This window comes from Schistocerca serialis, chromosome 6 (genome assembly GCF_023864345.2).
Source record: "Schistocerca serialis cubense isolate TAMUIC-IGC-003099 chromosome 6, iqSchSeri2.2, whole genome shotgun sequence".
NCBI classification, from domain to species: domain Eukaryota; kingdom Metazoa; phylum Arthropoda; class Insecta; order Orthoptera; family Acrididae; genus Schistocerca; species Schistocerca serialis.
The window spans coordinates 499,757,403-499,829,491 of record NC_064643.1 but is presented as its reverse complement, the minus strand read 5'-3'; positions in this window follow the sequence as shown (position 1 = coordinate 499,829,491).

Sequence of the window (72,089 nt, the reverse complement as noted above, 5' to 3'; positions counted from 1 at the left end):
GTCCGCTGTGCCGTGCGTGTGATCATTGCTTGTACAGCCCTCTCGCAGTGTCCGGAGCAAGTATGGTGGGTCTGACACACCGGTGTCAATGTGTTCTTTTTTCCATTTCCAGGAGTGTATAAGAACATACAGCACGTCCCAGGAGAAATGGTTAATACGCAGGAAATGTGGCAGGAACGATCGTTCAAAGCAAAAAAGTCCAGCACAAACATGGGCTCTTAAATGCATACCTTAGGAGCTGTGAGCATATTCAGCTGGGACCGGAAATGAATCAATTATTTTGAAACAAATGTACTTTTACTGTCGAGTTTCAAACTAATCACGTCACGTGTCATCAACTAGTGAAGTCATTTAAATACGTTTCTTTATCGTTGTTTTCTAAAATACTGCGCTCTGCTGTCACCTTTCCAGTTTTCTATTGCGTTATTTTCCTATGTACAAGCTTGTTAATGACCCTCTCTTAAGAAGTTTAACGTCCTTACCTCCAACAAAGGGAAACTAGAAAATCTGAAAAGGGAAATGCAAAGCCTCAATCTAGATATAGTAGTGGTCAGTGAAGTGAAGTGGAAGGAAGACAAGGATTTCTGGTCAGATGAGTATCGGGTAATATCAACAGCAGCAGAAAATGGTATAACAGGTTTAGGATTCGTTATGAATAGAAAGGTAGGGCAGAGGGTCTGTTACTGCGAACAGTTCAGTTACCGGGTTGTTTTAATCAGAATCGACAGCAGACCAACACCGACAACTATAGTTCAGGTATACATGCCGACGTCGCAAGCTGAAGATGAACAAATAGAGAAAGTGTATGAGGATATTGAAAGGGTAATGCAGTATGTAAAGGGGGACGAAAATCTAATAGTCATGGGCGACTGGAAAGCAGTTGTAGGGGAAGGAGTAGAAGAAAAGGTTACAGGAGAATATGGGCTTGGGACAAGGAATGAAAGAGGAGAAAGACTAATTGAGTTCTGTAACAAGTTTCAGCTAGTAATAGCGAATACCCTGTTCAAGAATCACAAGAGGAGGAGGTATACTTGGAAAAGGCCGGGAGATACGGGAAGATTTCAATTAGATTACATCATGGTCAGACAGAGATTCCGAAATCAGATACTGGATTGTATGGCGTACCCAGGAGCAGATATAGACTCAGATCACAATATAGTAGTGATGAAGAGTAGGCTGAAGTTCAAGACATTAGTCAGGAAGAATCAATACGCAAAGAAGTGGGATACGGAAGTACTAAGGAATGACGAGGTAAGTTTGAAGTTCTCTAACGCTATAGATACAGCAATAAGGAATAGCGCAGTAGGCAGTACAGTTGAAGAGGAATGGACGGACATCTCTAAGAAGGGCCATCACAAAAGTAGGGAAGGAAAACATAGGTACAAAGAAGGTAGCTGCGAAGAAACCATGGGTAACAGAAGAAATACTTCAGTTGATTGATGAAAGGAGGAAGTACAAACATGTTCCGGGAAAATCAGGAATACAGAAATACAAGTCGCTGAGGAATGAAATAAATAGGAAGTGCAGGGAAGCTAAGACGAAATGGCTGCAGGAAAAATGTGAAGATATCGAAAAAGATACGGTTGTTGGAAGGACAGACACAGCATACAGGAAAGTCAAAACAACCTTTGGTGACATTAAAAGCAACGGTGGTAACATTAGGAGTGCAACGGGAATTCCACTCTTAAATGCAGAGGAGAGGGCAGATAGGTGGAAAGAATACATTGAAAGCCTCTGTGAGGGTGAAGATTTGTCTGATGTGATAGAAGAAGAAACAGGGGTCAATTTAGAAGAGATAGGGGATCCAGTATTAGAATCGGAATTGAAAAGAGCTTTGGAGGACTTACGGTCAAATAAGGCAGAAGGGCTCGATAACATTCCATCAGAATTTCTAAAATCATTGGGGGAAGTGGCAACAAAACGACCATTCACGTTGGTGTGTAGAATATATGAGTCTGGCGATATACCATCTGACTTTCGGAAAAGCATCATCCACACAATTCCGAAGACGGCAAGAGCTGACAAGTGCGAGAATTATCGCACAATCAGCTTAACAGCTCATGCTTCGAAGCTGCTTACAAGAATAATATACAGAAGAATGGAAAAGAAAATTGAGAATGCGCTAGGTGACGATCAGTTTGGCTTTAGGAAAAGTAAAGGGACGAGAGAGGCAATTCTGACTTTACGGCTAATAATAAAAGCAAGGTGTAAGTAGGCTGTTTATGTTTTCTTATTAGCAACGTTACGTAGCGCTCTGTATGAAAATCACTGACTGTGCTGTGTGCAGTCTGTGGCTAGTTTGCATTGTTGTCTGCCATTGTAGTGTTGGGCAGCTGGAGGTGAACAGCGCGTAGCGTTGCGCAGTTGGAGGTGAGCCGCCAGCAATGGTGGATGTGGGGAGAGAGATGGCGGAGTTTTGAAATTTGTAATACTGGATATCATGAACTGCTATATGCATTATGACTTTTGAACACTATTGAGGTAAATACATTGTTTGTTCTCTATCAAAATCTTTCATTTGCTAACTATGCCTGTCAGTAGTTAGTGCCTTCAGTTGTTTGAATCTTTTATTTAGCTGGCAGTAGTGGCGCTCGCTGTATTGCAGTAGTTCGAGTAACGAAGATTTTTGTGAGGTAAGTGATTTGTGAAAGGTATAGGTTAATGTTAGTCAGGGCCATTCTTTTGTAGGGATTTTTGAAAGTCAGATTGCGTTGTGCTAAAAAAAAATATTGTGTGTCAGTTTAAGCACAGTCATGTATAATTTTTCTAAGGGGACGTTTCATATGGCGACCCTGCCAGGATGAGTGACAATTTACAATGTTGCTTTTGCGGTGTATCTGTTTTATATCTGCACAGTTTTTCTGAATTATTCTGGAAAGTAAAACATGTTTTAGTAGTAACTTTTGTGGTATAGCTGCAATGAGACTGCCTTTTCCGTAGCACAACAATACGTTACAGTACAGTACTTTCTTCATCACGGCAATAAGCGTAATAACTAAGATATCTATATGCAAAGCATTTCACTTTTGTTTATCATGAGGTAAGTACATTGACTTCTGCAGAACTTAGCTTTCGGAGGACGATAACTACGACACTTGCACAGAGATTATCTTACAACAAGACGCACAGTTTAGCGCTACAGTACACGTATTTGAGTGATTAATTTTGTACTTAAAACATTTATTTTTAAAGATGTTTGAAGTACAATGATATAAAGGTTTTCCGTGATACATTTCATTCCATTGCTGTAATCTGTAACACCTGAGGGTATAATTACATTAATCCTCAGGGGGGTACCCGCTTACTTTGTGTATCATGTGTTTGGCAAGCACAAGGAGCCCTAGCTAATATGGTATTTGCTTACACAACTTTACACATCAGTACCATATTTCTCTAACACATAATTACACAGCTATCTGATCATTTAACTAAGAGAGACAAACTTGTTTACTACATCAGTGACACATGTTAAAGCAATTACAGAGTTGGATTACTTCACACTTACGAAATTGTATTTTATCTGTACTTTGAGAACTGTTCATATTTTTTCGGACCCATTGTGATATTATGAGAGCTTTGAATGATATATTTGGTATGGGATCACGATTTTTAAAGTATGTTTGAGGCAGATGACACTTTTGACATGAGCAGATAATTTTTTTTTAGGTTTTGATGTTATTTGCAGAAAGCTACGACGTTTTTGAGATTTGAATGAGGTGTTATGATGTTATTTTTACAACGACAGTGTGTATTATGCTGTTGAGGTATGTTTATGATCAATAAGATGATGCTACTGTATATGAGGAATTTGATTATGCTACGTATTTGTTATGATGAAATATTGAAGAAGTGTCGACGAATACATATATGAATAATGAGTATTGGTTAGGGATTCTGATTTGTGGAAAAGGATGTTGGAAACCAAGAATCGTACTTTAAGAGTTATGAAATGTGTGTAAATGCGAGAATGTATAACAATGCTGACGAAAACTTTTTGAACACTGTTATATTCATAGGATTTTGTTTCTACACATTTGCAACGCAAATTATCGACCTATTAATTTTTTTATATGAGACTGGCACTGTAATGCAAACTGGTGTCGTAAATATTTCAGTAAGAAAGTTAAGTGACCACCTTCACGTAATGAGTCGTGGGCACCCAGCTGCGCAACAGTCACCTGGAAAAAAGCCATTAGTGTGTGCCTTTCAGAGGCACAGGTGGAAAAAAAGGGGCGATTATCCTCGCTATTGACATTCCTTTGTAGAAAGCATCGCAAATACCACATGCTCAAACTTGATAACATATGATAACACTGTGGAGCTCTTAATTTATGATATTTACTGAAATGCCTAATTAAATGACGAGAAATATTTTTATGTTCATACACCTGATTATGACTACTGTCTTTCTAGTTGAGAGATTTTTTTTTACTACCTTATGAAATGCCATATTGCTAATGAATGATGTTTCATGCTTGCCTTTGTACATATTTGCTCATTTTCTTTAATATCTAGTTTCTAGCTGCACTGCAGCATTGGTTATCATAAAATTTAATAGATGTACTAATATCACTATTTTTTGTCTACAGACCCAGTAAAGAATACGTTTATGATATACTTTCTTAGAAAAGAGAGCATAAATAGACATTTCCCATCACAGGAATTGCATAAATAATTTTTTTAATGACTTGGTAACTTTCTTGCAGAGAAAATTTTTGTGATGCATCACTCTAGTGTTAAGATGTGACATAGGTATTAAACATGGCCATTTTTACTGTAATATTTTTTCTGCTTGAGCTTTGTCATCTTTAGGCATAAGTTATTGCATTTGCTGCTGCTGTTTGCCAGGCATAGTGCTACTAAATTTCATTTTACATTACTCTGTTAAGTCAGTTTTACTACTGATTTATTTTTCTTGTTTGCTGCTCATTGCCTTGTATTAGTTGTAATACTGCTGCAAGCTTTGCCAATTTGCATTTTTTTATTGCTGTTTGTGTTAATTGTTTTGTGCTGCTGCATTGCCTCATCCCTTAGTTTACCATCTGAGCTCAGTAGATTTAAGTTAGCTTAAGGTGGGGTAGGCCATATAAGAGAACAAGTTGTGATGAATTGGAAGAAATGCATTAAGAAGCTATAAGAAAATAGTTTGGCCGAAAAAGAATTTTGAAAGAGGATATGAACCAAAACAGTAAGGTTTAGGGACAACAGGTTTAGGTAGGATTTTCTTGGAAATAAATGATGAAGAGATAATGAAAAATAAATAATGAGGTAAGAGATGTGTGAACATATAAATACAGAAAGCATGCTTGGATAGAATTTTTTTGGTGGAAACAAATGTTGAAATAAGAGGAAAGATGTATGGAATGAAGTTTTGGGGTGGACTGCAGTACCGAATGTCACACTGAAAACAAACCCTGTCCTGTATTTTTGTGTTATTACACTATGTGAATTTGTGTATTTTCTGTGTTAATGTGTTTAGCTAATAAGAGTTATGTTGTAGAATTTTTCTGATAATATGTTATTTTCTTTGTAAAGATGTTTATACATTATTTATTCTGTTCTGTTTCAATGCTCATGCGTGAAGTTGATGTTTTGAAAGTTATTCTGATCTTTTATGTATGTACTCATGTCATAATTCCTGTAACACTGATGTTTATGTTATTTCGATTCTTTTGTACAGCCTGTACTACAAATGTTATCTGTATTGTTATGTTCTTTAATGATGTATTTTGTACCTTTGTAATTGTATTCTTATGTTATAAAATTGTAATTGACACCAGTTCATCATATTATTAACTTGTAAGTTCCATTTCACTGCACACGTTTCTGTTCGTCATAGTATATGGACAATATGTGAGAAGTAGGGACTGTTAGTGTTTGCATGTGTGTTAATAATTCAGCAAGGGACTGGATAACAGCATTGCTGGTCCTAAGGACAATTCCAAAAACGTTGTGAGTGCACAAGTGGTGGTTATGGACTTGCTATATTGTCCGCAAGACACTTCGATGGTGATTGTGCACCTACACAGTCGCAGCAGATGGCTGCTGGGCATCTCTACAAGGACTACAGTGGGTCTACACCTTTGATGATCCATCAATATCATTATTTCTACAAGTACTGCAGTGGATCTGCACCTTTGGTGGCCCACCAATACCATACTCTCTACCAAGACTATAGTGGGTCTGCTCTGTGATGACCTACCTACCAATATTCTTCAAAACTTCGAATGACTCTGCTGTGGGTTTGCTCTGTTGTGGCCCATTACCTGTCTGCATGTCGAGAGTCAGCACTGTCTTTCCTTTGGAAGGACAACACTACTTCTTCAAGACTGCATGGAAATCCACTACTTCTGTGTGCATTTTCTTTTATTGCTCAGACTTTGAGAAAAACACTGCAATTTTACTGTGATGAATGATCAGGGCTGTCTTTATGGACTGTGAGAAAATTTAAGCTTTTGACCAACATTGTATCAATAAGTGTGTGCATTTGATATCTTTGTTATTGTAATTATGAAAAACTTTATCAAATCATTATTGGCCACTTCCCAAAACAATTTGTAAAATTTTTTGTGGGGAGCATGGGGGCTATGTAAGTAGGCTGTTTATGTTTTCTTATTGGCAACGTTACGTAGCGCTCTGTATGAAAATCACTGGCTGTGCTGTGTGCAGTCTGTGGCTAGTTTGCATTGTTGTTTACCATTGTAGTGTTGGGCAGCTGGAGGTGAACAGCGCATAGCGTTGCGCAGTTGGAGGTGAGCCGCCAGCAGTGGTGGATGTGGGGAGAGAGATGGCGGAGTTTTGAAATTTGTAATACTGGATATCATGAACTGCTATATACATTATGACTTTTGAACACTATTGAGGTAAATACATTGTTTGTTCTCTATCAAAATCTTTCATTTGCTAACTATGCCTATCAGTAGTTAGTGCCTTCAGTTGTTTGAATCTTTTATTTAGCTGGCAGTAGTGGTGCTCGCTGTATTGCAGTAGTTCGAGTAACGAAGATTTTTGTGAGGTAAGTGATTTGTGAAAGGTATAGGTTAATGTTAGTCAGGGCCATTCTTTTGTAGGGATTTTTGAAAGTCAGATTTCGTTGCGCTAAAAAAAAAAATATTGTGTGGCAGTTTAAGCACAGTCATGTATAATTTTTCTAAGGGGACGTTTCAAAGGCTAAAGAAAAATCAAGACACTGTCATAGGATTTGTCGACCTGGAAAAAGCGTTCGACAATATAAAATGGTGCAAGCTGTTCGAGATTCTGAAAAAAGTAGGGGTAAGCTATAGGGAGAGACGGGTCATATACAATATGTACACCAACCAAGAGGGAATAATAAGAGTGGACGATCAATAACGAAGTGCTCGTATTAAGAAGGGTGTAAGACAAGGCTGTAGCCTTTCGCCCCTACTCTTCAATCTGTACATCGAGGAAGCAATGATTGAAATAAAAGAAAGGTTCAGGAGTGGAATTAAAATACAAGGTGAAAGGATATCAATGATACGATTCGCTGATGACATTGTTATCCTGAGTGAAAGTGAAGAAGAATTAAATGATCTGCTGAACGGAATGAACAGTATAATGAGTACACAGTATGGTCTGAGAGTAAATCAGGGAAAGACGAAGGTAATGAGACGTAGTAGAAATGAGAACAACGAGAAACTTAACATCAGGATTGATGGTCACGAAGTCAATGAAGTTAAGGAATTCTGCTACCTAGGTAGTAAAATAACCAATGACGGTCGGAGCAAGGAGGACATCAAAAGCAGACTCGCTATGGCAAAAAAGGCATTTCTGGCCAAGAGAAGTCTACTAATATCAAATACCGGCCTTAATTTGAGGAAGAAATTTATGAGGATGTACTTCTGGAGTACAGCATTGTATGGTAGTGAAACATGGACTGTGGGAAAACAGGAACAGAAGAGAATCGAAGCATTTGAGATGTGGTGCAATAGACGAATGTTGAAAATTAGGTGGACTGATAAGGTAAGGAATGAGGAGGTTCTACGCAGAATCGGAGAGGAAAGGAATATGTGGAAAACACTGATAAGGAGAAGGGACAGGATGATAGGACATCTGCTAAGACATGAGGGAATGACTTCCATGGTACTAGAGGGAGCTGTAGAGGGCAAAAACTGTAGAGGAAGACAGAGATTTGGAATACGTCAAGTAAATAATTAAGGACGTAGGTTGCAAGTGCTACTCTGAGATGAAGAGGTTAGCACAGGAAAGGAATTCGTAGCGGGCCGCATCAAACCAATCAGTAGACTGATGAAAAAAAAAGAACTCCGACAAAAAAAAGGAAAAAAATTGAAATTCGTTTTTGATTTAGATCTCTGTAACATCAATAACCTGTAACTGATTTTGTTTACCGTCGGAGCTACGTTCTTTTTCTTTAAATGGCGACATTTTGGCTTGAGGAATCGTTTCGTACTTCATTATCGGTAGGCACAATGCTGTTCCCAGCGGAAGTGGCTACAGAGGGGCAGCTGACAATGCCAGAACAGACGTCTCACATTGATGTACTATCGGCGGGATGAGTCCAGCCCGCTCGCTGTCAGATGTCAACGAACATGAATCCAACTTAAAGTGTGCATACACGTAAGTTCAGAAGTTCAGAAACCGAGCACACAGAGGTTCAAAACACAAGAAAACCGTGAAAGGCAAAAAAGAGTTTGAGATCGAAAATAGAGACTGTTAGGAAGCTATTCTATGGCTTAACTTTATTTACGACTAGTTGTCAGGTAGTATCAGCATCTGGTCAGCGTAATTAAGTCACACTGGTTACATGTGGCGTGCCATTTATTATTACGCCAACGGCCTTGTCCGATCACCGAAGTTAAACGCCGACGGGCTGGGCTAGCACTTGAATGGGTGACCATCAGGTATGCCGAGCGCTGTTGGCAAGCGGGGTGCACTCAGCTCTTGTGTGGGAAACTGAGGAGCTACTTGATTGAGAAGTAGCGGCTCCGGTCTCGGAAACTGGCATACGACCCGGACAGCAGTGGGCTAATCACATGCCCCTCCATATCCGCATCCGGTTAAGCCTATGGTACGAGGATGATATGGCGGCCGGTCGGTTCCGTTGAGCTTTCATGGCCTGTTCCGGCGGAGTTTAGTTTTCTGATTTGTTATTACGTGCGACGTAATATTAAACATTATTAATTTACACTACGCGATTACAAACGACGCCATATTCAGCGCATAGGACTCAGCTAAGTAGGCCAGATGACAATAACGCTGTCGAAACGAGACCGTTAAAGAAAGGAAATTGTAGTGCAACATCCCTGCGGCCCTATCATCGTTTCTGAGAATCAGCAAACTTAAGATAGAAAGATCATAGAGATCAGGCCGCATCCCGATTACGAAACGTGCCATAAAACTGTAGTAGAGAAAGATTTAACAAAAAAGAGACAGTGGAAGATCACGATCATAAAATATGCAGTAGATAATTAAGAAAAGGGTGGTATCTTGTCAGAATTCAGATTTTTTTTAAAACTTCATTTCCTAGGTATGAGAGCTGGTTGAGCCGTTTTAGAAGCTTCTTCTTATCGTCCCAGTGCGCTGGGAAAAAGGAACAGGGAATCGTAGTTAGGAATGTGACAGCCTTTCCTGACCTACACAGGGTGCACGTACGGTAATTGCCCTGAATGTCTGAATCCTAAATACAGCGAAGAATAACAAGATGATGTAGAACCTCAGATCTTTTCTTTCATAATGGTCTTAATGGCACTAACAACCTCCATGCCTGCAGTGATACACAGCTAAAGCACGTTAACGCCGGAGAGAAATGGAGTAAGGTCTGGAACACATCAAAATCTAGGGACACTAATCTTGTGCTAAACCCAAACAGAAACATGAACGACTTGAACCTCATTAGAAAAATAAAGTTGCGTTGAACGTAGCGAGACACAAGTGGGTCGACGACAGAAGACCATCCCGAACAGTGGGGGTTCTACAAATGACATCTTATGAATCAACGATTGTGCTACCCACATAATACCTCTTGCTGTACGTCTTCTATAGACTGAAAAGGGACGTAAAAGACTGGATCTTTCTTTTTGATCTATTTAAATTGTTTCTGTTACCTATAAGATAAGTATCTGATTTTCTGATTCCAGACGAGTAAACAAATAAGTTTAAAACAACAGCTACAAGTTTCCTTGTGATATTTTATTAAGATTACACCATCGCTGAAAAGGCCACTAGAATAAGTGGTCTCTTTCTGTTCAAAAATTCTTATTTTCTGACGCGTTTTGGGCACACCGCACCACCAGAAAATCAAAAAGAAAAATTTTCAAACCAATTATAAAGTCACATGTGTCATCCATCACGTCAGTACTCTGCTGTAGTTAATAGTATTCAGGCGGACCCGAAACGCGTCAATAAATATTTTCGAAAAACAAGAGACCATTTAATCTAGCAACCTATTCAGCAGTGGCGTAAATTTCCTCAAGTTTACGTCATGGCCGCAGCCCTCCCGTGTGACTTCGTGTCACACCTTTAGTTCCTTGTGATACGTCGCATTAGTTAAATGCTCACAGATGCTGCAAATAATGACATCATAGGCGCTCGTATGCCTCCTAGGAAGTCATTATGGACACAGGACCGTTATGTGAAACTGTGGAAGACGACCAAGCGATCTTCAATTAGAAAGAAAGACAACTGCAGATCCTAATGGCTGGAAAAATACATTGTTTACACCGAAGCACAAATGTGACTTTTACAGCTGCTGGCATTTACACAAATTATAAAAATGGATGTACGTATGACTTGTATCTGTGCATGTACGTTCCACATCTCTTCCTAAGCCAATTGACCGATTTCAACCAAACTTGGCACATATATCACTTTCTGTTTGGAAAGAGTCACTGTAAGGGTAAGAACGAACTACCTATCAGGGGGGTGGAGGTGGGGGTGAAAACGCAGTGTGACTCGCGGCGCGAGAATGCTCATACTTACATTAACCAGTATTTGAGAATGAGAGCATTTGGAAACTTGCAACAAACTTTACACATAGTGTCGAATCCTTACGAAAATTCCTTTCTTTTATGACCACCACAAATTTGTGAAAGGAAGAAGGTTTGCCATTTGCTATATTTTCGCTGTTCATGCGCTAAAACTGCCACGTGAAGATGACGGTTTAACTTATTCCACTTTCCTAATAACAGTATTCGTGACACGTTGTGCAGACAGTATTTCAATATACCACTGATTGTACCAGAAAAATTACGTCTTTGTAAGACTCTAAGTTCAGGAGATGCGACATAAACATTGAACTACTGAAAAACTATCGTGTCATGCAAGACGTTTAAATTTATAACTTCCTTGCTATTAACTCTATTCGCAACACATTTCACAGACATCATCCACATGTGCTGCCAAAAGTACCTAGAAAAATATACCAAGGTACGACACATAGTTAAGGAGGTACGATGTCATACATGGGATGCATGAGAAACTGCCATATGATGCATGACTTTCTAATTTATTATTTTTTCAGTAATAATTATATTTATAACACATTTAGCAGACAGTAGGTAAATGTACCACTGCATGTAGCTGCAAAATTATATCAATGTACAGCGCATAGTTCAGGAGATATGGCCTCATAAACATTAAGCTGCGTAGAAATGAAGCTGCAGGGCGAAATTCGATAGGCATACAGGTGAAATGTGTGTACAAATACGCGTGAAATATGTTAAATATGTGTGAAATATATTTGAATTATGTGAATGTGAACGAAGCCATGGGTAAAGAGCTAAACCTAAACATCTGAGACGATTTCAATCAAATTTTGTGCACATTTTAGTTAGTCAGGGGTAAGAACGACCAGCCTCCTATTTGTGGGAATGTTATAACGTGGAGAGAGAAGAGTGTACGATGAGATGGACAGAAAGCGAGGGGAAAGGAGGAGATAGGCGCAGCAGGAGGAGGAGGAAATGGCCAAAGGTAGGGGAGGGGGGAATGGATAGGGAGAGGGGTGAGAAAGAGATGTACAGAGACAGGGGAGGAGATGGACAGAAACAGGGAGAGGAACAAATAGGCACAGATATTTTGGAGGAGGAGATGAGCAGAGAAGGGGAAGAGGAAAAAGTCAAAGAAAAGGAAGAGAAGGAGATGGACAGAGTGATAGGAGAGGGGGAGATAGATGGGAAAAGGGTTGGAAACGAAGAGAGGTTGGGGAGGAAAAGATGGGCGGAGTGAGGTGAAAAGGAAATGGATAGAGAGGGGGGCAGGAGAAGACGAACAGACAGCAGGAATGGAGGAGGTGGACAAGGGGGGGGGGGGACGTGGACTGAGAGAGGGAAGGGTTGAGGTGATGGACAGAGCAGTGGGATGAACAGAGGGGAGGGAAGACAGATGGATAAAGGGGATGGGCTGAGAGAGGTGGGGGCATGATGAGATGGATAAAAAGAGGATGAAGAAGGATATGGACAGAGAGACAGAGCCATAGGAGATGGGTGGGGAGAGGGGAAAGGAGAGAAGATGGAGCGTTTAACGTCTCGTCGACAACTAGATCATTAGAGACGGAGTACAAGCTCGGATATTAAGGAAGCAAGGCAAAGGAAAGTGGCTGTGTCCTTTCAAAGGAACCAAACCGCGTTTTCCTGAAATGATTTACGGCAATGAAGAAAAATCTAAATCAGGATGGTCGGACGCAAGTCTGGAAAGGAGATGGGCAGATATAGGAAGATGGAGAACATGGACAACGCCGGATTTCTCAGTTACTGTTTTATAAAAATCACCTTTAAAACGAAGGGAAACGGATACATCTGCTTGCCACGTAAATCCGATTCGCAGCCAACACTGTCTCGAAAAACACAGTCATCGCATTATAAAGGAGAACACAAATAAAAAGAAGTATGGCTTGCCTTACACACACACACACACACACACACATACACACAAATGCACGCACGTTTGAAAGATAAGTAAGCGCCAAGGCAGAGCCCGGAGCTGATGAGCAAACATGGTATAGCTCTCCTACTGAGCTCGTTTTCAGCTGACAAACAAGAAAAACGAGCCCCACAGAGAGCTTTCATGGCTTCTGTCTGTCAGCGCGCTGATACGAAGAGCAAAAAATGACCACGTGAAGCGATGACCTCTTTCGACTACTGCACCGAATGACAGGGGGTAGGGACGTGAGAATAACGAGATAAATCCTCTTCTGAAACAGGACACAGCATTAAAACAGATGGCAACAAGGCAGCAGACGAAACAGAAAGACAAGATTCGCAGTGTGTGAACTTTACTACTGAATTATTTGGCGCCATTAGTGCTAACATTGCCATAATAAATATCGTGGCTTCTGTTGCAGGCGCCTTGCGGCTTCTAAGGCTGCGGGCGGAGACAGGTACCTATTTGCACTGGCAGGTGGCAGCAGCGCAGTCTGCCAGCTGGCCGCAAGCCTTCTTCAATTACCGCCGGAAGACGGGAAGACTGCGGTAGGCGCAGAAGAGACAAGATGGGCGGAGAGGTTCAAGGCCAGTGACTTTCTGAAGACAGGGCGCAGGAGGATACCCGTTGCAGATGATGACCCTCTGAAATATCGGCAAGTTTTAGAAGCTTCCTTATCCTCGATTTGTAGTATTTAGATCCACAGATAGGGATTATGAAAGCACTGTGATACATCATACACTTTCTTTTTGCAAAACAATTTCCATTAATCTCTGTTCGTCTCTACCTTCTTCAAAATCTTCAATCGGAACTTTTCCCGACACATTGCACGTAGAAGTGAGGAGATCCTGACCTTTGTAAAAAATCTGTCACTTCAGGTAAGTTTACGTAAATAAATCTGTATAATACGATCCAAGGTCTGAGCTGGAGGCAATATACTCAAAATCTCTCAAGTTTTCGAGAAATATATTATCAGTAATAATAGCTGACAAAACACGAAAACAGCAACAAAAATGGTTCAAATGGCTCTGAGCACTATGGGACTTAACATCTGTGGTCATCAGTCCCCTAGAACTTAGAACTACTTAAACCTAACTAACCTAAGGACATCACACACATCCATGCCCGAGGCAGGATTCGAACCTGCGACCGTAGCAGTCCCGCGGTTCCGGGCTGAGCGCCTAGAACCACGAGACCACCGTGGCCGGAACGAAAACAACAGATCTCTCTTCTTCACCCCCGTAACGCACAAATTATTAATAGAAATAGTTACTACAAGCATTAACAAAAATTGACGCAAATACCTAGATGAATGTGGCTATATAAAAAACATGCAGACGGGAAAATACTGTGTGACAATAAACTGCAGTGTGTATATATAGACTGTCCCAGAAGCAACAGTCAATATTTAATGATACGACAAGGAAAGGTCACTCGAAGCAAAAAAAAATCCATTAAACAAGCGTTCTAAAATGTGTGCCTTAAGAGTTGTGAGCACTTCATCCTCGATAATGTGAAACAGATTTCTTCTAGAGCACGCTTTTTTTGCATTCCAAATTGTGCGAGAAGTTAGTATGGAACAAAACAAGAAAAAGTTGCCCAGGAAACATCTCTTCTAAAATGCATACCTTAGGAGCTATGAGCATTTGTTCAGTAGAAGGGATGTGTTTGACAGTAGCGACGATGAACAAGTGCTCATAGCTCTTAAAGTGTGCACTTTACATCTCATGTTTACTGGACATTTTTCCTTGTTTTGGTCCATACTAGCGCCTCTCAAAATATGTTAAGCAAACAGATTGCAGTAGAATAGATTTGTTTCACAGTATTGAAGATGATCAAATTTGGTGCACATATAAGTTACAATCTGGAAAGACATACTTTACGGTTAAGAAGGACCAGTCTCCTATTGGGGCGAGCTCATAGCTATTAAGATACTGGTGCGCTTTTTAGAGCCCATGTTTACTAGATATTTTGGTTTTGAATGATTTTCCCGCTTATTTCCGTGAAAGCGACCATTTGACCATTTCCCCTGAGATACCACGTTGAACGGCGCTTGCAAATAATGTAGAAGCCAAAAAACGTAAGTAATAAAAAAGTAATTTTAAACGTTCGAACCGTTGATGGTCTCATTAAACAGTACATAATCAAAAGCATAATTGTTATAATGACAACTGAACGTGCACTCAATGAAGCCCCCTCTTTTCGTCTTGTCTACGCCTTCAACAGTTGTACAAATGTACATAGCGATAGTGTGTCACAAATAATACTCTTTCTTTTTTTTTCTTCTCCGTCAGCAGAATTTCGACTGGAGTCATGGAATTCCATATCTCAGACTATTATTCCCATCTCAACATACACAGAACATCCTTCATTATTTTCAGGAATGAAAATGTGACTGACAACTTCAGCTGTTGAATTAAATAACTTTATTATTTATTAAATTCGATTTCACATCTGCTTAATTTCGTCAGTGTTCGTTTCTTAATAAGTAATAATGGAAATACGGTTCTGCCTTGAGCAACCACAAAATCTTTTTTGTTTAACATTTAAACATGTTTCGGTAAGTTTCATCATCGTCATTAGTTTCATTTATTTTCTTTGCATCATATACTGAAGTTTGTGTGGCTATCTGATATTCGCAGTACAGCTGATACTTTATTCCAGTATTTAACGTTTTCTTCATTTTAATCCATATTTTTCAGCTGCTAATGTGACTGTAAGGATGATGCTGGAAGTATGAACCTATAAACACTTTCAGTCACAAATTTTCGTTATTGAATACACGATGCATTTCGCACCCTGTGGGTCCATCATCAGGTGTAAATCGTCTTAATACATGATTTATCTTTACACTTGTTGGTTGTTCAATAATTCGATCTCTGGCACTACGAATAAATTAGCATTTTATCACACTGTGCTGAACAACACCTGTGAGGTGTTTACAAAAATGTCTACAAATGTGCCTCTTGAGTAAAGTGATATGCACGAACAGAATAGAGAAACCAATGTATGATGGTGTTAACAAGTTAAAAACGCTACTTTTAAATCCTGTGTTAAGTTCACACTTTCTTATTTTCCGTGTTTCGCACATTTGTCTCACGAAATTCATAACCTAACATCCAACTTTTTCATGACAGGAACACGCATTTCACCTAATTCAAGAGCAAAAATAAATCATTGGTTAAGACGATTTACATCTGATGACGAGCCCACAGTCTCCGAAATGAACCTTGTATTCAATAAACACGAAAATTCGTGAATGAAGGCTTTTTTTAATTCGTGCTCGTAGAACACGTCATTTTTTGTTTATTCCTTTTCTTCATGCCTCTAGAGTATATGTAAACTGTGCTTTCTAATACGCACTGTTATTGTCTGTCAGATATTCAATGATAACTGAATACTTGATTATCTGATAAATAGTGCCAGTGTTTGTTTGTAAGCACAGTTTACATACTCTTCAGCAGCCTAAAAAAGAGGAATTAAAAAAATGCCGTACTGGAACTGAAAATCAGCTACACTGCAAAATGTCAGACAGCGACACAAGAATCAGTACACGATACTAAAAAAATAAATGAACCCCTGACGATGGTGAAACTTCACTGAAACATGTTTGGCTGTTAAATAAGAAGAATTTGTGTTTGCCCTAGGCGGAATCCTATTTCCATAACCATATATTATTCCAACTCTTGCACCTGAAGATTATTATGTAGAATAAACCTTGTATTGAATGAATTTCTTTAATTCAGTGGTTGGAGGTGATAGCGACAGTGTCATTCCTGCAGTATATCACACTGGCGATGCTCTGCTTGTGTAGAACTTCCTTCCGTCATTTCTTTAGCAGATTATACTCTTTGACTGTCCCAATAATTCGTCCCCTTTACTGTTCTTACGGCTCCAAATTAACTGTTCCTGTATTCCGTGACAGCAGTGTTACTGACCTGACCCTTCCTTAACTACATTTCACAACATTATTTCTTTGTCGATTCTTTCTAGTACCTCTTCGTTTGTTTTTTTAGATTTGTTTTCTTTTTTTATGTATTCTTATAAAGTCACATTGCATAGGTTTACTGTGCTGTGCAGATGTACGCATTGAGAAACTTCTTAAGTACTGTGCCTGTATTTGACTACTAGTATATCTCTTTTATTGATGAAAGATTTCGTCACATGCAAAAGCCCACTTCTGATATCTTGCATACACGGACGAGCAATATGGTTTGCGATTACCTGAAAACTTTAATGCATGGAAGATTTTAGAGAAAGCCGTTACCCAGCAGTGTACGACATATTTGTATTACGATATAGATATATAGGCTGAAGAAAAATTCTCGCATGTGGATTATACAGCACACTTCCTAGCATTCGAACAATACACAAATGTAACCAACGTGTGCCTATTTTCGACATAGAATGGACTCCAAAGAAGGGCTGGTTGGCTGCATCGTAATGACATTTTAAAAACTGTCGTCATTTATGGCATTCTAACAGCGTTAGTCAGTTAGTACTACGGGTGCTGTGAACAACAGTTCCCAGCACGCCTCCCTCAATCCAAATTCATGTTCATACCTCAGCCCACTAAACTTGCACAACATTGCAGAGGTTCTCTAACTGTACTGGAATATCATGTCAACATCGAACGAAACTGATGTCCCCTCTATGTTCCTACCATATACTACTCCCCTCCACAACTTCCAGACAGTTTCAGTATTGCTTCCCTCTTTGTGACACTTCCCTTGTCGCATTAGCCTTGCCTGTTCTCCGCTACAGATTTCACACTACTCACAAGTAGGTCTCCAACACATAGGTACACATAGGTACATGAATGTATAGGTTCACACTGTTACACCCTACTACATTCGAACCCATATTGCGACATGTCATCGTCGCACATGTGATTTCAGTGTGGTGAAATTTCCATTACTTTACGTACAATTTCTACCGAAAATATACATACACGGGTGTTAATGCAGCTCTCTGTGCTAGACTGTTGTGAGCAAGCCTCTTCGTCTCTTTATAAATACTGCAAACTACGTCCACCTCAACCTGCTAGCTATAATCACTCCTTGGCCTCCCTCTACAATTTTCACGCTCCACACTTACCAATGTTACTGTTTCTTGATGTCTCACGATACGTGATCGCAGTTAATCTCTTGCTTTAGCCAAGTTGTGCGACAAGTTTCTTTTTTGTCACGTCCAATTCAGAACCTTCCTCATCACATTCAGCGATCTATTGCACTGTGTTTGAATAGCTTCTTTTCTTCTATAGACTGTTTATCGTTCACGTCTGACTTCTGTACAAGACTACACTCTAGACAAGTACCTTAATAAAAGACTCCCTAACTTTAAAATTTACGATTGGCGTCAACAATTTTCTCTTTTTCGGAAATGTTTTTTTTCTTTTTATTGCCTGTCTACATTTAATAACACCTGTGCTTCCTTCATTGTCACTTTCGTTGCTGCCACAATCAAAAAATCGTCTATTTCTTTTATTTTCTAACACTTCAGCAATGCCTGATTTGATTCGACTACATTCCATTACCCTCTTTTCGTTTTTGTTGATGCTCACATTAAAACCATTTTTTTCAAAACACTATCCATTTCGCCAGATTTCTCTCTTAACCCATTTACCGTCGATGATGTATACATGCAGTCTGAAGCGACGCATGAAAATTTGTACAAAGTCTGCTTACTAGGCAGATGGCGTAGTGCCTTTGCGCGGCTCCGGACTGAAGCGCCTAGAACCGCTCGGTCACAACGTCCGGCTGAGCAAGAAAAAGCTACTTATTTTCCTGTGGACAGCACGCCAGATGTTGAAGTGTAGACAAAAAAGGTTTAGTCTATAATGACAGGCGTAATCCACTTAGTGGTGCAGTTATAAAAGTGCAGAAAACATCAGGTAATAAATTGTATCTCGTGTATGCAGTAAGACTATTGGAGACAGAGGAAAAACAACTAACACACTGAAGTAGGTTCATATTAAGGTACCGATGATCACAGCAGTTGCACTTACACCCCTAACACACAGTATATCGCGAGGAACAGTTACAGGATCACCTACAGTGTTCAAAGTTCTGAAATAGATATCCAACAAGAAGGTCTGAATCGAATTGAATCTGAAATATAGGGAAAGAAAGACGTGCTGGTACAACGTCTGCTACTGGTGGCGTGGCGTTGACTTGACTGCCAATAGCAGAGAGCTAGCAGGGGCTGCCGGCACCTCCTGGACATAACGCAGACACGCACTCATGTCGTGCGACAGGCCAGATAACACCACAGCTGTCCAGGCGACGCAGGCCATAAATCTGCCCTGCCTGCTGCTGGTGGACTTACCGCTGCCTCACAGAGTACCTGCGTCAGTGCAGTTCAGTTAATGGAAAACCAACTGCTATTTCTAGCACTTGGTTGCAATATCTTTGATACACAGCATCGGAGCGAAAACCAACAGAGATCCACTGTGTGTCATGTGGCTAACTATGCAGAGGAAAAAACTGCGGGACTCTTCATCCAGACCTTAATTAGATATCCCAAACTTACACAACTGTTGACTAACAACTAAAAACATAAGGAAATATTTGCCGGTCCACTTTAATAAATGGAAACATCCGCGAGTTGCGACGTAGTCGCAGCAAAATTCACAGTGAACCCGGAAAGTGTCTTTATTCCAGTTACGAAACAGAATATTATACGAAAGGTACTTAATTTCGGTCTGGAGGGACCATCTTCAAAACCTGAATACGAAATGTGTTGCAGAACCAGCGTTTGTACTTAGCTCTTGAAGATAGTCATCACTGACCGAAATTAACTTCCTCTCATATGATACAGTGGTTAATAACTGCAATAAAGACATAAAAATTAACTATATTTGATGTTCTCGACATGTGGTACGGCATACAGTGTGGCTAACTTCTGTAAGATAATAGTGAATTGCTTTTAAGAGATGAGAAGCATGAGTTCAGCGAAAAGATTCAACTGGATGAAGGATGCAGTGGTCATTCAGAGATGAAAAGGTTCGTACAGATAGATTAGCCTAGAGAGTTGCATCAAACAGGTCTCTGAACTGAAGACAACGACAACAGCAATGAACTGAATGAAAATGGCCACAGAGCGGATACTGAAATGCAGTACAAAAGAAACTAAAAGAACAGTCAAATGGCAAATCTGAACAAAATTTCATAGCTTTTAACTATGGAATGAATAAATAAGTTAGATAATTTAACTTCTATAGCTCATTAGTGAGCTTTCAAGCCGGCCGGAGTGGCCGTGCGGTTCTAGGCGCTACAGTCTGGAACCGAGCGACCGCTACGGTCGCAGGTTCCAATCCTGCCTCGGGCATGAATGTGTGTGATGTCGTTAGGTTAGTTAGGTTTAATTAGTTCTAAGTTCCAGGCGACTGATGACCTCAGAAGTTAAGTCGCATAGAGCTCAGAGCCATTTGAACCATTTTTGAGCTTTCAACTATGGTATGAATAAATAAATTAGATAATTTAACTTTCTATAGATCATTAGTGAGCTATCGAAAGTTAAATTTTCTTATTTATTCATACCATAGTTGATAGCTATGGAATTTTGTTCAAAGGATAACAGTTTCGCCCTTTGACTGTTCTCTTAGTGTCTTTTGTACTCTATTTCAGTTTCAGATATTTGTCATCATCAATAATCAGAGCACAAATGGTAATGGAAGTAATGACATTCGAAAGTAAAGTCAGATAAGATGGTCGAGGAAAGGAAAGACACCAGGAGATGAAGTTTCAATAGAAATGCTTAAAGCCGGAGCTAAAGTAATACAAAACTAACTCAAAATTTTTCACAGAAAGTCTACGTTACAGGACGACAATACCTCAAAATTTAAACTATGTTGTAATTGTACGCATCCCACTTCACATGCATAAGAGACAAGACATAAAACTTTACAGCGGTGTCAGCGCCCTCGCCATAATGTATGAGGTATTCACTAAAATTATTACCAATCTCATAGATTCAACATCGAAACCCACTGACTTGAGCAGTCGAAGGATGAGGTACCAGTTACAAATCACAAATGGTGAATAAAACCTAAAGCAACTGCAACGAGTTTTCAGTATTCATTACCTCCCCATTAAAAGTAAAAGCAAATTCAGCCTCGAGAAACAGCATGGCAGTTATATAATCGCTAATATTTATTTCCAACCGTTCAAATTTAGTTAATAAATGACATAACATGATTATATCAGTGCACGATCACAGCTAAACTAACACAATTTTCTGTCTTGGCTGTGATGAACATTCATATTCAGCTGTTTTGCGATTTTTGATCAATTTCATTTGCTCTACATGATTCTGATCAAGATTCAGAGCCACATCAAATGCTTCTCTAAATGGCTTTATTGCTTACTTTTAGACAAATCACTTCATAAAATCTTTGAACGACTTTTTATTTTTTTATTTTCGAGTTTTACTCAGAAAGCATCACTTTTTTGACACATTTGCCTTCCTAGCGTCTTCCGCTCTTGAAATGTTCCAAAGTTGAGAGTTAAATATTACACTAATGTATCTTTTTATGTTTAAAAAAGAGATGTACTTGTCACTTCATCTCGATACAGTCAGCAGTTGTTGATGAAATATTTCAGTTTCCCCTCACCTCACTAAATTTTTCGTAACTAACCGCATTACTTTCAAGTACTTTTTTTTTCAGAATTAAACATCATGCTGGTGCTGGTCAATCTAATATGAAAATTCTGACATAAACCCTTTACGTAATTTATATGGAGTGCTGTTCTCACTCAATTCAGTCACAAGGCGAAAACATTTTGAGTGTTAATCATATGCCCCTCCTTGCGTGCTATCATTTGCAGAAAACCTTGTTTAGGTAGCTTGAACCGTCTATAAAATATAACGATTTTTACAACCAGTTGATACTCGATGAGCAGAGCATAACCTGGTGTACCGACAACGATTTTTTGTTGAATGAAGGAAACTCCTGCTTTACCTCAGTCTCAGTCGTTGGTGGTGGTGGTGGTGGTGGTGGTGGTGGTGGTGGGGCGGGGGGGGGGGGGGGGGGAGGTTGATGTGCATATGAGGCACGTGTCTAGGATCTCTCATTCATGAACGCAGCTACTCTTCTAATACCTGACGGAGGTATTCCTGCCAAACACTACGCTTTATTACGTTCTACTGGTATCACACAACTAGCGATGAGTCGACATTATTAATTCAGAAAGTGACGACCTGTTTGACTGGATCTGTCGCACTGTTACTCCCAAATACTTAGATACTGGGCAGCGGTCTAGCTGAACGATCTCCTAGCTTACTTGTAATTTTGTTGGAGCCTACCTGTTCTATAGATGGAGTCCACATGCGTGCATTTTTCATTGGTTACGCTTCAATGCTTTTCTCTGTGACCGTCTAGCTGAAAGACCTCCTAGCGTACTTGAAATTTCCATGGAACCTGCTTGTTCTTTAGATGGAATGCACATACCTGCGTTTCTCATTGGTTGAGCTTCAGTTGGTTTTCTCTGTGGCAGTCGGTTAGTTCAAATGGTGCTTCTGACAGATTTGCTTCTACAGTTTCGGAGTGGGTATGACGTTCCTTGGGCAACTGTCTTCCACAGGTCGATATTCCAATCCAGAAGCCACTTTGAGATATGTTGTTGTGGTCTTCAGTCCTGAGACTGGTTTGATGCAGCTCTAAAAAATGGTTCCAATGGCTCTGAGCACTATGCGACTTAACTTCTGAGGTCATCAGTCGCCTAGAACTTAGAACTAATTAAACCTAACTAACCTAAGGACATCACACACATCCATGCCCGAGGCAGGATTCGAACCTGCGACCGTAGCGGTCACGCGGTTCCAGACTGAAGCGCCTTTAACCACACGGCCACACCGGCCGGCGATGCAGCTCTCCATGCTACTCTATCCTGTGCAAGCTTCCTCATCTCCCAGTACCTACTGCAACCTACATCCTTCTGAATCTGCTTAGTGTATTCACCTCTTGGTCTCCCTCTATGATTTTTACCCTCCACGCTACACTCCAACACTAAATTGGTGTGCCCTTGATGCCTCAGAACATGTCCCGCCAACCGATCCCTTCTTCTGGTCAAGTTGGGCCAAAAACTTCTTTTCTCCCCATTGCTATTCAATACCTCCTCATTAGATATGTGATCTACCCAACTAATGTTCAGCATTCTTCTGTAGCACCACATTTCGAAAGCTTCTATTCTCTTCTTGTCCAAACTATTTATAGTCCATGTTTCACTTCCATACAAGGCTACACCCATACAAATACTTTCAGAAACGACTTCCTGACACTTAAATCTATACTCGATGTTAACAAATTTCTCTTCTTCAGAAACGCTTTCCTTGCCATTGCCAGTCTACATTTTATATCCTCCCTACTTCGACCGTCATCAGTTATTTTGCTCCCCAAATAGCAAAACGAGTGGCAACAACAGCAACCTTACAAATGAAACTCGGAAACTATACCACGGAAGCAGCGCTGTCGGTGATAGAATGGAGCCACCCTCAGCAAAGGCCAGACGGTGTAGCTATCATCACTGAGTGGAGAGCCCTACACAAATTTTTTGTCCGTGGAAACCACCCCTATGCCGAGGGCTGTGGCGGCGTCCCTAATTCTATAATTACGGAGCGCAGGTGGCTATCGGGGAGAAAGCTCTGCCGCAAGGGTTGCCGTGATTGAGCCAGGCGGGCCTCGCCGGATGGCCGGAAGGCAGACAGGTGGTCGCTCGGCCGCAGTGTAACGGGACCGGAAGCCGCGCACCCCCGGCCTGTTTACAACGCCGACCCCCACACGACGTGAGCAGGGGGAGGCGGCGACAAAACAGCGCAGGACACGGCGGGAAGGCGGCGATGATTCAGGGCCGCCTTAATGAGCGCCGCGGGTTTGTTTCGCACCGGCTCCCCGACACCTGTGTCGCTTTCCGTTCTAACGAGCTTCGGGCGCTTACGTCGCAATCGCCTGCTTCGACTGTGGACAAGTGACACAGTTCAGCGAACAAATTACGAGGTGCTTCCTCTTCTCCAGACCACTCTAATGGCACTGTGTAGCGAGTCAGGACACCTGGCTACAGGGAACAGTCAGGTGGTATGCAGTACGTGAGCTTGTTCGATATTGTAGTATTTTCTGAATGCTATATTGCGTCAGTCTTCACATTAACAGCACTATGATACATTACTTAATGAAGAAGACGCAAACCTGCAACTGCTGATGATGCTGTTTGTTTACGTAAATAACGCCGTACCGGTTTCAATCCGAGAAGTCCATCTTCAGACGGCCCTTCACATCAAGATGCACGTCTGTTGAAGTTTACGTAAGTTTTTGGCCCTTTGCTCCCCCTTGTAGTGAAAGATTCTTGGTACGGTGATACCCTACGGCAAAAACCGATTGAGAAACGAAATATTTAAGGTCCCTACTCTTCATAACGATCGAGATATTTCTTAACGTTTTGTTTGATAATTATGCAGAATAGTTGCGTTAGAAAGGCCGTTCCTGACATGGTTTCTTACAGCAGGGCATCACCATCCCAAAAATCTTTCACCACAAGGGGACATAAAGACGGAAAAACTTACGTTGACTCAACAGATGTGTATTTTAATATGAACAGCCGTTTCAAGATGAACCTATCGCTTCGAAGCCTGTTATGGTGCTATTTACGTAAAAAAATCAGTAATGGCTGGGTGCTGTCTTCTTCGTTGAAACAAATCAACCTATATATATTTTGTACTCAGCCACTTGGATCACTCGTATACCCACTGGTACACGAGTTCCTTGACTGTTCATAATCTCCAAATATGCACATGGACATAATTTATCTAGCACAGCTGTTCCCTTTCTGCAAAACATGGATTGTCTACGTTGATGCATATTGAATAAAACTCAGATATGAAAGAGAATGTAGTTACTTATGATATATCGACTGACAAGACAAGCACACGTTTTTTCGCAAAGGGTACAATATCTTTCCGAGTCTGTCTTTTGAGAAAGCGAACACCACTGATAGTGTTCCAGTAACGATAAAAAAGTGAAGGATGTGCAAAAGCTTGCACAAAGTATTCCGGTAGGACACACGAAGTTTTATAAGACACTTTTAGAATGGCACACAACACACACAGAAGAAGAGGAAAATGAATGAGGAGAGTAGCAGCCCATAATTCTCTGTTCAATTGTGTTTTCTAAAACTCTTTATTAGCTTTTGGTCATTTCCTAATTTCTGTCATATGACGTAATTACAAAAGATTTTTTCTGGCAATTTATTTTTATTTCAATTTTTAAAATTCCTACGATAACAGTAGTCCTACTTTTCAAAAAAGGCGTGTGTACAACACATATAATGCACAAAAATTGCTTGATGCGCAGGAGTAATTTTCCTTTTAATATTGTGACGAAACATGAGTGCAAAGTTGTAGCAAAATTTCATATACAGACTGTAAGTAGGCTGTTTATGTTTTCTCTATGTAAGTAGGCTGTTTATGTTTTCTTATTGGCAACATTACGTAATAAGTAGGCTGTTTATGTTTTCTCTATGTAAGTAGGCTGTTTATGTTTTCTTATTGGCAACATTACGTAACGCTCAATATGAAAATCACTGGCTGTGCCGTGTGCAGTTTGTGGCTGTTTTGCATTGTTGTAATACTCGCCATTGTAGTGTTGGGCAGCGGCAGCTGGATGTGAACAGCGCGTAGCGTTGCGCAGTTGGAGGTGAGCCGCCAGCAGTGGTGGATGTGGGGAGAGAGATGGCGGAGATTTGTAATTTGTCATGAACTGCTATATTTATATATGATGATATCAAGGTAAATATATTGTTTGTTCTCTATTAATATCTTTCATTTGCTAACTATCCCTATCAGTAGTTAGTGCCTTTCATAGTTTGAATCTTTTATTTAGCTGGCAGTAGTGGCGCTCGCTGTATTGCAGTAGCTTGAGCAGCGAAGATTTTTGTGAGGTAAGTGATTTGTGAAAGGTATAGTTTAATGTTAGTCAGGGCCCATTCTTTTGTAGGGATTTTTGAAAGTCAGATTGCGTTGCGCTAAAAATATTGTGTGTCAGTTTAAGCACAGTCCTGTATAATTGTTCTAAGGGGACGTTTCAAGACTTTGTGCTTCAAACTATCTATGAGTATTTTGTGTCTACAGAACATTCCCACTTTTGTTAGGCTATTCTGCGTCTGGTAGTTCAATAAAAATAGACTATTAGCTACTTGCAAACAAATCGCAACTCTCAAAGTCACGTTTATGCATCGACAAATTCAGCAGGAACAAATAAGTTGTTGCCACATCGAAACAAGGGTTCTTAATATTCGAAATGGGATGAACGGATTTGTTCGTCCACAGTGGAGCGTTAAGCACTGTCATTAGTAGTAGAGTTTACAAACAGCTATTGTCCGATACAGTGTGCTGTCCTATACTAACCCCGAAAACAACGCACCACCCAACCCCCTCCCAAAAAGCTCTTGGTATGTTTTACCGAACGATGTGGTGCTATAGTACGAACAAAGGGTCGGGGGAGGACGACGGTTCAATCCCGCGTCCGGCCATCCTGATTTAGGTTTTCCGTGATTTCCCTAAATCGCTTCAGGAAAATGCTGAGATGGTTCCTCTGAAAGGGCACGGACGACTTCCTTCCTAACCCGATGAGACCGATGACCTCGCTGTTTGATCTCTTCCTCCAAACAACCCCAACCCCCAAAGGCTCGCGTTCGGAGGTCGTCGACTCAGAACTCTGTTCGATCATGCAGATGTAGATTTTCTGTCATTTCCTCAAATCGCTTAAGGCAGATAGCAGAATAGTTTGTTTCAAATTGATACAGCCTATTTCGGTGTCCTGTAAACTGCGCCCAGTGAAATCTGCCTCCAAATACGGTGGGGAAAGGTCCACAAACAGGTAGAGGAGCAGAGGGCACTTACGTGCTGTATTTTGCAATAACTATATGAAGCGGGTTGGAGATATCAAAAAATAAGTGTAACTACAAAGTTTTGGTAATTGGAAGTGATCATAATTTATTTCATATTCCATCAGATACAATTCTAAAATTTTTACGCGGGGCGTTCAGTGAGTAATGCAACCGCTTTTTTCCATGGCCAATTTCGGTTGAACCAATGCAATATTTCTTGTAGGACGTCGTGAAATATTCGCGCATCAGCTCCTATAGTTTCGTGATGTTCTGACATGTGGCAGCGCTGTACGTAGACTTTAAAAGTATATGGATGATGGAGAGGTTATTGATGCGGCAAGACGTTGGTTTCGACGCCGACCAGTACAGCGGTACCATGCGGGCATATAAGCCCTCCCAGTGAGGTGAACGAAGATTGTTTTGAGAAGCAGAGTTTTGTAACCAAAAGAGTGGAGAATACTATGGTGTACTGCTATCCCGAAAAAAACCAACTTGCTTTAAAAAAAATTGTTGCTTTACTTACTGAACTCTGCTCGTAATACTAGCATATCTTCAGAAACTACGACGGAAAACATAAAAAGCAAATTATAAGCATGAAATTTAAAAATCGTATCTTCCATGCACGATAAAGCATACTTCAAAATCAATAAAGAATAAAATATGATCTATTCCAGAGGATGAGCATATTATGTATGCAATGTACATGAGATACGTTGCCATACCAACGAAAAGGCCAGGAGTATGCATGTTTAAAGGTAAAATAAGCTTCTCCCCCTCCAGTCCCAGTGCTACACTTGCGCGCCCCCTTTATGCGACTTCAAAGTAACAAAGCAGTTTCTTTATATTATAAAATTCTGCAAACAAAATAATTTTTAAATTGTTATTTTACGTATCCATTTCATAGGTTGGTCCAAGTTTATCCTAGTACGACATTCGTTTTAGCGATAGGTATTAGCATGGACAGTAATACACGAAGAATAAACTGCAATCCGGCAGCGACTCTGAAACTCTGCATGCTTGGCGGTAGCAGTCAGCGTGGACCAGGGCAGAGCTGTCGTTCCTGGAGTACTGGTTATTCTACTGTCTCTGTTAATTAATACATATTCATAAAACAGATATCGAACTAGACCAATCTGGGACTGAACTATAAAACGTGGCCGTAAAGTTTCATTTTAAAAATCACTGTGTTCGTAACGGAAAACAAACCGACGCTTTCAGTCGGCACTGTGAGTCATATGGAAGACTTTATGAGCACTTTTTATTTGGCTGATTCCAGCTGCACACTGCAAAATCTAAATAGTAAATATCTGCTGAAATGCTGGAGACAACGCGCCTGACTTCACATAGCTGAGACATCCTGTATGAGCGTTATAAAGATACATATTAAGATGTACTTTCAAACAACAGAGTACACTTGATATATATGTTAAAACAACCAGAACCAGGGGAATATGCGTGTGTCAGAGAGTACTTCTTAGAACGGTATATGGCCCATTGCTGGCGCACTCTTCTTCCGGAAAAAGGATATTTGGGTTGCTTGTCATTTGCACTTCACTGCGGGTAACAGGCGAAAGTCGTACAAATAGTGGTTGTCCAAGCTCCGTTTTACGACAACTTTCGGAATGGAGGTAGAGCGTGACTCATAGGGAGTTTACTGGTGGATGTAAATCCTGAAAGTACAGGAAGGTGAGGAAATAGAAAGGAGGTAGTTTCCAGGAATATTGGACGCAAAATTTCAGATTTCTGTATGGTCGCAAATTTTACTGGGTGAATTTTTTATCTGTCTGCAGATTTCCTTCCACTTTCTTGCCCAACCTGAGCTACTGATCCGTCTCTAGACTTAGACGTGGAGAGAACACGAAACGCTACACTTCCTTCCTTTATTTATGATTATGGTCTTCGTAGAAAAATACAACCTTCCTCATAGAAATCACCATAGGTTTCAAAAACATCGCTCACTTGATACTCGATTGGCTTTCTTCGAACATGATATCCTTATTGCAGTAAATACAGTAAACTACCTTGATTTTCAGAGTTTCGAGGATTTATTGATTCAGTGCCGCATCGTAGCTTTGTAAAGAAAATAAGAACACCGTACAAAAAGTTAAATAGTCGCAGTAGCCAGTATGTAAATACAGCATCGTTTCTTGCTTTGATAATAGCCTCAGTTAACCTAGGAAGGAGCCCAACAAGTTTTTTTCGGTTGTACCACATTCATATTAAACCACTTATTCAGATATGTTCCCTTAAGTTAATTCCAAATTGTGGAGTGTTGACTCCAACATTCCTCCAGCTTATTCAGTTCCAGACTTTTCTATGGAGTAAGATCGAATGAATTATTTTTAAAAGCATTGTTAGAGAATGTCAGTGATCATACTGTAAAGCAATATGTGAAATTAATTATAAAGCAGCCTAGATCGCAAGGCACGTATATTAAAAGGTGACCGGATTCGGTAATCACATGGTCATCCTCAGAACTTCAGCCGTATTGATGGAGAGTGGCTGTGCATGGAGCAGCAACCCCTGAATGTCAGTAGTCAACAGCTTTCAGTAGTTTAGCGGTTCCTGCTCCAGGCACAGCCATTGTCCATGTGATGTTTGAAACAGATCACCTTTTAATATACATGACTTGCGATCCAGACCGCTTACAATTAATTTCAAATAAGATCGAATGATTCATCGGTCCAGTCGAAGTGCGACTAGGTGTCTGATTGTTCGACAAACCAATCAAGACGGCTTATTTACGCTTTGGAAGACGGGAAGACAGCGTAATCGTAATGAGGGTGTGTAATACAGAGGAAAGCGCAAAGATGGTTACCTATAATGCTGAAGTGGTTGATAGTTTACAGTGACCTAAGTGAGTGGCCCCAAGTTATGGTAAGAAAAACACCAAGAAACATCAAAGAACCACATGAGCCCAGCACTACATCCTCTGCAAGCCTTGGGTTAAGCACTTCACTGAGCAAGCGCTGCACTCGACCCCTTGTTAACTTTTGAAAAGAGGAAAAATCGTCAGTTTGTAACAACAACAACTGTACATATAATAATTTTTTTCTTCTGATTTTCGTTAAATTAGTGTAATCGATGTTCTGATTTCATTTCTTTTTCTTTTCATGCCATGATGTTAAAGGAACTGTAACCAATTTTCGATGTGAATATTAATGTTTATGTCAAATTGTAAGCAATATTATAACAAAATGGAAATGTAAGAAATGTTGAAACTGTTGTAAGATGTTAAAGTTGAAATTATGCGCCTGGTCCATACGTAGGCAATGTATTAGGATATGTGGAATGCAAAACCTTTGGTGAATACCCTGTCTGTAGGGGAGCGGTAAAAGGTGGATGGCAGGCGAGCACGGGAAAATGCACACGGGCGCGGCAGAGCACAACGGGCTCAGCAGTAGTAGTCGGAGTTGGGCATCGGTCTGAGAAACACGCTCTGGATCGAGGAGGCTCTCCTGGAAAACGTGATTTCATTGAGCCTCGGATGTGCCGTTTCCGACGACTATACAGCATGGCTATATTCCATAGGCACTAAATGGAAAAGTATTGCGACGCTAAGAAGAAGCAAAGTGCCGATACATCAAGAGCCAAAGCTGTGATTGTATGTGTGCTTTGCGCCTCGCCATCTAGCCGCGCGCCAACCACCGCATCGATACGAACAGGTTGAATCTTTTAGTACTGTATTCGTGTGGACCAGTGTTACTTTTGTTCCTGACTGTTCAATAACAACTTAACTTTTACCAGAACTGTCCTATCATTTAATCATTCTCATCACTAACCTAGACAGGGTCCTTTCCACATGTTGTGCAATCCGAGTGTCCCGAAATGAAGATTTAAAGTTTATGTTAATAATACTTACCTGCAGACCTATCTATGTTAGAATGATGTTTAAAGAACTTTGTTGTTAATGAATATATAGGTCTGGCAAAGTTGGAAGATAATAGTGAAATTGGTTTAGTAATGAAGTTTAATTATTTGAGGCAGATAAAATGGTAATTAAATGAGCAGGAAATAGGCTAAAAAGAGTAGTAACTCACCTATTGGAAATCTTGAGTGCTTAATGAATCCTTTAATCAATATTTTCAATACAGTGATCATAGCAGTTTCAGGGTCTCCCCCCCCCCCTTTTTTTTCTTTTCTATTCATTTAAATTCTGAAGTGTACTGAACTGATTTGACCAGCAAAGTTAAAGTCAATATTAAACCAAAATTTATTAGTGTTTTACCTTTTTCAAAATTGATATTGTATGTGTGTTTCGAAAGTGCTATTTCTAGGGTAACCTATGCCCGATTTTAATCAGATCAATAGACAGTATGAAGTTTGTAGTAAACATTATAGTGCATTGTTGTGTATTTATGGCTTGTCCATATTAGTACAGAAAGTGAAATCATTAGTTCAGTAAATTTTCTGGTTCTAAAATTTACCATAGTATGCAGTGTTATTACGTGTTGTTTTGTATGAACGTACATCAACTTGTACTGAGAAGAAACTCAGTTAATGCCTAATTAGGCTGGCGACCGTATTATTAACAATTTGGTAGCATCTGATGTGTCGTTTCTTGTCCGTCCTAACGTGTAGTTGCGCTTCAGACTTGCTTGACGTATCATTGTTGTTATTGAGTGGGTGAAAGTCTGATTTTGCCTCCATTCTGGTACACGCGGTCAACATATATACCAAAATCCTTTCTTATAAGGTGAAGCCCGTCAACTTACCATAGTACAGGCTTTAATAAGTATCGTGCGCTGTAGCGTAGCGTTACAAGTTCACACTACATCCTCCAGTTTCCTGATATGTGTGGCCCACTGGAACAAGCAACTCTTTTGTGCCACTCCGGGAAAAGGCCTTTTACAATGTCCACGGATCTGAACGTCCATTGCATTGGAGTTCCTTTTGTAACCTTCGCTCGGAGACTGTTTGATATGGACCTGCATTCACTGACATTACCGTGTGCAGTCTGGTTTGAAACCGATTGTCACTGCCGAGGCATCACACTCCTCTCCGATCTCTATCGGGTAGATTGTTCTGTGATAGTATAATCACATACGTCGCTTTGCGATAATGAGTTAAACTGGCAGCTTAAGATCCGTAGCTGAATTGAAAGGAAATGCGTCGTTACTGGTTTCTGGGGGGAAGATTAGTGAATTTATTTTCGCTGAGGCAGGCTTGTGAGGATACAGTGACGGACCTGAGCGGTCGCAGCGCTATGAATACGGGATGGCTTAAGCTCTCCCCAGCTGGGCTGCTGGTTCCCAGAAATTGTAGCGTCATGCTAGCCGATTTCGGGCCCTACTCCCTAGGATGCCCCGGTAGCCCTGTCGATAGACAGAAACATATGGGCTGCTGGTTCCCAGAAGTTGTAGCATCATGCTAGCCGATACACAGAAGCATAGGATGCAATGAAGCCTGACGCACCCGTGTGTCGGCAGAGGGGCCACCGCCTCCAAGTTCTGAGGCCACGGCTTGCAGCCTGGCAGCGCTGCCAGTGAAACATTACATAGGCTTATGACCGCTCCCGCATCACGCTCCCAGCAGACTTGCCAAGTGCTACCTGCTGTTCACCCGTACGTCGTTATTTTCGCCCACATTAACGCTAAGGATAATTTTGACACCGAATCTTTTGTCTGTGAGGTTCAGCTGAGATCAGCAACTTGGGACTCTCCATCTGAGGACTACTAAAAACGGGAGCTGGAAAATATAAGTGTTGTGAATTATAAGCGTCATAAGTGGAACCCAACAGACAAAAAAGGAGGTCTCCTTCTCCTGGGTACCAGGACACGTGGGTATCCGTGGAAATGAGTTTGCCGATACCGCGGCAAAGGAGGCTTGTACCCTTCCCAGCGTAACCGACTGCCCTATCCCTCTGTCATTACTGCGAAAGTCAGTATTTGCTGCGAAGGTTTGTCATGCGTCTTTGGTAGGAAGAGTGGCTGGGTGTGACGGAAAATAAGTTGCTATCAACAAGAGAGATTGTAAGGCCTCCTCCCGGCCAGTCAGAATTGTTGAAGTCTGTTTAACGCCTGTTTGTGATGTATGTTGCATACTGATTACAGTTCGCCACATTTTAACCGACAGTATTGTATGACGAGAGGGTTCAAGTCTACCGACAGATCTGCCGTCAATTCTAGGTGACAACGAGCTGAATGTGGCACGTCTTTTGCGATTTTGTGTTTTGTTAAGCTCTTAGGTCGATCCTTTTAGTATGTTAGAGGACGACTGGCTCATCCAGATACTGTTTTTATGATCCGCCAATCTTCTTTCCTGGACTTGCCTCTTACTTTAGTAGCTGTTCAGATCAGTTATCATTGTTAGTAACGGTCAGCCTTGACTCGCTTGCTCCATTGTACCATTCAGAGGAATCATGTGTGTTCATATAAAAAAAAGAGTACAAGGGAGCGTATGTGGTCTTATGTTGTATTTTATTAGCCCCATTCGCCCCACACAGTCAGCGTACTGGTGCTGATGAACGCGAAGTTGAGCGCCCTCCAGATGCAGGAGCAGCAGCCGCAGCAACAACAGCAATAATAACAACAACAACAACAACCATTACGTGCCGTCGTAAGACGTCACGCAGCCGCTGCTGTTTTGATGATGGCTGATGAACTCCTTGGTGGTGCTGCGGCACGGGAGACGCGACATGCGCGCCACCGTGAAGACGGGTGGAGAGTGGAGGAAGCAGAACGTGTAGCCAGGTGTTGGACAGCGGGTGGCCAACCGACAAAGGGCAAACACCAACAGCGGAACCGGACCGATGGATTTGACTGCCGAGGTGAACAGCTGCAACAAGGAGGAGCGAGCTGGCCGAATACACGACCAGACCGGGCAGTTTGCCTCACGGCTGGCTGGCTGGCCTTTTCCGCAAACTCAACCCGGAGAAAACTGATTTGCCTGTTTGCGTGTATTGTAAGGATTGGGTTGTTTGGGGGAAGAGACCAAAAAAAAAAAAAAAAAAAAGGCTCTGAGCACTATGGGACTTAACATCTGAGGTCATCAGTCCCCTAGAGCCTAGAACTACTTGAACCTAACTAACGTAAGGACATCACACATATCCATGCCCGTGGCAGGATTCGAAACTGCTACCGTAGCGGTCGCGCGGTTCCAGACTGAAGCGCCTAAAACCGCTCGGCCACACTGGCCGGCCGAAGAGACCAAACAGCGAGGTCATCGGTATGACTGGATAAGGGAAGGAAGTCGGCCGTGCCCTGTCAAAGGAACCATCCTGGCCTGGTTCGATTTAGGGAAATCACGGAAAACCTAAATCAGGATGGTCGGACGCGTCCTTCCGAATGCGAGTCCAGTGTGCAAACCACTGCGCCACCTTGCTTGGTGTGTTGTAAGAGGTGGCTCTTCTCCACTGGTTGGTTTCTACTGATGTTGTATTTACAGTTGCGAATATGGACAAACACCAGCTGTATAAGGGAATTTGTTGGTTGGTTGGTTGTTTTGGGGAAGGAGACCAGACAGCGTGGTCATCGGTCTCATCGGATTAGGGAAGGATGGCGAAGGAAGTCGGCCGTGCCCTTTCAGAGGAACCATCCCGGCATTTGCCTGGAGTGATTTAGGGAAATCACGGAAAACCTAAATCAGGATGGCCGGACGCGGGATTGAACCGTCGTCCTCCCGAATGCAAGGGAATTTGTGCCGGACCGGAATTCGAACCTGTATTTTACGCTTATCGCGAGCGGTCGCCTTACAATTAGGCTATTCTTGTACGTTTCAGGGTCAGACTTCCATATGTCTTTCAACCATGCATGCATGCATGTCCCGAGGAGCATTGCATCGTGCTTCTAAACAACAGAAACACTGCAATATAGTATGTATCCGCCGACGCTGGGCAAGCGACTTTCAATTAAACTGCCTCCCCTTTACGTGAATATACACAATGAATGTTTAAGTGCACGTTGTAGACACATGGTTGATGACATATGGAAGTTTCAGAGTGGCCCTGAGGTGAGCATGGATCATTGTAATATTCCATTACACAGCTGATGGTTGTCCATATTCGCAACTGCAAATAAATTTCATGTATTTCACAACGGCTGTAGTCACGGCAATGCCTTAGTCACCGCAGTGCCTGTTTCTTCGGACATGCATTCGAAAACTGCACCGTACTTCCGAATAAAACAGGCAATGAAATATTGATTTTGTAATAAAGCAGTTATCAGCGTCTGTATGTACAGAGTGTAATACAGTCTAATCAGCAAACGTTGTATTACCAGCACTCGCTGTTTGATGAGTTCCTGTGTGTCTGAACTGTCCAGCTGTAATATCCAAGTTTGTCAGCTGCCGGTTCGTTTGGCCCCTTTTCAGTGTGATGTCATTTGAGTTTTCATTATAGTAATGTTTTCTGTAACCAACCCGCCCTTTAATTAACTGCCAGGCTTCACCTGAATTTTGTGGAAGCTTTTCTAGCTCAACGGCTGTATTAATATACGTTTTGACCGCATGCACGTTTGTCCCGAGATTCCATTCGATGTGTTCCTGCGTGGGCAATCGTTTATCTAGATTATTTTGCGCTTCCTTTTACTACAATTTGTTCTTCATTTTAAAATTCTAAGTGGAAGTTGCTTCTTGCTCTGTTGTTGTCGTGTCTGATGAAAATTACTGACACATTTGTGAGCAAGTTATTACGGAATATTTAACCATTACGTGTTTGCGGCAAGCTTTTACTATTGCGTTGGGACCCTTTTGTAAATTCCTTATGCAAACTGACTGAATTTCGGCTCTTGTATTGACTTTCAGAAATGATTTTGTCAAGCTTGAAATGAAACCCTTAGTAATTGTTTACCGTGGATTTAATTTAAGTTCATGTTAATGGCGAAGGTTTTAAACTATTTCTCCGGTATCTGGTTGTTTTGGTAGCTTGTTCTATTAATCTGCTGCAGAGTTTGCATGTTATTTGGTGGCGAACTAGTTCACCTTTTGGCAAATGCAACTGTCTTGAAATTACCGCATGTATGGGTAAATAAATGTTTGAAGTTTGGTTAAGAAAAATAAAAACGACTTAGTAAGGGACAAAGATCATTCACAGCTCAACCCAGTCCATACAGTATAAATATAAATCTGCGGTCTTCACGCATCACTTCCAACAGAATTAATCGAGCCGAATTATCGCGCGAAAACACCGTACTTGAAAACAGATGACCATTTCACTTAGAAATTACTTCTCAATTTCCTTTGGTCGGGACGACGCTTTGACTTCCTTTAATCCATCCGAAGTCATTTCGGAAGTGTTCTTACATTCAACCAGGTCATATTTCGCAAGAATGTCGCGCATGAAGAAGGATACCCGAGGCAACCACGTGCTACCCTTTAATGTGGTGAGATAAAACTTCAGACCAGACGGTAGGAGCGAACCTCACGGCTGCTTTCTCTGCTTCCACGTTTTTACTACCACTTAAGTTGCCGTAACCTGGAGCGGAACCAGGATTGCGACAGGCTAGTCCCACACACCGAGACTAATTCGCAGTACCTTTTGGGACCACCACAACGTGGTCTCCAGCTAGTCGACCACCCACGACGGGCAAACGGTCTGTTCCATCAAATGAAATTCTACCTTTTCCTGTTAAGCGAAAACACATAGTTCGTACAGTTTGTAACCAACCAGATTGCCCAGCGTAATACACATCAGCACTCATACAAATCTACAGTCTTTAGGGGCTGTTGTCGCTACAGATAAAATCATTAGGGTCTTTAGGCGACGTTATTTTTTTCCAAGCTTGACTTCGATCCACCTAACGGGATGACCCTCAGCAGCCTTTCACTGTTCATGAATGACGACACTAAAGGTCTTGTGAAGAAGAGGGATAGGTTCGAAACGTAGTGTTTGGAGGAGAAATGATGCGTTGCAATCGTGCACTTGTTCTTTAAAAGACTGGAAACAAGTGTTTAAATGTACAACTACGATACATCTTTTTGTAGAAATCTTCATTCGCGTATCCAAAATTGTCTTACAATTATTAAACGTATTTTAAATCTGTGTTTGCATCTATTAAAAAACGAAATACCATTCTCCAAAATGTAAGATCACGGATGGTGTCCTATTATGGCAAAATGTATTGTTGCTAGTGATGTCCTGTTGCAAATCAAGGTATGTGTTGTGCTGTAAACTAAGGTTCAAATGGCTCTGAGCACTATGGGACTTAACTGCTGTGGTCATCAGTCCTCTTGAACTTAGAACTACTTAAACCTAACTAACCTAAGGACATCACACACATCCATGCCCGAGGCAGGATTCGAACCTGCGACCGTAGCGGTCGCGCAGTTTCAGACTGTAGCGCCTAGAACCGCTCGGCCACTCCAGCCGGCTGCAAACTAAGAACGACAGTGCCAAATCTATGGATACCTGCAGAAAACACAAGCACACAACATTTCCAGATGTAAGCGATATGTGGCAAAAATGACCGACACTGGCGGTGTTTTAAATCGTTAAATCCACATCTACTTTTATATCTACGTGAATACTCCGCAAATCACACTTAACAACCTTCACAATAATTTTCTATTGATCCACTCTCTAACAGTGCGTGGAAAAAACGAACACTTATATCTTTTCGTGCGAGCTCTAATCCCCCTCATTTTATTATGATGATAGATTCTCCCTATGTAGGTCGGCGTCTACAAAATCTTTTCACATTCGGAGGAGAAATTTCGTCAGAAGATTCCGCCGCAATATAAAAGGGCTATGTTTTAATGTTGTCCATCCCAAATCCTATATCATGTCCGTGACACTCTCTCCCCTATTACGCGATAATACAAAACATGCTGCTCTACTTTGAACTTTCTCGATGTACTTCGTTAACCCTATCTGGTAAGGATCCCAGACCGCGCAGCAGCACTCCAAAAGAGGAAGACAAGCTTAGTGTAGGCAGTCTCTTCAGTAATCTTTTACATTTTTTAAGCGTTCTGAGAGTAAAATGTAATATTTGGTTTGCCTTTCCCACAGCATTTTCTATGTGTTCTTTCCAGCTTAAATTGTTCATAACTGTAATTCCTAGGTATATAGTTGAATTTACGGCCTTTAGACTAGACTGATTTATCGTGTAACCGAAGTTTTACGGATTCCTTTTGGCACTCACGTGGATGACTTCACACTTTTCATAATTTAGGATCAACTGCCAATTTTTGCACCATTTAGATATCTTTTCTAAATCGTTTTGTAATTTTACTAGACGATAATCGACAGCATCATCTGCAGACAACCTAAGACCGCTGCTCAGATTGCCTTCTAAATCTTTTATGTAGATATGGAACAGCGGAGGGCCTATAACACTACCTTGGGGAACGCCAAAAATAGTTTCGTTTTACTCGATGACTTTCCATCAGTTATTACTAACTGTGACCTCACTGACGGGATATCACGAATCCAACCACATAACTGAGACGATGTTCCGGAAGCACGCAATTTCACTACAAGCTGTGTATGAGGTACAGTGTCAAAAGCCTTTTGGAAATCTAGAAGTACGCAATCAATCTGAAATCTCTTGACAATAGCATCCAACACTTCGTGTGTGTAAAGAGCTAGTAGCGTTTCACAAGAACAATGCTTTGTAATTCCGTGTTGACTGTTCGTTTGGGTGGGGGGGGGGGGGGGGGGAGCTCCCAATAATTTAAGAAAATTATCACAAAATTATGTTGGAATTTTTTATTTACCTTGTTTGACGATAGTTACCTTTTGAAATACATTCAATAATGAGTTAAAGTAAATAATTATTACGGTAGTAAGCAGGTTAACTGGAAATGAGTGGTGTGAATCATGATAGTGTTACGGTGTTGCGGGCACACTTAGAATTTGTCCCAGTGAGCGAACCTCCGGGTTAAGTCTGGAGCCGGCGGGTCAGCGCGGCGACATCAAAAGGACTGGAACAGAACTGCTTCGAACCCTCCGCCCTGCGGCGCCTTGACGCTTCGAGACATTACGACACCGCGGCTACACAAAGCCCACCCTGCTGTCGCAGTCATTCAGTGTGGATAGTTTAGTTCAGTGCATGATGCGGACGTGTTTAGTATTCTGACTTTAGTATAAATGACTATATTTTCTTTAGTCTCTTAGTGTATTGTGAATTAAGTTTGCAATGGATAAATTTGTTATAAAAAAGGCGGGCTTGAACGTTGATGATACTACAAGTCAACCTCCAACAATTATTGTGTCGTCAGTTGCTTTCTCGTCCTCAGTTGAGAACCATTCACAGCCAAAACCTGGACAATCCAGTAAGGGAAGAGTCTTGGTTGATCAAATATGCATGGCTAGAATATGAAGCATCTACCGAAAAAGCTTTTTGCAAAACCAGCAAAGAGGCAGGTGCTAAAATTCTATTACAATTTTCTTCAAAAAAAATCCATTTACTTCCGTAGGGTTTTCTAACAGGAAAAAGGCTTTGGAAAAATTCCGTCTTCATGAGAACACGTTTACGCATAACGAAGGCGTTCTGAAACTAAATTCTATGACTAACCGAAGTGTGGCCTCCCAATTGAATGAACAGTTAGATAGTGATATGAAAAAGGCCGTTTAGCTCTTGAGACAATTTTTACTACCGTCCAGTTTCTATGGCGACAAGAACTAGCAAATTACAGGGCATGAAGATGTAAACTGAAATTTTTTTCAGTTGCTGGAACTCCGAAAGAATGACATACCTAAGTTTAAAGATTGGTTAGTGCGTTTGGGGTATATTTTGACGTCGCACGATATTCAAAACGAGATCATTGATCTACTAGGAAAGTCTGTGTTGAGAAAGGTATTGGCTTCAATGAAAAAGACTGAATATTTTTCTATTACGGTTGACGAAAGAAGTGATTTTTTGATTCATGACCAAGTGTCTTTTGTATTCGTGCTGTCGATAATTCCCTAATCATCACTGAAGACTTTGTTGGCTTGTGCGAGACCCACAATAATGAATCACAAACTCTGTTTAGTATTTTAAAGTCGTTTTTGCTCGTCTTTGTCAATGGATGTCTTAAGAGGACAGTGGTGTGATGGAGCCTCGAATATGAGACGTAAGTTCAAAGGACTATAAAAGTCGATTTTAGATACACAACCAAAAGCACGTTATGTGCACTGCACTGCTCACAGTTTAGACTTGGCAGTTGTAGACAGTCTCCGCCATCTTAAGTCCATGAGGGATATTACGGCTTTAGCCAAGGACTTAATAAACACCATAAGGGAATCCAACAAAACGATGGGACTTTTCAGAAGCATACGCTGTGAGAGCGTCAATGACGAAGCTGGTCTACGACCCCTTTGCCCGACTCAATGGACTAAGCGAGCTTCTAGTATCTTGAGAATTTTGAAAAACTTCGAAGAACGTCAAGAACTTGTATATTGATGCAAGGAGTGACAGTTTGAATACTTCTGGGAATTGTGTTTAAAAGAAAAACCTTCACAAGTTGATGATCCTTCGCTTTCTCGGAATCGAGTATACCAAAGAAGCATGAAAACAACGAAGTCAGCTCACCACACACTTTCAAAAACCCAGAGGAATACTACAAAGCTATTTACGTTGAAGTTTGTGAAACGGTGCAACCTTGCATTACTGAGCGGTTAAATTCAACTAGACTCACACAGGTCATTGCAGTTGAACAAGAGTGCTTGCTTTTAGTAAGCAGAGGTGAAACAAATTTGGAAAAAAACAACTAAGTTTTTCAAAAATGACCTAGACATTTAGAGACTGCGCTTACACTTGAATATGTTAGCCGATATCGCTAATAAAAAACAACTGGTCTTAAAAAACATGCGTGATGTAAGAAAGTACATTACACAAGAGCCTGCAGTTGGAGAAATGTTATGTGAAGTAGTGAAATGCATTAAGCTTCTCCAAGTAGTTCCAATCAAGACAGCAACAGCAGAACGGTCATTTAGCTCCCTTAGACGTCTGAAGTCGTATCTCCGATCATCAATGGGACAGAAGCGATTGAACAACTTGGCTTTTCTTCATGCCCACTGAGATGTTTTGGATCAATTGGATATCCGACCAGTCATCAACGACTTCATGTTCAGTAATCGAGTCAGGCGGCAGACATTTGCACCTTTCTAAAGACACTCTATCCCTCATAATGGCATTAAGAGCAATATTAAAAATCTTTATAAAATAGATAATTAAATACATACTTAATGTTAAACTTTCAATTTCTAAATATTAGTTCTAGTTTAGTACTGTATTACTATAGTGCTGTATTAGTTATTTTCAAATACTTATTTTTAGGCTGTAAGACCGAATTAAAACCCGCTATTCACATAATTTTTGACTGAAAGTATTAGGCATACCGTATTAACTTTATTAACTGTATAAAACATTAACTTTGAAATATTGTTTTTGTTTAATGAACCCTGAGCCTTATTCAAAGTATGCTTAACTCAGCTGCTTCACTTATTAATCAAAGTGCTATTACTGTGCGACATCAATATTTTATGTTTTAGTCCTTTAATGATAGTTTAGGATTTACTTAAATATAATTTCAGTCTTTTCAGAGCTATATATTCACTGTTCTGTAATAGTCTATAAGCCTGATTATTACTGTAAATTAAATTAGCTTTTCACGAAAATACCGTGCGTGTTTATGTTTTGTTTCATTTTTCAAAGCCAAGAATTGTGTCAGGCTTGTCGAGTTTCCCAGAGTGTCGAGTTATCGAGAGTCCAGCTTTCGGGGCTCTAATGTTGATCATATGACTCTAAAATTGTTCAAAAAACTTTAAAACTCACTGTTCTCCATCTAAAATTTAGAAAATTTCGCAGCGCAATATTTTTTATAAGTCGGCGCCTCTGCTGAATATCGACGTTTATGACATGAGCCAGTAATTTTGTGGGTTACTCCTACTACCTTTCTTGAAAATTGGTGTGACCTGTGCAACTTCCCAATCTTTGGGTAGGGATCTTTGTCGAGCGAGCGGTTGTATAGGATTGTTAGGTATGGAGCTATTGCATCAGCATACTCTGATAGGAACCTAAGTGGTATACAGTCTGGACCATAAGACTTGCTTTTATTAAGTGATTTAAGTTGCTTCACGACCCCGAGTAATCTACTTCTAAGTAACTCATGTTGGCAGTAGTTCTTGATTCGAATTATGTAATATTTACTTCGTCTTTTTTGATGAAAAGTATTTCGAAAGGCTGTGTTTAGTAACTCTGCTTTTGCAGCACTGTCATCGGTAGTATATCCACTGCTATCGCGCAGAGAAGACATTAACTGTGCCTTGCCGCTAGCATCGTTCACATAAGACCAGGATGTCTTTGGATTTCCTACCGGGTTTCGAGATAAACTTTCGCTGTGGAAACTATTATAAGCATCTCGCATTGATGTCCGCCCTAAATTACGATCTTCTGTAAAAGATCACCAGTCTTGGAAAATATACGTTCGTTTCAATTTGGCATGCTTTTTCGTTTTCTGCAACAGTGTTCCGACCCGTTTTGAGTACGAAGAGGGATCAGTTTGCAAGATTCCCTCGTTGCTAAACTGATACTGTTATTACTCAGCTTAGCCGCGAGTCCGTAGAGGGTGGTATATGTGACGTACAGTATAACTGTTCAGCATTTCCACACGGAATTTGCGAGTATAAGTCGGACCTTCCTTGATCCGTCTTGGTGGGTCGTGTCGTCGGATTTCCTCTTACCTGTGCGCGGTGCAGCTCTCGTAAATGTCGTCCCGTGAAGATTCTTCATTGGCGCATTGGATGTCTCTGTCGGTGGAAACTAATTATCCGAAATTGCTGTGGATCAACTTTGGGGTATCTATTTACTCGAAATTAACATTCAGAATGCCGTAATATCACTTTTATTCCTATTAGATCAGTAATGAAACACTCATGTCACAAACTACTCGTAACCGAGAGCATGGCAAGACAGGAAGAGCTCTTAACGCCGACTGCCGACTTTGGCGCGCAGTCCGTATCACTTACTAGTTTCGTCACAATTTTGAGAGAATGCGTTTAGCACAATTTCAGACGATGTTTTATGCGTACATCCGGATTTAAATATGTATTTTCGCCAACATATCGAGGGTAAATTAAAGTCACCACCACCTATGATTCAGATATGTGTTTGAAACTAAACTTAAGTTTTCTTTGAAGCTTCCAGCAATCGTATCATCTGAGTTGGGAGGTTAGTTGAAGACTCTAATTATTATTTTATTCCGGTTGCCAAAAATGACCTCTGCTCATATTAACTTCCAGGAACGCGAAGTTGTAGGATAATATAAATGCATTTCTTATTAATTGCAAAAAGATGAGTTTTAAATACTTGTAATATCAGTTTTAAGAATCTGACGACCATAACCGCATTGTGAATTCAGTGTTTCTAACGTTAGTTACGTTTTACTGTAAAATGAAGACAGTCCCAATTATAATAACACGAACAAAATGTACGGATAAACAGAGAAAAACTAAACATTGTATTTTGCTCTCGGCTGGATCTTCAGAAAACTTTTATAATTCAAGCAAACAGACATGGTAGTTAGCTCTCCCTAGAAATTCATTTCAAGATGACTTAATCTGCCTGTTCTCTTGAGCCCAGTTTCTAATATTCGAAAATCAAAGATGATTGCTATTAAAACATAAAATATGCTGAAAAAAGGTTTGCCTACATAAGATTTAGATTTTATCATGCGAAATTTTGAACACGTTAGTGTGAACTTTTTGATGAACCCACCCATTTACAATGAAATACCTTCACCAAACCGCATAAAGGTACTTGTGGAGTGTACGTTTCAACACACAATAATTTAAGTAATTACACAGTAACGTACTGGTTCCTTTGGATATAAAAAGTAGGAAACCTAAAGAGCCACTTTATTTGTCAGTGTTGTCTTACTTTACAGCGATGTTTCTGGTGTTCACATATTCCAAGAAACCGTCCCGTACAGATGTGCAGTTCGTACTGAGCTATAATTGGACCAAGACACTAAATTCGGACGTCACTTACGCCACATTTTCTCGACGAAACTGAATGATGATGCTATACAGTGTTTAGCAATTTCGTTGTTGATTGGGTGTTGCTGCTACTCCAGTACCTTGTCATGATCATCAGAAATCCTACTATCTCTGGCTCAGTTCTGAACAGTTGTATAGAAGAGAATATGATACTTCACATACAGTGTTGCAGAGTAGCGACCTGGCCAGAAGTAAAAAAAATGAACAAAATGCAGGAAAATTGTGGCTTAATGTCCACTCGACGTTTCGTCAGAAACCACATACGTTTCGAACTGGACACGAATAAGATGAGAAGTCGACAGTAGCCTTTTCGAAGGGATCAGCTAATCAGCTTGTTATTCAGCCAAAGCGATTTTGAGAAACCACAGAAAACAAAACAGAAGAGCTGGAGGGGGATTTGGCTTCCAGTCATATCTGCAAGGGAAGGAGTGGGCAAAAGAAGAGGCACTTACGACGCCCCCCCCCCCCCCCTCGGTCCAACGCCTCGAATCAGTAGTACAGAGTTTTTATTCAGTTAAGAATTTTCATACACTTCCAGACGTGGGTGGATGACCATCGGCTCTCTGGGATATAATAAGCATCTTGATCCCCTGCAAACATTATTTCTTTGGCATGATATGCCTCGAAATTGAATAAATAATTTAAAAAAAATTAATTTTTAGAGTCTTGCTCAAAATTTCAGTTGCAGTAACGTTTTAGTTCATAGTTAATGATTTTCTGTTGTGCAAAGATGCCACAAACTTCCTAATAATCAAATATTTCAAATACTTTTTGTTAAAGTAAGAATACACGTCCAAAGCTCTCCTCGGTACATGTAGCAAAAATAATTTGTATGCAATATAAATTCACTGAGAAGTCACTGAATGTTATAACTTTTAAATGCTAAGTTTGTTCTTGTATTAAAAAGCCTCTTGACGAGTTTTGTAGAACTTTCTGTACGTAACCTTTGCTTACCATGAGGTTACAGCCTTTGCTTATTAGGAATGTTCTGACATTTTTTGCTTTATACAAAATTCTGAAAGTGGGCATAAAAGATTGTTTGTTGAGCAACGTCTAACACCGTGACTTGTGAGAACACTGTCAGGTGTTCTTATGTCATTCATATGGAGAGTGTGTGCATGGTATTTGCCTTTAGACAGTTCATGATTTTATCTAAAAGTATTAGTGAGCGTCTCTAATTTATTTTGTATGTTTCCCCATAGCATGCCCATCAGAGTGGCTAAGACTGAAAAAATGTTCTTACGCTGCCTAGAAGCATACAACTTGTTGCAGAACACATGTACCATGTAATAAACAAATTTTTAGTCGTCTGAAGACGTTCCTAGTCGTCTGAAACCTGCAACACCTATAAAATAAAGGCCTTTTAAAAGTAATTGTGAATATTTCAGTAAAATTCTTCTGAATGTGTAGCAGCATCATACGTGAAATCAATCAACGTACACTCCGCTTTGAAGTAAAAATTAATTCTAAAAGCGTTATATACGATAAAATTACCTTTTCGACTAACAACGCAGGCAACCTTCGTCAGTCACCTTAATGAAAGCTGCCTGCGAGAATCGCCGATATGTAGGAAGCTGTGTCACTTATGACGCGGTTGCACACCTAGAAGAATATTATCGAAATAGACTACGATCACGAAAACTTTCGCTTACATATCTGTGACGTTGCGACCTCCATATGCAGTCTTTAAGAATTATACTTCTTCATTACATTAATTTCCGATGACGAACTGCAACCGTGACTTAAATTGCAGGATGTAAAATCAAACACCTTTCAGCCGTCTAGTTTACAAACTTATTTTATCTGGCTACCAGTTTCGGTGATTTACTACTCCATCTTCAGGCCGTGTGTACAGACAACAATCGAACGAGTATGAAATAAATAATCAAAAATGGAGGTGTGCTGCAAGTCTTATATACAATGGTAATATGTAATAATTTAGCAATACTAACCAGAATAGGAAATTACACAAAGCTGCAAATAAATCAAGGAATAAAATAAGAGAACAGTGGCGCACTGTGTTAAATTAGTGAGCAAGGAATTTACGTCATATAATCGTAAAAAAGGAACCTACTAAACGAAGATCAATATTTCATCTCATGCATAGATAATCAAGGTATAATGCAAATCAGCGTCCGTGAAACAACTGGAGTGAAAGAATATAGTCATATAATGACGAGTACAGACTGAATGTAAAACATTTGATTACATGCTGTCGTATACTAGTAAAACATATACCACTTACTGGAGGTCAACCCATTAACTATCTGCATCATCATGTTCCATATACTACTAATAACTAATAAAAGGAGAATATATAAATACATCACTGCAGAATATCGATGACAACTCATAAGATACAAGTTATTTAATAAAACATTTCTAGTGAACCAGACAATGAATGCAATGTAATATACCATAACGAATTTCCACTAAACAGTAGGCATTGAAACATATGGATAAGACAAAACCAATGTAATCACGAAAGTGGTAAGTCTACCGGTAAGCAGGCGTGTGGTTAGGTAAGATAACAAAACATAAGCTATGTAATAAGCTTAAAGAAATGGACTGTGATACGTATGCAGTATATTAGAAAGACACGGATTACAATCAGATGGTTCAAATGGCTCTAAGCACTATGGGACTTAACATCTGAGGTCATCAGTCCCCTATACTTAGAACTACTTAAATCTAACTAACCTAAGGACATCACACACATCCATGCCCGTGGCAGGATTCGAACCTGCGACCGTAGCAGCAGCGCAGTTCCGGACTGAAGCGCCTAGAACCGCTCGGCCACAGCGTCCGGCCATTACAATCAGAACAACCTGTACCTCTATGTGTCATGTAGCGCTTAAGCAACGGAAGAGAAGGGATAGTATGACTTACGATAGAAAAACCACCGGAACACATACGTCGTGGTATACCATATGTCAGTTAGTACCATTGTGATTAAATGGTTGATAGAGAATTTGGATATCACGGAATATACCAGAACACTGTGCCGGTTATTATCAAGGCATTAGGGGTTCAGGTGTGCAGCCTGAACAGACATCCATGTCAGCTAATAAAACTAGTAATCGCGTGAAAACTAACACCCGTCACGTAACATGAAAACAATGTAATGAAAGAAAGAACTCTCAGCACTAACACCATAATGGCAACGAATGTAGTGTGGCAACGTCGTGGTTACATGTCGAAGAATGAAGGTAAACAAGTAAGTAGGTTGAGACAACGTTAACCTACGTCACCCAGGACTTTTGAAAATACTAGGAAGCTGCAAAAAAACTAACGACATCTGTATTATTTGAAGAATAGTAACTTCAAGGTTGAAGTGCAGCCTAGTAAAGTGAGGTTCAAACCAAGTAATGAATATGTGTGAAGAAAAATTCCTGTACATGTTCAAGATCAGTAAAAACAATATTCGTTGTACGAAATTGTTAGCGAGAATTACCAATGTCAGAAACTAATATTATGCATTCCTCATACAGCGGTGTCTCATACGTACAGTAGCTTTTTGCAGCTTGCTAGTTTGTTTACAAGTCCTGGGTGACGGAGGGTAACGTTGCCTTAGCCTACTTAGTTGCTTACCTTCATTCTTCGACATGTAACCTCGACGGTTGCTACTCTACATTGTTTGGAATTATGGTGTTAGTGCTGTGAGTTCTTTCGCCCTTTGCATTGTTTTAATGTTACATGACGAGTGTTACTTTTCAGGTGGTTACTAGTTTTATTAGTTGACGTTGGTCGTTATTCACATTGCACTCCTTAACCTCTGATGTCTTGATAAGACCCTCTAACGCCTTAATAATACCCGACACAATGTTGTGGCATATTCCTTCATATCTGCATTCTCAGTTAACCATCTAATCACAAAGGTACTAACTGACATATAACACATTGTATGCTATACCCCGATACATGTGTTCTGGGTGTTTCTCTGTCGTAGGTCATACTATTTCTTCTCCTCCCTTGCTTAACGGCTACATGACATGTAGAGGTACGCGCTTTTGGTTGTTCTGATAGTAATGAGTGTCTATCTAGTGAGATGCGTGTGTATCACAGTACTTTTCTTTAGGCTTATTTCGTAGCTTATGGTTTGGTATATCACCTAGCCACACACTTGCTTGCTAAGAATATTCAGCTTATTGAAAAGACCCAACCAAATAATTTAAAAGTAAAATTAAGGAAAAAGAACACACATTTCCTGTTGACAGAAACTGAAAAGAAATACCTTACATGCATGAATCCAAAAGCACCACGCCTAAGAGCAGAGTCAAAAATACACAAGGATGGAAATCCGATGTCTCCCTTGGTCAACTCTATAAGTATTCCAGCATACAAACTGTCACAAAAACTGAATAAAATACTGATGAAAAATTGTACATATGAAACAACATATTCCATAAGAAGTAGATGAACTAAGAACCAGAAAGCTCCGGTAAGATGCTCAGTTTATATCACTTGACATCACCAACCTTTACTCAAACATATCCATACAAGAAGCTGTAACAGTAATACAAAAGAACCTTATGCAACACAGGAAGCTTTCATACACAGGGACAGTCGAATTTATGGAACTCCTTCAGCTAACCCTAAGTTACAAGTATCAGTTACATTTATAAACAATCAGATGGCCTAGCAATGGGATCATCTGTGTCTGGTACCATAGCTGACAATACATAAATCACTTAGAACAAAAATTATTTAACAACCTAGAACCTTGCCTAAAGAAAATAGAATTTTACAGCAGATGTGTAGATCAGACCCTACTGTTAGTGAAAGGGGACACTAAAGACATCTAAATTACTTCAGTAATCGGCATGAGAAAATCAAATTTACAGTGGAACATGAGCAAAATAAAAGCATCAACTATCTGGACCTAAATATTACAAGACACAACAACACACGCACATTCAAAATTTATAGGAAAAGCACAATGACTGACACTACAATCCCTGCCACCTCATGTCACCCAGATACCCATAAACAGGCAGCATACAGGTCATTGCTATATAAGGCAACAAGAATACTATTGAACCAGGAAAACATGCGACAAGAAATAAACACAGTGAGGAGATTGGAGTTGTCGGTGGTTACGTTTCCATCGTTTACACAATCCTACACAAAATGAAGAAAGGCCCAGGTGCAAACTGCACCACAGAAGAAAAAGACAGAAACAAATGTATTTCTAGTATCCAATACACTATCACAGATGATTGCAAATATTTTCAAAAATTATGAAGTAAAAACTGGCTTTTCTACATCTAACAAACTACAATAAAAACTAAAACATAATATAAAATGTAATCATGATCCATATTCAGACTCTGGAATATACAAGGTAACATGTGAGGAATGCTCCATGTACTACCTAGGACAAACAGGCCGAAATTTCAACACCAGGTACACAGAGCACATTAAAGCCTACACACACAACAATCACACTACATCAGCAATATCAACATTCATACATAATACAGGACATCCATTTGCAAAAATGGAGCAAAATGTCAAAATAATTGACCAACTAAATAAAAGACATAAAATGTATTTGCTAGAAGAACTGGAGATATATTCACAGTACGCAAAATATGAAGATAAAATATTAAACGAAACACATGAAAGTGAATTTCTTCAGATATATCTATGGTATACTTAAATAAAAATACTAACACACAGAAATAAGCACAATTGTAAAATCAATATAACTAAATTATGAGGAGCCAAATTGTTAAGATAAATAATCTTTGTACAAAATCATATCATAATTTGTGGAAGAACTATAATTTTATCTCTGTGGACTACTTGTAAGAACATCTTTGTAACTGTTTTTGTTTATGTAAGATATTTTCGATGTTTTAAGTGTACAACAATTGTATGTGATGTTTAGTGTGTATGAGACTCTGCACAAATGGACCATTAGAAAACTATAAGTATGAATTCTTCTAAATTTCGCCACTAACTTCACCAAAAGAATCGATAACCATCTAAAAAATCGCATGTTTCCTATATATTGCAGTAAAAGCCAACGAAATGTAGCAGACTGTCACACACTGACAAAACAATAGAAATGGCGTAAAACACACAAAAAACGCACTTGAAAATGGAAATCATTTCCCGAAACGCGTTATGCGAAAAGTAAATAAAGAAAATCGTGGCTGGTAGCAGAAGATTTATTTATAAAAAAACATATTGTTTTCAAGTTGCAGGCTTTCAAAAACCATTTATAATAGATCAAACCGTGTGAAATATTGGCCTGCGTTTAACAGGTTCCTTTGTTACTATTATATGACATATATACTTGGCTCGCTGGTATAAGTTAATACAGTGTGCAACTATTCTCTTATTTTATTTCTTAATTTAGCTGTAACTTTATGTAATTTCCTGTACCGCATAGTAGTGTTATGTTATCACATATTACCACTGCATGTAAGATTTGCACCATGCCCCCTTTTATGGTTATTTATTTCATACTGGTACCATTGTTGTCTATACACAGGTCCTGAAGATGGCGTAGTAAATCGCCGAAACAAGCAACCAAACAAAACATGCTTGGAAACTAGACTCCTGAAAGGTGTTTGATTTAATATCCTGTATCGAACAGCCGACTCCCGCAATGGACAAATGAATGCAATAAGTTGCAAATCCACACAATCACAGATGATGGCGTGGTTGTTGTGTAATTTAAAATTATACTGTTAAGAGTTCTACGAAATGATTTAAAAATGAAGTAACGTTGTTGATAAAGTGGGTTCAAATGACAAATATTAATACTTGACTACAGGTTATTGTCATTTCTTTATGTGTCTGATTATAATGACCAAACCCGTTAAATGTCTTATGTTAATCCATCCCAGAAGAACAGATAATTGTTTATTTTGTTTAATGAAGATCATTTAGTTTATTTCGACATAAACTTATCTTATGAAGAAGGATGAGCAATTAAGGAAACTGCGCACTTAGTTGCTACATAACTACCAAATTATAACACCATTTACTGTCTGTTTCTGCAGCTTAGCACGTTTAAGGTTGACCGCGCAAAAACTAATTGATTTTTGATAAACAATTGGGAATACCCAAAAGAATTTATTTCCATTTAAAATTGGAAGCCCAGCTTCTAGGGCAAACAGTTGGCTAAATATATTCATGGGGGAAAAGAAATCGCAACACCAAAAAATAATGTAGAGTAACATAATTTCGGGAAAATATTCATCTAGGTAACACATGTAAGTAATTAACGTTGCAAGATCACAGGATAACGCGAGTGCGAGGTAGAAATTGCAAATGTAAACTGCTGGTACATTAAAAGGTTGAATACAAGCATGTAAACATACATGCAGTGTGTTGTACAGGTACCAGATGTCAGTTTGTGGGCTAGAGTTCTATGCCTATTGCACTTGGGCGATCAATGCAGGGACAGTTAAAGCTGTTTATGAATGACACTGGAGGTCTCGTTCGATAATGTCCCGTACGTGCTCGATTGGGGACAGATGTGGTAATCGAGGAGGCCAAGGCAACGTGTCGACACTCGATATAGCATGTTTCGTTACAACAGCGGTATGTGGCCAAGCGCTCGAAAACTTCCCCTGGAATGCTTTTCATGAGTGGCAACACAAAGGGTGGAATCACCAGGCGGGCGAACAAATTTGCAGCCAGGGTGCATGGCGTAACGAGAGAGATCCTGCTGTCATTCGAAATCGTACCCAACTCATAACTTCAGGTGTAGGTTTAGCACGCAGACGGGTTGGTAGCAGTCCCCCAAATGGCCCCTTTCTCAACCAAGACACGGCCATCACTGCCATCAAGGCAGAACCAGCTTTCATCAGAAAACAGACCTCTCCTCCAATGAGTTCTCGCTTAACACCACAGCAGTCGCAAGTGGCGGTTGTTTGGGGTCAGTCGAATGTACGCTACAGATCGTCTGGCTCGCAGCTGTCCTTGAACTAACCGATATGTAACAGTTGGCTCACAGTTGTCCTTGAAGTAAACCATATGTAACAGTTAGTTGTGTCACTGTGGTGCCAACTGCCGCCCAAATTGCTGCTGCAGAAGCAGTACAATGCGCCAGAGCCATACGCCACTCGCCTCTTGGCAGTGCCACGTGGTCGACGGGAGCCCGGGCTTCCAGCAACAGTAGTTTCCCTTGACGACCGCTGTCAGGTTCAAATGGCTCTGAGCACTAAGCGACTTAACTTCTGAGGTCATCAGTCGCCTAGAACTTACAACTAATTAAACTTAACTAACCCAAGGACATCACGCACATCCATACCCGAGGCAGGATTCGAACCTGCGACCGTAGCCTTTGCCGCTGTCAGGAATCATGTACAGAGGTTACACTCCCGCCAAGTCTCCTTGTAGTACCACAAATGGAACATACACACCCTCTTAGCCCTGTTACATGCCCTCGTTCAAATTCAGTGAGATGTCGATAATGACTTTTTTGTCGCCTTCGAGGCGTTCTTGACTGACATCAACTCACCACGTCCAATCTCAAAGGTATCTAGCGCTCACGATCGATACAGCGTGTATTTAAGACAAACCTGATCTGCATGCTCCTTGTGATGCTATTAGCGCTGCGCCATATTTGAATAGACATCGTCTTTCAGGTGTAGGAACACGCCTACCAACTTTCGCCCATCTCGCACAACTCCTTCTTGGTGCTGCTATTTTTATCTGTCAGTGTATAACGCCGAGTCCGGATTTTATGTTTTTGGACCCGGCAACGATGACTACCATCCCAGCGACTTGCTGCTCATATCCAGAAAATAATTTTCCTGTAATACCTCCTTCTGGTGACGCGTCCGCAGTGGCTCGACAACTAAGCCGTATCAAAATCAAAAAGCGACTGGTTGAGTACCATAGCTACATAGAGAACCAATAATAACTGTTTTTGCAGAAACCGGTGGTGCTCTATCGTATAACCTAAGATTCCTTATCACCAAGCTATTGATAAATATCAATTTTGTTATATTGCTGCGCCGCAAGAATAGTAAATATCTGGATAAAGTGAGCAACCATCCCAAGAATGACGCAGCCTTTAGAGATCTCTGGGGCCGTGTCGAGAGGCGAGCAGCTGGCTTCGGCATTCCTGTGGGGGTGGGGCCGCCACCCAAGCCCCAGGGGAGGCCGGGCTGGCTGTGTGTGCCAGCAGGTAGTCGGGGCCTCGCTCTCCCTCTGGACGCCACCTGCAACAACAGCAGGCCAGGGCCGGGCCGTGCGTGGCCTTGGTAAACACTCCACGCGCGGCCGACCCCAGTTAACTGCCTTCCGCATGGGCCCCAGTCTCCGCATTCGCACCAGTCAACACCAACGAACGCTACTTCTTTCCTCCTATTTCCTTGCTAGCTCGGAACGATCTGTAACAGCACCAGAACATGACTCACTGTCACATTTCCCACTGTCAGAGTTGCTGACTTCATTCTCTCTCAGTTCCTTTCGTAAACGGGCTTGGCATACATCTGGGATTAGCCAGCACACATTTTGTTTTTTAGCACTGTCCGTGGTTTCAAAAATGTCCAGAGCCTGAGAATTTTGTGTCTAGCGAGGATTTATTTATTTATTTGCTTATTTATTTTTAATCTTCGGCCTAGATGATCGGACATCGCATTTTAGAACATTCTCTTGTGGCCCTGCCTCTCTCACCCGACCTTCGGTCAACTGCTGATGTTGATGAGGAGGTGTGACTACAGGTTTCGCCACTACTTTTCACTCAGTCATTTGGCGACACAACAGGAGCTACGTGCGTATGTTGTTTTCGTGTGTAAAGTAACTCGTCTACACGTTTTTAATAGTTTCATCTCTGTTCGAATTTTGTCCAATCGTTTAGCAAATGGCAAGGAAAAGTCTAGGTTCAATGGTAGCCTACAACACGAACACAAATTTTTGAAATTATGTAGTGATGGTAAGAATGAACGTGTCTATTCCACACTGTCTAATGGTCAATTTTCTGTTGACCATACAGGATGTTATATTGAAGATCATGTTAAAACTGTTGAAGGGAGGAGTGCTGTTAATGCTACTGTTTCAGCGAACATAACGCCTCTTTAAAGCCAAATATAGGATTAAGTGTGATCTGGACTGTGTTGCTAAAGAGGACATATTTTCGTACCACGCCATTTCTTGAAAGAGTACTGTCTGATGAATAATACAATTGCATAAATACACTGAAATGATAAAGTCATCGAATGGTGATATGCACATATACAGATGGCGGTCGTATCGCATACACAAGGTATAAAAGGTCAGTACATTGGCGGAGATGTCATTTGTATTCAGGTGATTCATGTGAAAAGGTTTAAAATATGATGAATTATAACTCTGAAAGCGGAATTATAGTTGGAGCTAGAGGCATGGGCCATTGAGTTTCGAAACTCGTCAGGGAATTCAATATTGCGAGATCTACAGTGTCAAGAGTGTGCCGAGGGTACCTCGCTATGGGCTACACAGAGGCCGACGACCTTCACTTATCGACCGAGAGAAGCGGCGTTTGTGTAGAGTTGTCAGAGCAAACAGACACGCAGTCCTGCGTGACACAAGCACTGAAATCAATGTGGGACATACGACGAACGTATCCACTAGGATAGTGCGACGAACTTTAGCGTTAATGGCCTATGGCCTATGGCAGCAGACGACCGATGCCATCGTCTGCAGCGCCTCTCCTGCACTCTTGTCCAAATCGTTTGTATCCCCGATTGAAAAACCATGGCCCTAGTCAGATGAGACCCGATTTCAGTTGTTAAGAGCTGATGGTAGGGTTCGAGTGTGGAGCAGACTCCACAAAGCCATGGACTCAACCTGTGCAAGCTGATTGTGGCTCCATAACGGGAGTTTGTGACACTTTCACCGAGTGACACTGGTAATAAGATGAAATGTGTTGACATCTGGGTGGAGTCACGGACACGGTAGGTAGTGGACAGGGTGTTCCAGAAGTAGGGTGCACCAGCCTGTCCGCCGCTACCTGCGACGTATTCTGGAGCAGGCCAAAGCCCATTTTCGGCATCAGTCCGTAGTATGCGTAGCTTTGTTTCAGAGTTCAGTAGTGCAGTTGGCCTCTGACTAGCGCCGGCCGGTGTGGCCGTGCGGTTCTAGGCACTACAGTCTGGAACCGAGCGACCGCTACGGTCGCAGGTTCGAATCCTGCCTCGGGCATGGATGTGTGTGATGTCCTTAGGGTAGTTAGGTTTAATTAGTTCTCAGTTCTAGGCGACTGATGACCTCAGAAGTTAAGTCGCATAGTGCTCAGAGCCATTTGAACCATTTGAACTCTGACTAGCATGTAGCATTCCCTGTTTTACTGCTAAGATAACTGAGTTCAACAACACCATCAAAGAGACGCTTTTATTGATTTTCAACGAACTATAGAAACAAAAAAAGTGACTAAATGGCGTTTTATAGAATTTAAAGAGAGTAAATGCAATAGAGGACTACCCACAAAAAAATAGCACAGTTTTAGGGTGAGGCAGCCACATTTCTGTTCCAGATGAAGCAGCAAATGAAGTTGGTTTTGTCACGGCAAAGAAGAGGGCAAAACAAACAGACGCCACAGTTTCATCAGCTTACGCTGAAGAAGTAGAGCAGCTCTCCAACCCAGCCTACGACTTAGTAACACCGTTACGAGCACACAGAAGTGCGAAACAATCGTTACATTGCATGAGGCGAAAATATGGGAAGTAAACAAGATGTCATCGATTCTGGAGGAATATTCTCCCAAGAAAATAATTTACTGAGAAATGATGGTAACAATATCTTGCTTGCAGATGCAGGGGATCGAATGACAGAATACTGATGTTTGCCAACGAAAAGGGAAAAGCTTGTTTATCAAACTGCGTATCAGTTTTAGTGGATAGAACGTACAAGAGTTCTAGCAAGCAACATGAATAGTTGTTTATGCTCCTTTTTGACCTTAGGAGAAACAAGTATCATTCCAATTTTTCACGTTTTGCTACCAAATAAAATGCGAGAAACACGTGAACATTTTAAAGCTACTAAAAGTAAGGTGCCTGGATTAAACCCTGGATCTCTGATGATTGACTTCGAAATTTCCATTGTTCAAGCACCTAGAAGTTTCTTTTCTGGAACAGAGATTATTGGTTGCATTTATCATTTTAATCAATATTTGTCGAAACAACTTCAGTGTTGTGGCCTCGTTGCAGCCTATAAGGAAAACAAGGACATACACTGTCACATAAGGCTGTGTTCTGCTCTGGCACATCTCCGCTGGAAAGGATGGAGATGGTTTGCTGTGTATATAGGAGAACAAACCTGAAAACCCAAAGCTTCAGGAGTGTTATAACTATTTTTTTGGATCAGTAGCTGGATAACGCACATATTCCAAGACAGATATGAAACTGCATTGTAAGCCGCCGTCGCCCTTATAACGTCTCAGAACGATGGAACCGAAGAATTATTACAGTAATTTTATAAGTTTATTCGAGTATTTACACAATAGTAAAAAATCTTCGAGAAGATGCAGAGCACCACAGCCATCAGTTTGACCGACAATTTGCAATCTCTGATGGGAATAAAAAAAAGTCAGCAAGGAAGACTGACGATACGGATGAAACGGTTCCAGAGGCTTGAAAGACATTCCAAACTGACATAAAAGTAAAACCATTTCTTACTTCTTGTGGCCTATGCACAGAAGTTACAATGATGAAGAAAATGTCAACTTCATCGAAAAAATTGTAAATTGTTAAAAGTAATTAATGTAATCATTGACAATCTTGTAAATATTGTGAATAAATTTTATTTTATTTATTTATTTATTTATTTATTCGTGTGGCTAGTGCCCTCCGTCGGGCAGACCGTTCGCCTGGTGGCGGTCTTTCAATTTGACGCAACTTCGGCGACCTGCAGTCGATGAGGATGATGATGAGGTCAGCACAACACCCAGTCCCTGGGCGGAGAAAATTCCCCAACGCAGCCGGGAATTGCCGGCCGAAGTGGCCGTGCGGTTAAAGGCGCTGCAGTCTGGAACCGCAAGACCGCTACGGTAGCAGGTTCGAATCCTGGCTCGGGCATGGATGTTTGTGATGCCCTTAGGTTAGTTAGGTTTAACTAGTTCTAAGTTCTAGGGGACTAATGACCTCAGAAGTTGAGTCCCATACTGCTCAGAGCCATTTGAGCCATTTGAACCAGCCGGGAATCGAACCCTTCCCCGATCCAGCCGGGAATCGAAACCTTCCCCGATCCAGCCCGGAATAGAACCCGGACCCAGAGGATTGTCAATCCGTCACGCTGACCATTCAGATGCCGGAGGCGGACAATAAATTTAATGTAGGACTGAAATTACTTCGTACTGTTCGTGAAAACGACACGAAGTCGGCTAAATGTGTCTTGAAATTGGCAAAATATTCCCTAATGAAGACTAACAAGACTATCTCAAAAGCCGAGCTTTTGATAGGGAATATTCGCAGCAGTCGCCTTGAAATGTTCTTAGAATCAAAATCTGTATGGGCTGACAGCGATTACAAAATCTTTGCAGCGGAAAAGCAGGTGAACGACAAGCAACTAAATCCACACTTCCTCCCTCCGTTAGAAGACGAGCAAAACAGCATGAAACTGGTAAAGACAAAATAACCTTTCAACATACGTTACAAGTAATTCCAAGTAAACTGCAGCAGGCCTGTTGAGGAGGATAAGGCGAGCAAGAGCGGTCACGTACTCTCGCCGCCTGGGCTATGAGCGCTCGCGGAAAAACGGGACGGTCAGACGTCGTTAAGTAGCTTCGCATTGTCGACTGGTAGCGCAGGAACGCGCAAACAGTGTGCTGCCTTCAGAGAAATGACCATAATTAGGTTCGGCGTAGCCTTAGTTAAAACCCACATTGTATATGGCGCAGTGCTTAAGGAGAAATTCCACCCAAAAATTTAACTTTTCTTGTACTTTGCCTATAGTAACCCAAATTTAAAACCGTGTCTGTTATGTAAAGATGTAGGAATATCCAGGTTTTGAAGTTCATAACTTCAGTGGTTTTTAGGTTTTGAATTTTTATTGTAATTTTAATGGTATTCTTGTAAACCAACTTTCGATATTCACATTACAATTTTCACGTGCCACATTCTGTAAGTACATTTACAAGGGTTAGTTGGATAGTTCAATGGTTCGATGTATTCGCTTTACGAGAAATATTAATGTTTTATTTTCAGACTTTATTTAAAATTTCAGCTTTAAATTTTCTTTAATTATCAGTACATAAACATGCTGATACAAGCTAATCACATTTTCGATAACATTAATGCATAGAAGTACGCAAACACATTAGGACTACTTCCTACAAAAATTTAATTCGGGGTGGTTAATATTTATGATAGAAAAACAAACTTATCGTAAAATGGATTTTAACATTTTATGAAATAATGACTCTTACTAAAAGACACGTACACATTAAAATTCCGGCAGCATAATAACGTTTAACCTTCCTACTTATATTGTGAAGCTTCATCTTGTAATTTCAGGTTCAAAGGTAGCCTTTTTCTTGAATTTTCTAAGTAAAAATCTACTCTGTCAGAAGGAGGTGCACTGGTAGAGATTGTACGCCAATGCTTGTTTCCTATGAGCTTGTTGGTTATGCTGAACAGCAGTTCAGTGTATTCCCTAAATTTATATTTACACTGCCAACAGGCAAAGCAAGTGATTTCCAACACCGGTTGCCAGTTGTTTCGCTTCAGTTTTCCTGGAAATCTTACAACTTGTTTTTCCCAGTTTGAGTTAACGCCAAGTTCGGAGTGAAGGTGGTTCTGTTTGATGCAATCAGACAGCAAGCAGACAGAAATCAAAACTGGTCTTTGGCATCCTTTGGCGTGCCGTAGCCCCTTAAGCAATCCGTATTTCGATCATTTCTTATACGTGCTTGTATTTCGAATAAAGCCAAATCGTTTTGGGGTCTAACAATAAACCCTCTGAAGATGTTAACTAGCCATTAACTTCTTTTTATAAAATTTAGTTTTGAGGGTGGACTCTCCCCCTAACATGGAATGCAACTGTTTTGAAAGGGCTGAAAAATAGCACGATGGCCGTATTAGGAACTTCAATGCTGTCAGACACACCTACGTCAAAGCATCAATGCAGGATACCTCATCTCTATGTTTTTTGTATGTGATGGTGTCTTGAGATGCGTAGTGTTCTATTAATACGCTTCAAAACTTTGAAAACAACGAAAAGTTCAGTTTACCAAAACATTAAAACACATTCCATGAAAAGATTATGTCATCTTGCAAAGCGTTGCGCAGTTCCACAGATTTCCAGGTTATATTGAGAGCTTAGAAACTCAGCTACAGTTAGAAGTTATACAGCTACTGTAAAACGTTTGCGTGGTTAGCTTCATAGTAAATGTTAAAATCCATTTTACCATAAGTTTGTTTTTCTAAGTTCAGTACAAAGTCTACGAGACTTCTGTTTCCTCAATGCAAAATTTCAAAATTTTACAAGTCTGCAGCTACGATTAAATCGATTTTTAGACTTACATGTAGATGCTAATTTTTTTTCACAATGAAGAGAACCAAATCCACCCACAGAAGCTCACTGCCACATTTCAACTTAAGAGCTTGTTTCGAATTAGTGTTAACCGAAAAGTGGTACCAGACATTGATCCTTTAGTGAAAAGCACAAATAATATTCACTGTCATTCTGTGTTTTTATGTTTAACGTTTAAATAAAATGGTAAGGATATATAAATTTGCCGATTTATATTTCGTCCAAAAACGGCTGTCCTCATAAGGCTGAAACAGTCTTAATAAATACCACGTGCCTTGCTTAGCTGCTCCCCTTTCTTTGGATCAACAAAATATTAAAGAGATGTTGAATTTCATTGTCAGTTCTCATTAACACATCAAACAGCTACTCAAAAATCGTAAAAATCCAAAATTTTCCAACATAATAACACAAGACCTTGTCCCTAAAATTCTACTTTCCTCGCTACTTGTATCTATTCTAATCCATAATCTTTGCAAATAACGCTTTAATACATAAAATAATGCTGCGACCTGCCATACCTAACCATCGTATATCACCTATTCTGACACTTTTCTATCTTGGTAACATATCTATTTTACCTATCCTGGCAGGGTGGCCATTTTCTGTGAGTGTGTGGGTTTTATTCTCTCAAGTTGCACAATGGATTGATCTAACAAGTACACTTTGGCTCCTGCAAGAAACAATTTCCACCTCACACTACTACAGAAGTCAGACAGACGCTCCTGATGTACCAACAAGAACTGCTTGAAAAAATTCAGCAACAAATATCTTCTGGAGTCGTCCACTGTAAGGAAAAGACACAAAAATACTCTATATATTCTTATGTAATGAGTGGGATACGGGAGTATTGCTATTCTCCCTTTTCTTTAAGAATGTTATTTACTCGGCAGAATGGCTGATAGCAGCGCCTACACAAGCTGAATAACTTTTCTGGGTACCGTAAAGGCTGTCGCATGAGAAATGTAATGGAGTGTACTGTTATGGAGGACAGATGGGGCTCACATACGCTGTAGTGCACAATACCGTGAGCTGTGATGACTGCTGCCTGCGTCGGTCGCTGCTGACAAATAACACAACTATCTCTTTCCATCTGGATTGACCTTCGCCAATCAAACTCTCCCTATGCCTTGATGAAGTCAAGGACTCCTATCCGCCCCTAGTCTAACTATTGGCATGGTACACCAGCCAGATAACCAGTCCACCGTGATGTCACTCAATACTCGCTCGCAGGCATTTAAATAGTAGTCTGTCTATGTTCACACTGCACAATAAGTGTGGCAGCCAACACAGTGAACAACACTTAATCGCCAGCGACTCAATATAGAGTGTCACTCCAATTCCCTAACGACAGAGGTGCTCTCCCAGTGAAGTACTGAGGAGAGACTTTGTTCCTCACTCTTAGCATACATGTACGAGCACACTCGCTCTCCTTACATGCTCCAGCTCCAGGAGTGACAACGGAACGGCCCCTTTCTCTGGAAAAGTTGCAACGGTATATCATTTGCTGCCTTCCCTCACTCCTCTGACTCTTTCTGTCAGAAATATTCCGCCAATCAGCGTTGCACTTTTAAACAGGAGAATCGATATACAGATTTGAAACAAGCGCCTATTCGTCACTGCGCGTATATTCAGGGAACCTTTCTTGCAATCCAGTTTCCTTTCGCTTCCAAGCATTATATGATTAAGAAACGTTGCATCCCTACGTTTTTCGCAACATTCTGGATCAGATTTCAGAGGACGCCTCTGCTTTACTCCCTTTGCTTCAGATGTAAGTCCTGGGAGTCTTTGGTAAGAAAATCAAGAAGTCTTGCCAAAATACTATTACGTTGAATTACGTCACTGGAGTCACAACATTTCATTCTGTAGCGGAAAGGAAATTAATAACATAAAATTGGTGTTGCTGGTGACGTTTATATTATTTACATCCATACAGTTTCCTACGGTTCTTCCATGAAAGACTGATACATACCTGCAAGGTTCTCTAACTGCTTTCCCTGGCACATAATCTCCTCTGTAATTCTGATAAGGCTGTCCTTTGGAACGAGCTGTCTTTACCTTATTTCTATCACAATCTGCATTACTCTTCTTCCTTTTTGGAGCCCTAATAATACAACCAACTGCCGGTCAATGAAAAATAACAGTGACTGTTAGTGCCACAACAAAGGAAGGGGATAATTTCATCAAAAGTGTGTAGTTGTTGTTGTTGTTGTGGTCTTCAGTCCTGAGACTGGTTTGATGCAGCTCTCCATGGTACTCTATCCTGTGCAAGCTTCTTCATCTCCCAGTACCTACTGCAACCTACATCCCTCTGAACCTGCTTAGTGTATTCATCTCTTGATCTCCCTCTACGATTTTTACCCTCCACGCTGCCCTCCCATACTAAATTGGTGATCCCTTGATGCCTGAGAACATGTCCTACCAACCGATCCATTCTTCTAGTCAAGTTGTGCCACAAACTCCTCTTCTCCCCAATTCTATTCAATACCTCCTCATTAGTTACGTGATCTACCCATCTAATCTTCAGTGTGTAGTATTGGAGGTAAACAGATTCTGCTCCGGAACAAGCAGCATCTGTTGAAAAGCAATAAGTCAGCGACTTATTGGGTTTCAACAATAAACAGCGTAAAGTGCACCATCTTTTCTGCCTTTTATAAGAGCATGACGTGTTTGACTCTAACACCAAACGATAGGCTATACTCCACAATGAAAATTTTGACTTATTTAATATAGGTAAATTCCCACAAAGAAAAAAACAGCACATCTGCAATCTTTGTGATAACTTCACATGTGACAAATTTTGTGTGTGTGTGTGTGTGTGTGTGTGTGTGTGTGTGTGTGTGTGGTGCTTTGCACAAAATGGTGATGTACAAATTACATAAGTGCTGGATATATTTAGGAATATTCGAAAAATACAATGCTGCGACTTCGCAACAAAATCGCGCGGAATTTTCTACGGCAACAACACACCAAAAATACTTCGCCACAGTGGAATAATAAAAATCGAAAACGGACGATAATGTAAAGTGTACATTGAAAATCGTGTGAACAGCTGTCTGATGATGAACTTGCCAGTTCGAAACCGGTAACGGCGCTATTTACCTAAATAAATAGCAGTATTAATAATGGCTGGTTGCTGTTTTCTTCTTTGAAAGAATTAATCTACATTAATTGTACATAGCCACGGTCTCACCATGTCAATTTTAGACAAAATAGCATTTGACTTATTTGGTTTCAACTATTTGCGATTCAGTTATACTCTATGGGGACAACAGAGAAAGTTGCTAGGAGTCCGTTAGCTGTCCTCAGATGGCAGGCGCAGTTGTGAAAAGGTTGCGATGTGCTTGCTGCACGAATGACGTGACGTTCTCACACAGTTCAACACTGAGCCACTATCACATCCGAATGACCCACTAATCTGAATTCTACACGATTCGACCAGCCGCCCAAATGGAAACATAAAGCGAGACCACCTTCTTTGCCGGCCGTTGTGGCCGTGCGGTTCTAGGCACTCCAATCCGGAACCGCGCTGCTGCTGCGGTCGCAGGTCCGAATCCTGCCTCGGGCATGGATGTGTGTGACGTACTTAGGTTAGTTAGGTTTAAGTCGTTCTAAGTCTAGGGAACAAATGACCTCAGATGTTAAGTCTCATAGTGCTTAGAGCCATTTGAACCATTTTTGAACCATCTTCTGTCAGCTGCTGATAACGCAGTGTTACACGGGTATGCCATACCTCCGTGCTCTTCACAGTGGTCACTCAACATCTGACGCTGTCCACGGTCCTTATATACCCTACTACAACTGGTAACAACACTAAACATGAATAACACTAATTTACTCTGGTGCTAGCTGTACCTGTTACAGAGAATTGCAACTCTAAGCATTTATATACCCATAACGCCGTGAACGACGTTGCTTTGACATGTGACCATGTCTTCTCGGGGGGGGGTTCACGAATTTTTTGTGAGGCAGTGTAAAATGCCTGGTTAAATATAAGATAGGGCCCTCGGTTTGTCCCTACAGAGTACTGATCGTGGCGCCTTAATTCTGAGACTGGGCAAAACGGCTTGAGCCCGGTTTAGGAGCGCTCAGTGGCAGTCACCTTTCTGCACCGTGTATCGACGTCGGGCGTTCCGCGAAAGCTGGGCGCGTGCGGTGCCGCTGTGACAGGCCGCCGACTCTCAGACCGCGTACCCATAATTAGCCGACACCTTTTTGTCAGAGCCGCGCCGCGTTGTAATTTTCCCGAATCTTTTTTTTTTTTCCTCGAACCTCGATCGTTTCTAGAATCATTGAAATAACGAGAAAGCCTGAAGGCTTCGCTATTCATCAGGTGTTATTATTACTTAAATAGCGCTGTTGAAAATTCGGATGTATCAGGCTGTAAATACGGCGATGAATAGCTTTCCACGAAACCGTTTATTTACACTTTTTTTAAAGTTAATTTTTTTAAGTCATTGGTGCCGTAAAATAGACTGCTCCTTTTAAACTGTCTCGATTGCAGCTTCAGGGTTATCTGCAGCAGTCTGCTGACGAAGGGGCGGAGACATTCTGAGAATTTTTAACTGCTCTGTGAGGTCAGGAAACATATTTAAATCATTTTAGAGATTCTAATTACTACTGGTTTATCACACGAGAAAACAGACGCTTTGCCCTTCTTTCACAACCTTGTATTTTTCGTAACCTATGTTTCTCATTACAAGCCCATTTTCTAGTGTTGCTGTTTCATAGACGTTATTAACTTCTTCTGGTGTTCTATTAAATAAACCAACCGCAGGAATTTTAGTTCTAATTTGTAACACATCACAATGTTACAATACACAACACAGAAATTAAATGATGATATGACACCTTGATGGTGCAATATCTAATAGTGTACATGTTTCTCACTATAAAATATCGGTCATGATCAATGATAAAATCCGTTACAGTTGCAAATTTGTTTATTTCCTAGAAGGATAGGACAAACCAGTTTCTGAACCTGAGTCTCATCTTCAATTGCATAGAAAATGTGAGCATAAAAGTCGAATAACAGTTACGATGAAGTTGAAGTGGTGCATACGTACTCTATGGCATGGCAAATGCTGATCAAGTGTAAAATAAATTCTAAATACAGGACTACACAATAAGCACATTGGTAATAGGGTAATATTTACACAAAAATAAGATTCAGGGTTGATCCAGTTATTTTTACAATATTTGAGTTCGTGATTTCTAATATTTCAGCGTTGAATCCACGAAAGTATCTGTTTTCTCTGTACTGAGTGCAGTATTTCGACACAAACGGAATATCTGTGGACGCTTTCTAAATAATGCTGTTCAAATTTTTACTCATTTATTACAATCTTTGAGAGCACCAAAGGTTACATAAATGACATTTTTTACCCAACAGTGTTCCGAAACGCGTCTTCTATCTCGAAATTTTCTTTGTGTAGATCAAAGAAAAAGTTTTTCTGTAAAGCTGCCCTCAACCCGAACTTTGGTTTGGAAACCGCATTGCTTTGCTGTATGTCCGACGTGATATGCTCTTGCCTTCTTCCTAGCTTACCCAGCCGATGACAGGGGATATTCAGTTTAACATGGACTAAGCACTGTTATATTTACAAATCATTACCGGAGGTGAAAGAAACGGCAAGTGACAAGAAAAAGTGCCAGCAATGACTGGCGATCGGACCGCGAACGGTTAAATGTTGTGCTCTGATACGATTTTACGCACTTACTCACACTCGTCTTACCCTAATGACATTTTCGTTTGCCCCGTCACGCCGAAAACATTTTGTTTTTTTTATTTTTTGAGAAAAGAAATCTTCATCTTCGTTCGCAACAGTTTAAGTGTATCGTTTCCCTTAACCTGCAGGAGAAGCCGCCAAATATTTACATACCTGTAAGACAACTAAGATGATAGGGTGATGTTGTAGACACTGCTTCGAGCTAGAACCGCTGCAGGCTTGTAAACGGTCCCATCCAAATTTGTTAAACACAAGGAAAACGCGACACATTACTTGTGGAAATTCTAATCCGCAAACACTTTTATTCAATAAAATTCTCGTCCTGCTCCTCTGCCTTTGAAATAATCCATTTTGTCGCATTTCATTGTTTAGCACACTTCCTACGTAAACACCTGACTTCGCAAACAGTCCTTCCGTTGCGATGAACAGCGATACTCAGGGAAACGTCATACAGACGTGATCAGCCTCAAGTCCACACACCATTTCACTAGAAGACATGTTGAGAACGAAAGATTAGTCATTCAGGGAGCTGATGAAGGAGAATAAGACAGTCAATAACTCTTAACGGTGAAGGTGGCCAAAATTATACTCCTGTTAGGATGCTGCACTAGTTGACTAAACAAAAAAATCAGACTAAGTAATACTGTAGCAACGAAAGGTTCTTATTTCTCCAATATCACGACCAGTTTTGGGTTAACAGATTCCCATCAACAGGTGTAGTATAACTGGAAACGAGCAGGAGATAACGCTACAGAAAATTTTTACACAAATGCTTGTAAGCATAAGGCAATGTGTACTAATAAAAACTGTCTTAGCTAGAACTCTGCCCCCTCTGGTAAAAAATGTAAGAAATGTCGCAAAACAGTGGCGATTGGAAAACCAAGAACGGAAACAGATCCTACGTAGATGGAAATGTATACTGTACTACAGAATGACAGGTTGAAACTTACGTCATGTGTTGCGACCCCTAGTGCAGCGGACTGGGTAGAGGAAAGGTGACCAGCACAAGCAAGAGCAATGCACGAATTGGCGCATACGTTGAAGTGAAGTTAAATAGGTAAGTTACCAAACCGATGGGGCGATGCTACAGGAGGACTAGGAAACATCGCGAAAGCTACTAGCCCTGCTATTCACATTAAACTGACTGTTTTAAATATAATTACTATGAAATGATTCAGTATGACTGGCGACGAAGGTACATAAAATGTAAAATGTTACTTTGAAACAAACATCAGATTGACCAGTTTAAAAATTTAAAGTTGAAAAAGTATACTATAAAGAAATATGAATGGCGGTGAAGGCGCAGAAAATGTAGAAGTTACAATAAAATAGACTAATGGATTAGATAAACAACTTATAATAAGAAAAATAAGTTTTTAACGTTCGTAAATAAAAACACAATGAACAACCCTAAATACTTTCCTAGCTACTAAGAACGTTTCATTAGCGAGCAATCATTAAGCCGAGACGCAGTAAGACTGCAACCAAACATAATAAAATAATTAACCGAAGCCAGTAAGGAGCAGTGGTGAAACTGAAAGGTGTTTCAGAAAAATCGCTTTCACGATGCTTTTTCAGCTTTGTATTTTTGAAATGGTCAATTTGATGTTTCTCTTATCACACATACACTCCTGGAAATGGAAAAAAGAACACATTGACACCGGTGTGTCAGACCCACCATACTTGCTCCGGACACTGCGAGAGGGCTGTACAAGCAATGATCACACGCACGGCACAGCGGACACACCAGGAACCGCGGTGTTGGCCGTCGAATGGCGCTAGCTGCGCAGCATTTGTGCACCGCCGCCTTCAGTGTCAGCCAGTTTGCCGTGGCATACGGAGCTCCATCGCAGTCTTTAACACTGGTAGCATTCCGCGACAGCGTGGACGTGAACCGTATGTGCAGTTGACGGACTTTGAGCGAGGGCGTATAGTGGGCATGCGGGAGGCCGGGTGGACGTACCGCCGAATTGCTCAACACGTGGGGCGTGAGGTCTCCACAGTACATCGATGTTGTCGCCAGTGGTCGGCGGAAGGTGCACGTGCCCGTCGACCTGGGACCGGACCGCAGCGACGCACGGATGCACGCCAAGACCGTAGGATCCTACGCAGTGCCGTAGGGGACCGCACCGCCACTTCCCAGCAAATTAGGGACACTGTTGCTCCTGGAGTATCGGCGAGGACCATTCGCAACCGTCTCCATGAAGCTGGGCTACGGTCCCGCACACCGTTAGGCCGTCTTCCGCTCACGCCCCAACATCGTGCAGCCCGCCTCCAGTGGTGTCGCGACAGGCGTGAATGGAGGGACGAATGGAGACGTGTCGTCTTCAGCGATGAGAGTCGCTTCTGCCTTGGTGCCAATGATGGTCGTATGCGTGTTTGGCGCCGTGCAGGTGAGCGCCACAATCAGGACTGCATACGACCGAGGCACACAGGGCCAACACCCGGCATCATGGTGTGGGGAGCGATCTCCTACACTGGCCGTACACCACTGGTGATCGTCGAGGGGACACTGAATAGTGCACGGTACATCCAAACCGTCATCGAACCCATCGTTCTACCATTCCTAGACCGGCAAGGGAACTTGCTGTTCCAACAGGACAATGCACGTCCGCATATATCCCGTGCCACCCAACGTGCTCTAGAAGGTGTAAGTCAACTACCCTGGCCAGCAAGATCTCCGGATCTGTCCCCCATTGAGCATGTTTGGGACTGGATGAAGCGTCGTCTCACGCAGTCTGCACCTCCAGCACGAACGCTGGTCCAACTGAGGCGCCAGGTGGAAATGGCATGGCAAGCCGTTCCACAGGACTACATCCAGCATCTCTACGATCGTCTCCATGGGAGAATAGCAGCCTGCATTGCTGCGAAAGGTGGATATACACTGTACTAGTGCCGACATTGTGCATGCTCTGTTGCCTGTGTCTATGTGCCTGTGGTTCTGTCAGTGTGATCATGTGATGTACCTGACCCCAGGAATGTGTCAATAAAGTTTCCCCTTCCTGGGACAATGAATTCACGGTGTTCTTATTTCAATTTCCAGGAGTGTATTTTCGTTTAATGCGCGTTCAGTGTCATTCAGATCATTTCATGACATACTATTTCAGCTTGCATTTAAGACCATCAGTTTAATGTGAAAGGTCGGGCTAGTCGCTTTCGCGATACTTCCTAATCTTCCTAGTAGATGGCTATAGCATCGCCCCACCGGTTTAGTACTTTAACTATGTATTTCCCTTCCTCGCGTGCTCCTCTTCGTGCCCTGCTCTCGCTTGTGGTGGCCGCCACTTCTCTACCCAGACCTATTCATCCATGTAAGCCCTGTTTCAGATCTTTGTTCCCAGTCACCAAGTTCCGCGACGTTTCTTGTATTTTACACCACAATTAGCCCGACCGCAGGCAGATTTTTAGGCTAAGATAGTTCATATTAAAACCCTTTGCCTTATGCCTTCAAGCATTTGTGCACAACTTTATCTTAACGTTATCTCTTGCTTATTTCAGTAATATTACACCCGATGCAGCTCGTGATACTGTAAAATCTGGCCAGCAAACTGTTATCAACACCATCTCACTCCTCCCTCAAATCAAAACCCTCACTTCGGATGGTTTCAAATGCTCGCCGACGTTCTGTGTGCACGACTCTGTCGGAGCCTGTAGGTGGTTCTCCACACCAGTGTCTTCGTCAGCTATTAACTTCAAGGTGAAGACCACTGCATTTTCAGCTGCAATAAGCAGTCACCTTTCAAGGACTTTGTCTCCAGTAGTAGCAGACAGCCATGTGAGCTAGGGATCGTGTGCAAATGACTTGGCTCCTTAACACTGCTGGATTACCTGCTCGTTTACTATCTTCTGCTGCCGATTACCTCCAAAGTAGGTCACATGTTCGAGCCTTGTCTGTTGTTGTTGTACACAGGTTCTTGAAAGCTTTCTTTGTCGCTCATCATCACGCAGTGCAGGCATACCCCTTCGACTTCGGCCATACCGGACGTTAAATACCGTCCTTTCAGATGTGGTACGCGGCAACCATGAGCTAGTCAGCCAGGAGCTGCGCCAGACACATTTCAGCGGCGGCTTTGCTGACGCTGATGCCAACGTCCGTCGCTGCTAAAGCATTCTATGCTGTGCAGTGGAGTCCTCGTTGCCCGTCGCGACGGTAGCCACCTACGTCATCGAGAGGCAATAACCCAGTGGCTGCTGCAATCTCATCATTACACCAAAACGAATGAAGGACTATTGCAAACAGGGATGTTTCATTAACGGCTCGACGAACTTTCCGAATGACCAGCACGTCCACAACCCACGTCCAAGCGAGAAAGCGACAGCTTCTCCCGATCTGCCAAGGGCCGCTTCCTCCGCCACTTTTCGTGTCAATTTCCGGCTCCAACAGCCCTTGCAGGGACTACATTACAGAGAATTGTCATCTGTCTCTAGCTTTAAGCATGAGAATATGTACTTCCACTTGTAAACGACTTCTTTCCAGAAAACAGAAATTTATATACGCAGAAAATAGCTGCGTGCTTGATATTTAACAATTTTAAGTAGTAGTGATAACGATCAGGGATAACTTAGCTTAATTCTGTTCGTGTCTTAGAATTTTTTCGGCGTACGTTTTAGGACCTGTCCTAGTTTGAAAGGTAAAGGCAAGAGAATAGCCACCATCAACTTAAACTGAAAAATTCAGTTTCACTGTCTTGAGAGTGTAGTGGAATCAGAAAACATTATGCTGGAGTGTGTAGTGCAACAGTTATACGCCTTAGTTAGTGCTATCTACAAGGAGTAAACACATGAATGGAACATTTTTTTTTATCGAAGCTGTTCTTGTGGACTGTTGCTGTTCTGCGATTGCACACAGCTTTGTTTTCTGTTTTCATCCAATGATTAAAAAATTAGTGAGTAGCTTGTTGAGACTAGTGTGTCACAAATTAAACGTTTCTTAAGTACTTGGGAAGCTATGAAATGCTTTCGTAAAATGAAGAATACTAGTGTAAAACGGCTATACGATTTAATAGCAACGTATGAAATTTGTGCCAGAGCGGGACTCGAACCCGGATTTCACGCTTTACGTGAGTGACCACCTTACCTGCCTCGACCATCCGAACACGCCTCCAGGACTGACCCGTACCTCTATGCTCCTAGTGTCTGAGTCCCATAGTGCTGGCATACAAATCGTATGATTCCCGCATAGAGAGAGAGAGAGAGAGAGAGAGAGAGAGAGAGAGAGAGATACAAAGACAGAGATAGAGATTGTTTTGTTCGTCAGACTGCCATGCTTTGGCATGAAATACAGTAGAGCGCTACAGACATTGTAAAGTACAGACTCTGCCCTACTGTACTTGGGAAGTCGCTGATGAAAAATTAGTTCATTGTTGCTCGTGCTCGTTTCGTCACCGACGGTGGTTACAATGAATCTATTCGACGGTATAAAGAGCGTACATCGAATTTCTTGCAGACTGTAAAAATGCAGCAACGTACCTCCCAATATCGTCCCCCCTCCCCCCCCCCCCCGTTTTACTTTTTATTTCTAAGAGTTAAAAATGCTTTTATCTTCCATTTTATCCTTTCCTTTACCATTTACATTCCATCAATAGGGGACAGGTTGGCAGCAGCCAAGCTTCTACTCGTCAGAGTTTGCTTTATGAAAGTGAATGCACGCATAAATTTTAATGTAATGAACCAGCAAGGTGCTCATGACATAACAAACCGTGACGTCAGTTGTTTCAGTTCTATGGAGATGATGAAGATTGGAGCTCTTTTTAACAGTTGGTCAGATACAACAGAAAATATGTGAGATGAATAAATGGGAAAGAACTAATTGAACGATTAGTAGTCAAGGGGCAAGTGTAATTGTAGCCAGGGAGGGAAAGGACGGGCCGGGGCCTTCATTTGGGGTGTAAGGGTAATGTCGGTTATGGGTAATTGGAAGCACGTGTCTACAGTTTCCATCTGCTCTCCAGAAGATCAGATATGTAGAAGTGTGTTCTGCTAGTCTTCAGTAGATGTGTTTCAAACGAAAGACACCTGGTACGAATGACATGTAGGCCTGTAGCAGATGACTGCACATAATGATCGAGAGGAGCTATTTATCGAGCAATATAAATCAACTGATCAAATGATGGTGATGACGTTGACGAAGTGACGATACGGCACCAAAATAGAAGAATTATTGCTCCAAGGCCAATTAGGTAGAAAAGGCACGAAAGTATTAAGGAACTATCTTAAATAAGGCCACAGCTAAAATATTAGAACGTTAAGGAAGATTAGTATTTATCTTATCTTCAGCTATGAGATTAATGAAGACCCTACATTTCGCTGAATGATTCTATGGAATACGGGCTGAGTGTCTTTCTTCTAAGACTGAACGACAATCTTAGAAAATGCCTGTTGTTTCAGAGAGTATAACGGAACCTTGTGACTAGTACGCGCATCATATACTGTAAAAAATGACATGGATGTACTGCAGGTGATTAAGTGAAACTTAGCCATTCCACGTATTGGGCCTCTTGATCAGCAGAACGCTCCACTGAACTGAAAGACTGACCAATGTCAGGATGTTTACACTCCGCCACTTGGTAGGACACAGCAGCGAGACGAAGCAGTAAAGGAAATGGGATGTTTGCTCACTTAATTTTATGCAAATGCCCAGATAGTTCTTCATTAGGATCACGGCTTCTCTTCTTTCCTACTGAGGCAACAGCAATGCCACACCTTCAACATGAGAGATTCGTTATCCTCAGTCCTTCGACATCCGCTGCTGGATAAAGGCCTCCTCTACTCTTCTCTATCCATTATGGTCACCAGAAGTAACCGTGCCGTTGATGGATAGCGGAACAGAGTGCAACGTGGGACGTAACTATAACCGTATTGGAATGGATGTGGGAGGGACGTGTAGCAAGCCGGACTGATATTAAATGACACGAGGAAGTGATGAACACATTTTCTTTGTTTCAAGAGAGTAAGAGAATGAGACGACGGCGTAATGGAAAGCGGAGAAAGAACATGTGTGTGCAGGGAACGTGTAGAGGAAAAGCTTATTCACCGGCAGTAGACTCAAGTAAGTGGGGACGTTGATCTCTGAATTGGGTGCGAACTACGAACAGGCCCAGATATAGCTGAAAGCGACCATCTGCTCAGGGCTAAAAGCGGATTTCAGACGGAGTCTTAAATGCGCCAATCTTACTACCTTCCAGTTCCAGCACG